This window comes from Felis catus, chromosome A2, assembly GCF_018350175.1.
Source record: "Felis catus isolate Fca126 chromosome A2, F.catus_Fca126_mat1.0, whole genome shotgun sequence".
Classification (NCBI taxonomy): Eukaryota; Metazoa; Chordata; class Mammalia; order Carnivora; family Felidae; genus Felis; species Felis catus.
In genome coordinates, this window is record NC_058369.1 from 91,377,855 (window position 1) to 91,435,620 (window position 57,766).

The window sequence follows — 57,766 nt, forward strand, 5'->3', positions numbered from 1 at the left end:
AACGAACTTTATGTATGTGAAGCACTTTGTGTATTGCTAAAAATGTGAACACTCAAGAATTCAAAGTAGATCATGGTGATAATAGCAGTTAAGTGTAGTGGGGGGTGGGGGGGGGGAGACAGAATGGAGAAATTCTCTTTCACTCAAGATTTGCTCTGGCCTTTGTTGTAGTTGGTCTTATCCACACCACTGTTGCAGGGAATTCTGTTTGGAAGACTGATGTGATACCAAAGCCAACTCAAAATACTAGGACATATCCTTTTCTCAGCTATTTCAGACTTTTGGAATAAATCTTGAACTCAATATATCTTTAATTCAATAAATCTTTAACTCATACCACTATGAGAGTGGTTTAAGTATAACTTTGGGAGTCACAGAGGATCTAGGCTTGAACTGTGATCCATCACTTACTAGTGATGTTAGTGATGTGGCCTTGGGCACATATTTGGTATGCCTATTTTATATTAACTTCCTCTTGCTCCTGTAATGAATTACAATATATTTAGTGGCTTAAAACAACATAGGTTTACCATCTAAACTCAGAAAAAGGGGCTAAAACTGAGGGGTCAGTGGAACTGTATTCCTTCTGGAAGCGCTAAGAGCTATTTTGTTTCTTTACCTTTTACCAGCTTCTAGAATCATCTGCATTCATTGGCCTGTGGCTCCCTTCCATCTTCAAACCCAGGCAGGAATCACAGGATTCCAACATCTGACATCCATCTTTACATCTCCCTCTCTGACTCTGCCCCCCCTACTTCCCTCTTTTTAAGAACATCTGTGTACATTAGACACATCTGAGTAACCCTGGAAGTGCTCCCTATCTCTGGGTCTTTAACTTAGTTACTTCCGCAAAATCCCTTTTGTCATCTGGCGTAACATATTCACACCCCAAATACACACCAACATTGGGCAATATTATTGCTTTAAAAATATTAGTTAATTGTGTAGGTCTGAATAAAATCTTACCTTTTTAAACTGTCCAAAACTGGAATACCTTGAATGCTCAGAGGAATTTAGTGAACTTATCCAACCAAGACAAGGTTTTCAAAATGAACTCCTGGCTAAAAATTTTCTGATGAGGTTGTTGTGAAACAATATGGACAGTCTGTCTTTAAAAATACTGCACTCCAGCAGTCTGAAGTATCCCTCTCCCAAAACATAGATAGATCAGAACGGCCATTTAAAGCGGCAGCTGAAGTTTAGAAGCCTCATGCTGATTTGGATGGTGAGCATTCCTGTGTGAGCTTGCTCCTGTCCTACCTCTTCTCTTGACACCCCTCCTCTGCTTCTTGGACCTCAGCCACATGGATCTTATTTGGGATCCCTCAAAGTCTTCGCACATGATTGCCTTCTACATAGAGGACTCTTTCAACCATCTTCACCTGGTAAGAGCCTAGTTACCAAGGCACCCCCAGGAACATATTCATCCTTCAGGTCTCAGCTTCATGTTATCTGTCCACGAGGTCTTCTTTTACCAAGTATATAAATTAGATATTTTATTTCACTTACTATCTTAATAAAAGTTTTAAATGCGTATTTGATATTTACTTGTGTATTTCCTTTGTTTGTTGGCTGTCTCCCCATCTAAACTGTAAACTCCATGGGCTAGAGGACATGTCAGTCTTAGGCTCCACCTTATTTCCTGCACTTACTACTGTGACTGACAATAACATGGTGGAATAGATGGATGGATGAACCAAGGAGAAAAAATAAATGTGCCAAATTATTAGGGTAACAGCAGGACGCAAACTTTCACTTGTTTACAGGTTTGTGGACATTTATCTAGGATTGCGAACATTTCTAATAGTTGAGTATCATGTCCAAAGCCCAGGTTTCATTTACGACAAACCTAATCCCACCCATTGATCTTATGTTTCCTGAAAACACTTCTGCTCCAGTAGAAAAAGTCTCTCTCTACCTCCAGCAATTCTGGTGTTCCCAAACTTCTTGCAGTCCGCCTCTTCCTTCTTGCATTCCACCTCTCTGCCATCTGGATCCAAGACCATGCATGATGGTGACCCAGAGAGGCAGCGGTCGAGGCTGAATGGGGCAGAGCAATTGTCCTGGCTGGAGTTGGCCTCAGTCTATTCTGGGGGGCTCTGGAACATGAGCTGCCCCCAAATTAGCTCCACCTGAGGCAAAGGGGCTGGCTTTTGTACCCCCTGGTCATCGCTCACTAGCAATGCCTGCCCCCGAAGGAGTGGAGCTTCCTGGGCCTTGTGGCTCCCCTGCATAGGGGCAGCGGTGAGCTGAGCAGTGGCAGCCGTAGGCTATTGTTGTAGCTGTCTCAAATGCCCATCTTCAGTGCTTATCACTACTGAGCCAATTACTGCATAAAGGCTGCTTGTAGCATAAATATTGACCTATTACCTCTCAGCGTTGGGCACTGTGTAATTTGAGTGGTATGAAAATAGAGCTACTTTCAAGCTCAGCTTTGTCATGTGTGACCTGGATGCAAATTACATCATTAGGTGTCAATAAGAAAGTGAGGAGATTGGGGGCTGGGGGTAGGGAATGAGGCTCGGATAAAAATTAAAAAATAAATACGGTGATGAAATGTACTTCATATTAACCTATTGTATTTTCATAAAAGTATTACCTCAAATGCTAATGAATACATAAATATTTAATAAACTTTAAAGCAGTTTTTAAAAATGAGGATGCTGTAAGAGATAAGTAACAAGGTCTTTTCTATTCTTGACATCTTATGATTCCAGAATAGCTTCTTGAAGTACTCATTAGCTCCTATTTTCTCTTCAGATAAATACTATTGCCATATTTGCTCATGGGATTCCCCTCTACTCTCACAATATGAAACATCCTTATGTACCACCAAGGCTACTTTAATTTTTATTTATGTATGTTTTTTAAGTAGGCTTTACATCCAGTGCTGAGCCCAGTGCAGGGCTTGAACTCACGACCTTAAGCTCAAGATCTGAGCAGGGACACCTGGGTGGCTCAGTCGGTTAAGCGTCTGGCTTTGGCTCAGGTGGTGACCTCACGGTGCTTGAGTTCGAGTCCCGTGTGGGGCTCTGGGCTGACAGTTCGGAGCCTGGAACCTGCTTTGGATTCCATGTCTCCCTCTCTCTCTGCCCCTTTCCTGCTCATGCTCTGTCTCTCTCTGTCTCAAAAATAAATAAACATTAAAAAACATTAAAAAAAAAAAAAGATCAAGAGTCAGCTGCCTAACCAACAGAGACACCCAGGTCCTCCCACCAAGACTACTTTAAACATCCCTTCTCCAAAACCACACCAGCCTGAGCCTGGCACCACTATTTTTGGCCTCATGACTTCTACATGTGACTCCGACAGTCTTGCTCATGACTTCGTGTGAGCACTTTGAACTTCCTTTATTTAGTTCTTTCCAGTTCCCAGTCAGACTGTTATTAGTTCACACTTCTGTGCCCATGCTTCCCTCTGTCCAATTCTTCCCCTTCCTTGGCTGCAAGCCTCCTTCTCCCTTTCTCTACTTGACAGCCTTCTGCTCAGATTCCTAAGTTCCAGACATGGCACTGGGTATTCTCTATCATTTTAATTTTTGCTATTCTTACTTAGGATTCTTAATGTGGGACGTGTAGACACCTAGGTCCTGAGATTCTCACTTGCTATGCACTCCGCATACTTGGAGGGTAGGGAATGACTGTCTCCTTAGAGACGCAGATTCTGGGGTCCCACTGCTCCCTCCAATTCAATTAAAGCCTGGGGCAACCTTTGGGAATCTGCATTTGATACAAGCATTTCAGGTGTTCTGATGAAAATTGTAGCCCATGCTTTGATCAAGGCTGAAAGGATATGTATGAGTAAGCTCCAGGGCATCTGTGAACCTTCAGAAATTTTTTATACTTTGTTTCTATATGTGTATTTGTATTTCTCTGAGGGGAGATTTTCATAAATTTATGGATTTGACTTGTTGATTTGTTGATATTGAATAGAATGTTAGGTAAGGAGCAGTGCTCAGTCAATACTTGCTTGTAGGGGTGCCTGGGTGGCTCAGTTGGTTAAACGTCTGACTTCGGTTCAGGGCATGATCTCACAGTTTGAGAGTTCGAGCGAAGGGGTCTGTGCTAACAACTCAGAGCCTGGAGCCTGCTTCTAAGTCTCTGTCTCCTCTCTCTCTGCCCCTCCCCTGTTTGTGCTCTGCCTCTCTCTTTCTCTCAAAAATAAATAAATTAAAAATAAACACTTGCTTGTATAGCCTTTTATCTCTGTAGCTAATCACATATGAATGTGTATGAAACACACGAAAAAGGAAGTGAATCTTATGCACACCAAAGCAGAGTCCAGGATATTTGGAATGCTAACAAGAGAACTACAATAGTGGGCGGCCGGTGCTGACAAGTGTATCAAATTGCTTAGTCACGTTAACTATTCAGATTAAGCAGCTTTAGTGATGGAGGGATTCAGGGTGCAATTGCAGCTGAGAAGGGTTCACAATGATTACACAAAAGGTGGGCAGTGGAAAGGATTTGTGAGGAAACAGGTAGGCAGTCAGCCTGGGTTGCTGGTAAGAAGGTGAAGGAACAAGAACGGGAAGGAAGGTTTCCCACAGCAGTTTGCGTGTTACAAAAGGGTGGATGGCAGCTGCAAGAGATGATGAAACCCATTTTGTGTTCTAAGGACTCCTACAAGTTTCGTGTGGTTGATTGTAAATCCTGCTCACGCCAGGATGACTCCAGTTTCTCTTGGGGCTTCTGCCCAGCTGGAGACATGGGCATCATGGGCCCTGCTTTGGGACACCTGGTAAAGCTTACTGGGAGTTTCTCAGAACTATAAAGTAGGAGCATGGAGCTTGGAGAGTATCATTTTATTTCCCAGAAAATGCCAAAGTCTGTCTACGTGGGGTTTGCGTGATGAATCCTTGTGCAATTGAGAACACATGTCTGGCAGGTGCAGAAGTAGGTTTCTAGACCTTCTTGGCCTCTTTGCATCCAGCATACTTTGTTTTTGGCTGCTTCCCCAAATGACCACCTTTTTACTGCCTCCCCATTAAAAATAAGAACATTATGTCTTCCATATGTTCATTTTACACACTGGGATGAAAGTCAAGATCTATCCTATAGATTAGAGATATTTATATTTATTTCATTACTTCTTAGTGACAGGTAGTGACATAGTAAGCAGGCCATGTCTGAGGACCCAAAGGGGGTCTTATAGGACTGGAGGGTCCTTGGCTTTGTACAGGATAGAAATCAAATATGAGCCGGGAAGAAGTGAGAGCAGTTTAATGAATAACCTAAGTGATAGCATAGAATAGATAGAATACCCCAGATGGAGTGTCTGGGGGGCTCAGAAAAGAAGTGAGTTTCTCCACTGCTTGGGATTAGGGTTTTATGTTGGAAAGGGGTCCAGGGCATGGGTTCCTTCAGGAATCCAGGGTAGGGTCCAATCAAAGGTGAGTGTCAGGTGAACAATAGGTGTTATCCCACAAATCACCGAAGGAAGGGGCTATTGGCACCAGTGTCTGCTGAGGTTTGTTCTTAAGATGCTATCAGGTATATGGGGGCCTAGGACGAAACTCAGAGAATGATTAACTTTCTTGTTTCCCCCTTGGAATGCAAACATAATAGCTTCTTTGGTTTACTCAGATAAAAGATGAAATACAAAACATGAGCAAATGGGCCTAGCAGACAAACAGCACAGATTGACCTTTTCTAAAATGGATCCCCTTTGGGGTACCTGGGTGGCTCAGTCGGTTGATCCTCAGACTTTGGCTCAGGTCATGATCTTATGGTTCATGAGTTCAAGCCCCACGTCAGGCTCTGTGCTGATGGCTCAGAGCCCGGAGCCTGCTTCAGATTCCATGTCTCCCTCTCTCTCTGCCCCTCCCCGGCTTATACTCTGTCTCTCTCTCTCAAAAATAAATAAACATTAAAAAAAAAATAAAAAATAAATCGGATTCCCTTCAGTTTCCCCATCATATTAGAGTTACAAGTCTTAGCAGTAAGCTAGTTGTACTTACTGGACTCATCTCTAAGGGCTTTTTCTATTTGTAGCATAGTGAGAAAGACCTATGCAGGACTAAAAATGAAAGATCTTTTATGGCAACTTAAAAAACTTATTATCACCACTTATAGTACTTACAAGTTTTTCTGCAGCAAAATATTTTGATTCACAATCAGTTCTTAATCTTGGTAAAACTTACTGTTATCAATGTACTTCATGTGCCTGAAACATCTTCCTCACTAGCCAGTATCTTCCATATCACTCTAAGAAATGCAAACCAGTTAGAATTTAACTTGAACAGAACATAATCTGGAGTCTGCCATTAAAGTATTTATTATGCATTTTGAAGAAAAATCACTTATATGCTTTTAAGGATTATTAGTACATATGCTTATCAGTATATTTTAAAATCTTTTTAAAAAGGTTTATTTTTTTATTTTTAAAACTTTTTCTTAAGATTTATTTATTTTTGAGAGAGAGTCAGAGCGCAAGCAGGGAAGGAGCAGAGAGAGAGGGAGACACTGAATCCGAAGAAGGCTCCAGGCTCTAAGCTGTCAGCATAGAGCCCGATGTAGGGCTCGAACCCACAAACTGCAAGATCATGACCTGAGCTGAAGTTGGATGCTTAAACGACTGAGCCACCCAGGCACCCCAACATTTATTTATTTTTGAAAAAGAGAGCACATGCGCATGGCACAGACGGAGATAGAGAATCCCAAGCAGGCTCCATGCTGACAGCGCAGGGCACCCATGTGGGGCTCCATGTCAGGAACCATACAATCATGACCTTAGTTGGATGCTTAACTGACTGAGCCACCCAAGTGGCTCCTCAGTATATTTTAAGCTTACATTTTTTCCCTGCACACTCAAGTCTCCATTCCTGTCATTTTCATTCAGTCCATCTTTTTCCACCTTTCAAGAATCCAGGAATCTTTACAGAAATAACTTGTTTCCCCATAAGTCACAAGAGTAGGAGAAAGATAGTGAAGAGACCCTAACTTCTATGCCATCAAAAGGCATTAAATAAGCATAAATTTTTCAAGAGGTGCCAACACTCATCAGGAAGAAGAAAAAAGTACGATGAAGGCTTTTGAGCAGCTTTTTTATTACTTTATTATTCTGTGTAAGAATACTATCTTATAAGCCAATTGTAACATTATCCAGAACACAACATTTACATACTGTGAGAAATATTCTTTATGACACCTTCAGAAACAACTGCTACAAATTTACAACTCCTATTCAAAACCTGTTTGACCTGATATAGTTCAGAATTCAGAACTTTTATTAGAAAGGTGTGTCTGTCATATATTATGCGACACCTTCAGCAACGGCTGGAGCTGCACCATAATCACACACATTAACAGTTCTGTAGGAAATTTAGGAATATTCAAACCAAGTGAATATTCAGTTATACATAGCTTCAGTTCCATTCACTTCAGATTTAACTACCAGGGAGTTAGGAAAGACAGATAAAGGATTGAGACCTGCATTGATATGTTAATTAGAAACCCAGTTCTTTATATTGGATATTTAGTTCAGAGCCAGGGTAAAAGATTGGTCTTTGCTTCCACACAAATGAAACAGTGTATTTAAAATGAAAATTCCAACAGTATATTTTGTTTCAGGAGGTAAATGTAAAATAGACTGGCCTGTTTAACGAAGTTAATCACATTGTGATCTTCTTGAACTCGTCTAGCTCCATTTTGGTTGAAAACTCTATTTTTTGGCGCAATAGTTTAAAAAAACATCAGATCAACCCCAAAGCTTGCAGGGTAAGCATCCCTTGGGGCTTCACCTACCTTGGGCATCATGAAGAATTGTAGACGGGTAGGGAAGCCAGGGATGCTGCAGAGTGCTTGAAGCATTATCTTCGCTGGGCAAACTTCAGTCTCAGTGGGTAGAAAAAGAGATTAAGCAGATATCTGTGTGGTCACTACTCTCTTGCCAAGACACAGGGTGAACAAGATTCCTTTAAAAAGCAATGGTATAAATTATTGCTTGAGGGTTGCAAAAAGAGTCGCACTGGTAAGGGGAAGGAGCGGCTGGCAAGACAGAACTGGGGCTAGAAGAGGCAGGTAAACAGGGCGCCGAGTCTTGCACGAACTGGACCAAGATGAGTCTGAGGCATCAGTTACTACGCCCGTCCCAGGGTTGTGCACCTGCGTAGGCGGAGGGCTGCCTGCCCGGAGTCTCCCGCTGTATCCCTGGCCCGGGCGCTGGGCTCCACCTGCTGAAAGCAGTCAACCGCTGTCCAGCAGGGCTGGGGCCGTTTCTCGGACGTCGGGGAAGCCTCTCCCAGCCCTGCAGCCTGGAACCCAGCCTCCGGCAGAGGACGCCCGAGTGAGATTGGGCTGGGTCCTTTCAGAGCGCAGGCCCGGCTCGTCCCAGGCTTCAAGTACGGGGCGGGACCCTCGCGGCTTTCCATCCAATCTTCGTTCGCCGGTGCCTGCGGGGCGGGACCCTCGCGGCTTTCCGTTTAATTCCTGCTCCTCGGGGGCCGCGGGGGAGCGGGCCAGCGCGGCTGTGGGCCGCGGCCGAGGAGGTGAAGGGCAAGCGGTGAGGACCAGTAGGCCCGATGGGGCAGCGCTCCCTCTCTCCCCCAGGCTGTGGAGATGGTGGGGAAAAGTTAAGTTGCGTAGAACATAGTTCCATAGCGTAGAACGGCGGAAGTGCCCGGACTCGGCGGGAGTGTTGTGTAGTCAGCTCGTCTGCCGCGGTCGTAGACGTATCCCCGAGGTTGGGCCGCCGGGCGGTGCCGTAGCGCTGCTTATTTGGATTTCTCTCACTTGGTGGCCTCTTGAGTGTGCGGAGCAACTTTTGGTGTGGTGGGAGAAGTCTGAGCTCTCCTCGCTCTGCACTTCTGTATCTACAGCCAAGCTTTAAGCTTGTCGCCCTGCGTCTGGGCGGGGGCCCCAGATACCGGGCACCGGGAGCACTTTGTCTCTTGAGTGTGGTTGTCCAAAACTGGGTGAATCCCGTAACAATTGTTCGCCAGCTGTCAAAATGGACTCTTTTGAGTGCGTGCTCTGATTCCCAACAGTTTTAAGTCTTAGGGCTTCATAGTCTGCAGATTTCTTGTCTTCCGTTTCTTAAGCCAGTTTTTGGTAAAAATTTCCATGTCCCCCCACCCCCCACCCCCCGCCCCCGGCGGTTGTCACGCTAGTTTCTTGCTACCCACAGTCACCAGCCTAGTTCAAACCCCTGCGTTCTCAAACAGGATGGTTGCAGCGGCCTCCTGGAAGTCCTAAACAGTTCATCTTGGTGTACCGGTATGTGACAATTTATTTTTTTACTTGCTGTTCCCGATTCTCTTTTCCAATCTGTGTTTACATTTTATTGCCCCAGGAAGCCATCCTGTAATTAAATCCAGTGTCATGATTTTTCTTAATGCGTATGTAGGTTCTTTTAGACTTCATCTTTGTAGTTGAACATTCAAAACAGTCCTTGCTGAAAAAATCTCCTAATTCATATTTTCACTGTGTACGTTTTGGTGAGTTAAGACCATATAGGTATGGGATTGGTAGTCTTGGTATCATTTTTCTAGCGTCCATTAAGTACTAAGGGAGGTAGGTATACAGAGAATAGCTTATCTTTTCTACGTATGTGTATTAAATTCTTATTGCTGCCATAACAATTTATCATAAACTTAGTTAAAAAAACAAAACAAAACAAACCACACAAAATCACAAAGTGGTTATCTCACAGCTTCTGTAGGTCTGAAGTCCAGGTAGTTTTAGCTGGGTACTCTGCTTAGCACCTCACAAAGCTGAAATAAAGGTTTCTGTAGTCCTGGGCTCTGGTCTGGAAGAATCCACCTCTAGGCTAAGTGAAGGTGCAGAGTTCATTTTCTTGCAGGTGTCGTAGGGCCGAGGACCCGATTTCCTTCCTAGGCTCCAGCTGGGGGCTTTGTCAGTTCCGTAAGACCATCTGTATGTTCATTGCCAGACAGCACCTTCAATCCTTTTTATGCTTTTAATCCCCCTGACTCATCTACAGCCAACTGCTGGAGTAAGCTTTCTGCTCTTGAGGGCTCAAATGATTAGACCCACCTGGATAATCTAAGGTCACCTGTGCTGTGTAAGACAACGTGATCACAGTCATGGAAGTGATGATCTCATTGTATTCACAGGTTCTGGAGAGTGTAGGGGTGAAATCATGGGAGCCATTCCTAGAAATTCTGCCTAGCATAACATGGTTGTCTCAACTAGATTGCTTTATTTTTACTTTTTTTATTTGTTTTATTTTTTTAAACACTTTTTTAAATGTTTATTCTTTGAGAGAGAGAGAGAGAGACAGCACATAAGCAGGAGAGGGGCAGAGAGACAAGAGACACAGAATCTGAAGAAGACCCCAGGCTCTGAGCTGTCATCACAGAGCCCGACACGGGGCTCGAACTCACGAACGGGCAGATCATGCCCTGAGCTAAAGTTGGACGCTTAACCGACTGAGCCACTCAGGTGCCCCAGATTGCTTTATTTTTATGATGTGTTTTTTTGTTTTTTATTTTAAGTTTATTTAGAGATTGCGTGCCAGCAAGGGAGGGGAAGAGAGAGAGAAAGAGAGAATATCCTAAGCAGATTTCTTGGTGTCTATGCAGAGCCCAACACGGGGCTTGAACCCACGAATTGTGAGACCATGATCTGAGCCGAAATCAAGAATCGGACTCTTAACCGACTGAGCCACCTAGGCGCCCCTGTGACGTGTTTTTGCAGTCATTTAAAAATCCTAGAGGCACCTGGCTGGCTCTGTAGAGCATCTGACTCTTGATCCTAGAGTTGCAAGTTCAAGCCCCAATTGGGTATGGAGCCTATTTAAGAATGATAATAAAAATAAATAAAACAATCCTAACAACAACTCTTATTGTATGATTATCCTCTCTACAGATAAGGGAATTTGGTTCAAGTCAGTTGCCCAGAGGCTCATGACTAGAAAGTGGTAGAGTTGGCATATGGACCCATCCCTACATTTCCGTTAAGTCTAAAGCTAATGTTGGTGGATGGTCAAAATAAAGTGCAAAGTCATTAGATAGCAAGAAGCTATTAAATGGGAGGTCTTTGTTGTACCTTACTTCTGGATTATATCTTTTTATTAGTGCTGTAGGTTGAACTGTTTTATCCTAACAAAGCTCGATGACATGAATGACAGTGTTTTCCCATACATCTAGAAGGTGGAGGATAGGGGTAATAGGAAGATTCTGACAACCTCAATACATGGTGTCTGTAAGCAGTTGAGGTGTCTGTAAGGTGCTGCTTCCGTTGGTCATACCTGTTAGTGAGGAGAGAAAGCACAGGGAGAACACATGTAGTTAGTCCTTTATAGGGGCATGACCTGGAGGTGACACATTCATTACAAAGTCATACTGAGCTGCAAGGCAGGGTAGGAGATAAAGCTGTGTGGCTTTATACCCAGTTGAAAGTCAGGATTCTGTTAAGAAAAAAAAAAAAAAGGAAACAGTTAATATTGGCTGATAACAGTCTCTGCCACACCCTTGCTTTTGATAATATTTTATTCTTTTTTTTTTTAATTTTTTTTTTCAACGTGTTTTATTTATTTTTGGGACAGAGAGAGACAGAGCATGAACGGGGGAGGGGCAGAGAGAGAGGGAGACACAGAATCGGAAACAGGCTCCAGGCTCTGAGCCATCAGCCCAGAGCCTGATGCGGGGCTCCAACTCACGGACCGCGAGAGAGATCGTGACCTGGCTGAAGTTGGACGCTTAACCGACTGCGCCACCCAGGCGCCCCGATAATGTTTTATTCTTTAACCTATGAGTGGAATATTTTATTTGGTTTGCTATCAGTTTTAATTTAAAAAGATTTGAAAGCACAGATAATTCTTAAGTTTCCTTGATTTCTCAGTTTCTACTAAAGACTTTGAGAAACTTAGTTTTTCTTTTAACATTTGTATACTTCATTCACATTTTGGGTTAGTTTGATTTCTCTGATGAAAATTGTTCAAGATTGCTGGGGATACTTGAAGTCATTCTGGGTAGGCTTCAAACCATCTGCATGCGGTTACAACAGCTTGTCGTATGATTGATGAATTCTGTAATATTCTACAAGTCCACAGCTGGATGAATCTTCTGCTTTTCATACTAGGCTCTTGGGAGTGCTCACCTTCCACCCAGCATAACTTGCTACACATCTGAATTCTCCCTACCCATTTAGAGCTCCTGTGGGTTCTCTTACCCACTCTCTAGTAGCTTTTGTTTAAGGGGAAGATTGGAATCAAACAGATCTTGACCTTACTAGAGTTGGTAAATTGTCTTTTGAGTTTTGGTTTCTTGGTATGTAAAATGTCAGTGAATGCCAAAAGGCAGAGATAATAGGAAGATTAGATAAGGTCTTCTATGATACCGTAGTACTTGGCATATAGTAGGTACCGACTCTGAGCTCCAGCTCTTGGAATCGACATGTTTTTTTGTTTTTGCTTTTTTTGTTTTTTAATTGATTTTCTCACTCTGACAAGTTTATGACTTCTGTAAGGACTAGAACAAAGTTCTGGATATACTGTGGTCTCTAGATAATGATTTATTGCATTGGAACTAGCATATATAAGTATTTATGAGATTGAAATTGTGAGGGCTTTTTTCTTTAGTTTTCCTGTTGTGATTGCATCATGGAAAATCAATTGGCTAAATCAACTGAAGAACGAACATTTCAATACCAGGATTCTCTTCCATCTCTGCCTGTTCCTTCACTTGAAGAATCATTAAAAAAATATCTTGAATCAGGTATGTATGTTTATAATCTTTTCGTATGTATTATATTATTAGTAATGTAGGAAACTATGAAATTAGAAGTTGATGAGGGTGTAATTGTTTTTTCCTTGAGACTCATGGTAATGTATCCTTAAAATGTGCAGAACTTTTTTGTCTTTATTTCTCAAGTTACTTTTTCCATAGTTTGAAAAGCCAGATAGTATTTTTAGGTTTATAATAAAAAGTAGCAGGCCTCTGCCTCATTCTCTATTCCCACCCCCAAATCCCACTCCCTCAGGCAAGCATTTTCAAATATTTTTTCAGTTTTTTGATATTGTTTATCTCCAGATATCTTTTATCTCCAGATTTAAAGTAACATTTTTATACTACTATTTCTTTTTTTTTTTTTTTTTTTTTAGTTTTAGATACTATAAATTTGTTGGTAAAAAGATGTGGATTTAGCTCTTTAACACCTTTTACCTTTCCACTCTTCACGCTCAGCATATATGCAATCCAACATATCCACATTTTCCTTTTCATTCTCTCAATATAGTTGTACAGAATCACCATTTGGGATTAAATGATTAAATTAGTATTCACTTGATTGAACTCCAGGTTTTACCTCATTTAAATCAGTATATACCTGTGTTACTTTACCTGATCATTTAGGGTTTATGATTATGCAGTTAATCACACTGTGCTTTGGTTACCTTTTTGCTGTTTTTTTATTTTATTTTGCCTCATTTTTCATTTGCTTACTTTGTATCCTTAACTAATTCACTCCCAAACACTTTAATACACTGAAAACCCTTATGTACATTATATATAATACATATATGTGTATGTACCTATACATATATTAAACACATAAGCTATTCTCTGAGTTTCATTTCTTGGAGACATCCCTCCTAGGGCCCTCTGCCCTCTTCCTGCAATCAGCATACTTTTCTTAAGTTGGCTGATAGCTGTTCTCTGGGGACTTTCTTTCCCCCATTATCCTAGCAGTTTGCTTCGCCTCTCCCTCCTTTATTGGATTCTCTGGTTCCTGTCTTTCTTTTTCTTCCTCTTTTCACTTATATTTGTGAAGTATATCTTTAGTAGCTATTTGAGAAAAGAATTTCTGGGAAAAAAAGAATGTGAGACCTAAAAATTTATTCTACCCTCATATCTGATTGTTTGGCTGAATATAGAATATTCTGGGTTGGAAATGATTTTTCTTAGGAGTTTTGAAGGTACTGTCTGTTCTCTTGAGAGGTTTAATGCCATTCTGTTTGATCCTTCATATGTGGCTTGTTTTTTACTTTACAGATGTGTTTGGAAACCTTTTTATCCCTACCATTTTGATTGTTTCCATGTCCCTTAGTGTGTAGATTTTTTTTTCTCATTTATTTCTCTGAATACACAGTAGGTTCTTTTAAGTTGAAAAATTCAAGTTACTCAGTTCAAGGAAATTTGAAAAATACTGTTTCTTGAATAGTTTTCTCCTTTGTTTTCCCTCTCTTTCTGGAATTCCTAGTAATTGGATCTGGGGCATTCTGGACTAAGCTTTTAATTAAAAAATGATTTCCCTTATTATTAGTGCCTTTACCTTCCTGGGAAAGGGTCTGTTTATTGTTTGGGACCACCAATCCTATTTTTGCTTATTCTGCCTTTGACTGTCATGTGAAAGGCTTTCCTCAAATATCAGAAAATCTGTAGTCTTCATATTTTAGAGTTAGACCCTAAAAAGCCGATTGAAAGCTCTATAGGTGTGGGTAGGGATTTGGTGACCAGTGGGCCTTCTAGTGACTCTTGTTGCAGAGATCTAGCAGTTCCATTGGGACCATGCCCAGATCTAAGTAATAATTTTTCTTGGACTGATCTGTTTCCCCAAAGAGTCCTCTTTTGTTTGGAAGGCATGAGCCTGATTTCTAGTGTTTTGGGAACTAAGTAGGGGAAGGAGGCTGGAGGGGTCATTGTTCTGGGTGTACCCTTTCATCATAATCTCTTTTTTTCAATATGACTTAGAAGCCATGTATTCTGCTTGTCAATTTTTCCTAAGAATAAACCTCTAGATTTCTGCTGGCGTTGGTAGGAAGTTGCCTGGTTTTCTAGAGTGGAGAAAGATCTGCAGGAGACCTGTTTTCAGCCACTTTTTGCCCCCCCTTTTAAAGTCCATTTGCCTAGAATTCTTGAACCTTTCTGGGATTCTACTGCAGGAATTGACTTGCACCTTGTATCTTCCTCCCTTCCGCTGTCTAGGCTTTAGATAGGCTTTCTCCATTCTAAAAGTCCCCATTTTCTCATGTGTTTTCTAATTTGTAAAATGTTAGCTTAACTGGTCTGCTGTCCTCTCCTTCCATATTCTTGGTCCTTATAGGTTTTTGCCTTTTTAATTACTGTGATTTTACTGAATTCTAGGAGGTTTGGAGATAAATGTATGCATTTGGTTTACTTTCTTGAACTGAAAGCCCTTGATGTTCTTTAAATTTCTTCTTTTCTCTTTTTCCTCAGGTACTTTTATCTGGGAATTCAAGTTTCTTTTGTAAAAATTTTAATGATTATTCACTGTTTTTGATTATACATTTCACTTGGACTGTTTCTAAATACAGCTGTTTAAATTGACTTTAAGATAGTACTTGGAAGAGACAGAATCATAAAAAAGGCAGATATTAATGTCCTTTGATTGATAATTTGCTTTTCTCGGTAGCAGATTTTCAGAACAATTGGTTTTCATTTTCATGGACTAAAATCCTGTATTTTATTTGTTTTTGTTTTGTGTGTGTGTGTACACACAGTTTGGAACAGTTTGGAAGGAAACTGTTTTTGGCTCTGGCTCTGGGCTGGAGGCAGGGTTTACACTTAAATTTACGTACATATTGCACTTATATACATGATGTTCAAGGCTCTGCTTGAACATTAGTGGAAATAAATTTTAATTTCTCTTATTCATGGCTAAACAGGATTAACTTTTCTGTTGGACTAATAGCTAGATGATAGTTCTATCTTTATCTTTTTAATTCTCATCATCCAGAATAATTTTAAAATAATTTTTCAGAAAAAGGTTATCAGAATACCAGTATCCACTGTTTTATTTTTCACCTCGTTTTGCATTGTTGCTTTTCAGCTATTTTTATGTTGTAAACTCTGGCATAATTTATTGGACTGCTGTGATAATTAATGTATTTATAATTGTTTTACATAATTAAGTCTCAAGATTTATGTAATGTGAGTTTATGGTACTTGATGTCTAAGTATTTTAATGCATATTTTATCTTTATAGTAAAGCCATTTGCAAATAAAGAAGAATATAAAAAAACTGAAGAAATTGTCCAAAAATTTCAAGATGGTATTGGAAGAAAATTGCACCAGAAATTACTTGAAAGGGCAAAAGGAAAAAGAAATTGGGTATTTGTGTTATTGTACTTATAATTAGAAAATTGATGATGCTTGAATGAAAAGTAAAAATGTTTTATTTAAATAGCTTTCAATTTAAAATTATTAGTGTAAATATCCTTGCAGTCGTTGTTGTAATCATCCAGAAGAATGAGGGAATTGTTTAACTCTAGGGAGTTTTAAGTGTTGTGTGTGAACTTTTCTTTTACCACATGGAGAACTTGTTAAAATGCAGACTTCCTGGGACCAGTGATTCTGATTCAGTATCTCTGGAATGGGGGCCCAGAAGTCCTTATTTTAACTTTCCATGTGGTCCTGGTGGAGGTGATCTGCATACCCTGCTTTGAGAGAAACATTTTGTTCAGGTAATCCTAGCCTGAAAAAAATAGACATGCCACATGGGTGGCATACAAATACTTAAACATTGCATGGGAGAGAAAGGGCCATTACAAAGTTGGAGTGGAGAATGGTTTTGAGTATTATATGTTGGAATTGGATAGATTGAGGGGGAGATGTTGATACAGTCATTACTGAGGCAGTGCATAATTTTCTTTAAGGAATCTTGGGCTTCTTCAGCTTAACTACTCTACTTCTGTAGTGTGAACCAGAGGTTAGGTTTTCGTAATTAAAAAAAATTGCCAGGGTGCCTGGGTGGTTCAGTCAGTTAAGCTTCTGGCTTTGGCTCAGGTCGTGATCTCGCAATTTGTGGATTTGAGCCCTGTATTGGGCTTTGTGCTGACAGCTGAGAACCTGAAGCCTGCTTCAAATTCTGTGGCTCTCTCTCTTTCTGCCCCTCAATGACTCGTGCTCTCTCTCTCATAAACATTAAAAAAAAATTGCCTTAATCTAGAAATAATGATTGTAACTGTATTTAAGCTTTAGAAATAAAAAGCAAGTTGATCTTTCCATTAGTCATTGATAACTATGAAGGAGTAATAGAATTTTATACTTTGAGATTTCTTTCTTCGCAGTCTTGAGACTTGAGCAATTTTAATTGAATCAGGGTAAGATAAGAAGTCTGTATCCTTTTTGGTTACTTTCTTTTCTGAATGATTATAGTTTATAACATCCATTTCTTTTTCTTTTTTTTTTTTTTAATTTTTTTTTTTCAACGTTTATTTATTTTTGGGACAGAGAGAGACAGAGCATGAACGGGGGAGGGGCAGAGAGAGAGGGAGACACAGAATCGGAAACAGGCTCCAGGCTCTGAGTCATCAGCCCAGAGCCCGACACGGGGCTCGAACTCACGGACCGTGAGATCGTGACCTGGCTGAAGTCGGACGCTTAACCGACTGTGCCACCCAGGCGCCCCTATAACATCCATTTCTTAAAAATAACTCCAGATAATTTGATGAGATCTGCATACGTGCCTGAAATTTAGTTGCATATTATAAAAGAAGGACACAGAAAGCACTGAAAATTCTAAATTAGTTTTATGTGTACTGAAAAGGTTTCATATTTCTGATTTAGCACTGCAGTTTTTGCTTGGAAAAGGAAAATTGCAAATGTCTTACGAGTTGTTATAATTAAGTGAGGATTTGTTAAATATTTATTATACCCAAAGTACTCTGGGAAAACTCACCTAAGGACTTTGGTGTTCTGACTTCAGTATGATCTATCTGAAGGTGCCTTTTCAGTGCTTTCTTGTTGCCTGTTTTTGGTAATGTAATTATAATTAAGATCCTATAGTTCCAGAAGAAAGAAATGATCATAATACCATTTTTCAATATCTGTGATAATTTAAAACAAGAAAGTGTGTCTTTATTTTTTAATTTATCATTTTTTTAAAAAGAGCTTACTGAGGTAAAATTGACTTAAAGTCCATTGTCCGTGTACAGTTTGATGTGGGTAAGTAAATGTGTTTTTAAGTGTTAAAGAGTAAAGAGAAAAGAACAAATACAGCTTTTGTTTTTTTGGTTTTCTTTGGCAGCAGTTATACATTCAAGTATATCCAATTGCATTAGGCTGAAGTTCTTAATTTCTTTTAGCTGGAAGAATGGTGGCTGAATGTTGCCTATCTGGATGCTCGTTTACCGTCACAACTGAATGTCAATTTTGCTGGTCCTGCACCTTATATTGAACACTACTGGCCTCCAAAGGAAGGCACTCAGTTGGAAAGAGGAAGTATAAATCTTTGGCATAACTTGAACTACTGGCAGCTATTAAGAAAGTAAGGACAGTTATGTGAATTTAGTAACAGGTTTACCTACAGTTTTAGGTGGCAAAATGTTGAGAAGCTGTATTTTAGTTATTCAAGGATACTATAGTTGTGACTACTTGTTTTACAAGTGTTATAAAGACTTGTTGACCAAAATACTTTTTTTTGTTTGTTTTAATAGGGAAAAAGTGCCTGTTCATAAAGTTGGAAATAATCCTCTAGATATGGATCAATTCCGAATGGTGTTTTCCACATGCAAGATTCCAGGGATTACTAGAGATTCAATTATGAATTATTTTAGGACTGGTAAGTAGAAAACATGGGTAGTTTTTTGGTTAAGTCATTAGGATTTGGATAGTTGTGCTGTGGTTTCTACTGTGATGCATGGATGACTAATTTGAGGCTTTCTGTGAACCTTTTAGTTGTAAGTAATTTATGGGAATGGATTTTTTTTTTTTAATGCTTATTTATTTTGAGAGAGAGAGGGGCACAGAGGGAGGGGATAGAGAGCATCCCAAGCCGGCTTCTTGCTGCCAGCCCAGAGCTCGACATGGGGTGTGAACTCACCAATTGTGAGATCATGACCTGAGCTGAAATCAAGAGTTGGATGTTAAACCAACTGAGCCACCCAGATGCCCTGGGAATGGATTTTATAAAATGTGTCTTACATTGTTCTATATAAAAGCTGGTGCTTATGTTGCATCATTTGAGTATTTAAATTTTATTTTATTTTATTTTATTTTATTTTATTTTATTTTATTTTATTTTATTTTATTTTATTTTATTTATTTATTTATTTTTCAACGTTTATTTATTTTTGGGACAGAGAGAGACAGAGCATGAACAGGGGAGGGGCAGAGAGAGAGGGAGACACAGAATCGGAAACAGGCTCCAGGCTCTGAGCCATCAGCCCAGAGCCTGACGCGGGGCTCGAACTCACAGACCGCAAGATCGCAAGATCGTGACCTGGCTGAAGTCGGACGCTTAACCGACTGTGCCACCCAGGCGCCCCGAGTATTTAAATTTTAAAGAACATTATCAATTAGAATATTAGGAAATCTGGAGCATATGATTTGGATCTTTCTGTCTCTACCCTCTTACTTGAATTTTCTTTTTGAGTGTTTGCTTATATATGGTTATTATGCCCCATTTCTCTGTGAGTATGCCCTTCCTTCCACTCCCAGCCTTTTGAGGTGAGAGCCTTGTGTCAGTCTTCTTGAAGGCATATGAGTTGAGATTGACTCACCAAAGTTTTTGTTTTTACTGTCTGCTTAATGGTAAATTCTGCTTGGTGTGCTAGCATATCTCAAAATGGAAAATTCTATTGTAGTAACTGCTTGTTTTTGGTTATTCCAGGATCTTTTTCTTTTTTATAAATTTAATAACATAGTTTATAGTTACTGCAGAATGTAACTATGAAAGGATATTTTTCTTACCTGAAATTTTGTTTAAAAGTAAAATTTCTTTGCCAGTTTTGCTTGTAGTGTGAGGAATATGAGTTTACTTTCATAAACTCCTCTTTGTAAACCTCATTAGATGCTTGAGATATTTAATGTCCTCAGGCCCACACACATTTATCTTGATGTTGCAAGTGAAAAACCTGGTTACTTAGGGCATAAAGTTTAATGCCCAAACATGAATGGAAAAAATGAACGGGAGAAAATGGAATAGCCATAGCAAAGAAAGAAATTTGAGTTCTTAACCGATAACGCATATCAATCAACCTGGTTTTCAAGTTCAAGCTTTACTATTTCATAGGTATGTACTAAGATAGATAAAATAATCCTTTAAGGTACAGCATGTATTGCGAGTTAAAGTGTGGGATTGTGATGCTTCCAGCTTTGGTTTTCTTTTTCTTTTTTTTTTTAATTTTTTTTTTTTTTCAATATTTATTTTTGGGACAGAGAGAGACAGAGCATGAATGGGGGAGGGGCAGAGAGAGAGGGAGACACAGAATCGGAAACAGGCTCCAGGCTCTGAGCCATCAGCCCAGAGCCTGACTCGGGGCTCGAACTCAGGGACCACGAGATCGTGACCTGGCTGAAGCCGGACGCTTAACCGACTGCGCCACCCAGGCGCCCCTGGTTTTCTTTTTCAACATTACTTTGGCTATTTGGGGTCTTTTGTGGTTCCATAGAAATTTTAGGATTATTTTAACTCTGTGAAGAATGCTGGTGCTATTTTGATAAGGATTGCATTGAGTGTGTAGATTGCTTTGGGTAGTTTCCACATTTTAACAATATTCTTCTAATCTATGAGCATGAAATGTTCTTTGATTTCTTAGTGTTGTCTTCAATTTCTTTCATAAGCTTTGAATAGTTTTCAGCATACAGGTCTTTTACCTCTTTGGTTAGGTTTATTCCTAGGCATTTTATGGTGTTTGGGCATGTAAAATGCAGTCATTAATTTAACAATGTGCCTCTTAATACAGTCCTTCAAGCTATCATAAACTATATTCTTATACTTACAGCCATGCGAAGAGGTATAGTTAGTGATAAAGCTGAGGTAATAAGTAAACAAATAACAGAGTTGGTGATAAATTCTGTATAGAGGATTCAAATAATGGGTAAGTAGGTGGCTGTTTAGGTAGTCAGGGAAAGCATCTCTGAGGATATGAATAAAATGTTCCAGCAGTTTTTTGTCTTTTTATTTTTGATTGGTTCATATTGTTTTTGTGTTGAGGGAAGAAATCCCCTGGGCATGAATAAATTTGGCATGTTTGAAGGAGAATATGGATGGAGCACACGAGGCCACGGGGAGGTGGCCGACTGGAGTGGTGACTAGAGGCTGGATCACATGGTAATTTGGAAGCCAACTCGTGGATTTGGATTTTATTTAAAATGTGAATAAGATAGTATTAGTGAGTTTTGAGGAGGAAAGTGATGTGATCAGGTTTATGTTTTGAAAAGATGATTGTACCTGCTGTTTGAATATTAAGATTTTTAGGAAACAGACAGTGGTAGAAGCAGGGAGATCAGTTAGAAAATAGTCTTAGTAGTTCTAGTGAGCTACAATAATGACTTGTACTAGTGTAATAATATGGAACTGCTAAAAAGTTCTTAGATTCTGGATATATTTTGGTTTTGGGTTTAGCAGAATTATTCATAGGTTGGTTATGAGATGTAAGAAAAAAAAGGGGAATCAGATGACTTCAAGGTATTTGGCTTAAGAAATGGGGTAGATAGGTGTGTTGGTTGATGAGGTGGGAAAAATTGGGACGAAATATTCAGGGAGGAAATTAAGAGGTCCCTTAGGCTCTGTTGAGTTTAAGATGCCTTTTAGACATCTCAAGTGGAAATGCAAGTAGATAGTTGGATGCAAAGTTTGGACTGGGGGAGCAGTTTCAGTGCTGCACCAAGAGATTTAGGAATCACCATTCGCAGGCACAGAAAACATTTTAAAGCCCTAATAGTAGCTTTTGTAACACATATAGAGGAAGATTATCAAGTGAACAAATAATGATGCTTAGCACAATTAAATATGGTATTTGGTGGTCTGAAGAGTCGAACACAGCAAAAGAGACTAAAGTGGGAAGGAAGCAAGGACAGTGGTCTCCCGGAAGCCAAGAGGAGGAAGTGTTGTACTGAATGCTCCAAAGGTCAACTGAGATAAAATTTAAAAGTAACCAAATTATTTGTCAACATGACATGGACCGGCTGCCCTCGACAAGAGCAGTCTTAGTGGAAGTTGGGGAAGGGAGCTTAACTGGAGAAGATGAAAGGAAGCCGAGTAAGTAGTGACAACATTTGGAAATAATCCTTACGGAAGAAGTTTTGATGTACAGTGGGAGATACTTTATTTTTTTAAATGGGTACTGTTATATAACAAAGAGAAATAAAAGGCATCCAAATTGGCAAGGAAGAAGTCAAACTTCCGCTATTTGCAGATGACATGGTACTGTATGTAGAAAACTCACCAGATGCCACCAAAAAATTGTTAGAACTAATACATGAATTCAGCACAATCATAGGATATAAAATCAACATGCAGAAATCTGTTGCATTCCTATACACCAGTAACAAAGTAGCAGAAAAAGAAATCAAGGAATTGATCCCATTTGCAATTACATCAAAAAACAATAAGATACCTAGGAATAAACCTAACTAAAGAAGTACTCTGAAAACTATTGAACACTTGGGAAAGAAATTGAAGAGCACACCAAGAAATGGAAAAGCATTCCATGGTCATTGAAGAACAAAACATTGTTAAAATGTCTATACTACCCAAAGCGATCTATACATTGAACGCAATCCCAATCAAAATACCACTAGCATTTTTTGCAGAGCTAGAACAATCAATCCTAAAATGTGTACGGAACCACAAAAGACCCCGAATTGTCCAAGCAATCCTAAAAAAGACTGGAGGCATCATAATTCTGATTTCAAGCTATATTACAAAGCTGTAGTCATCAAGACACTATTGTTACTGGCACAAAAAGAGACACAAAGATCAATGGAACAGAATAGAAAACCCAGAAATGGACCCACAACTACATGGTCAACTCCTCTTCAACAAAGCAAGGAAAGAATATCCAATGGAAAAAAGTCCCTTCAACAAATGGTGTTGGGAAAACTGGACAGTGACATGTGGAAGAATGAAGCTTAGACCACTTTCTTACATCATACACAAAAGTAAATTCCAAAAGGATGAAAGACCTAAATATGAGACATGAAACCATCAAAATCCTAGAGGAGATCACAGGTAGCAACCTCTTTGACCTTGGCAACAGCAACTTCTTACTAGACACGTTGCTGGAGGCAAGAGGAAAAAAAGCAAATGTGAACTGTTATCATCAAGATGAAAAGCTTCTGTACAGTGAAGGAAGCAATCAAAACTAAAAGGTAACTTATGGAATAGGAGAAGATATTTGCAAATGACGTATCAGATAAAGTCTATAAAGAACTTGCCAAACTCAACACCCAAAAAACAATTCACTGAAGAAATGGGCAGAAGACATGAATAGACACTTTTCCAAAGAAGACATCCAAATGGCTAACAGACACATAAAAAGATACTCAACATCACTCATCAGGGAACTACACATCAAAACCACAATGAGATAACCACCTCATACCTGTCAGAATGGCTAAAATTAACAACACAAGAAACAACAGGCATTGACAAGGATGCAGAGAAAGGGGAAACCTCTTGAACTGTGAGTGGGAATATAAACTGGTGCAGCCGCTCTGGAGAACAGTATGTAGGTTCCTCAAAAAACTAATAATAGAACTACCCTATAATCTAGCAATTGGACTATTAGGTATTTACCCAAAGGATACAAAAGTGCAGATTCAGAAGGGTCCACAGACCCCAGTGTTTATAGCAGCATTATCCACAATAGTCAAACTATGTGTGTATGCATATATATGTGTATATGCATATACACATATGTATACACACACCCACACAACGGAATATTAGCCATCAAAAAGAATGAAATCTTGCCATTTGAAATGACATGGATGAAACTAGAATGTATTAGGCTAAGCAAAATAACTCAATTAGAGAAACCATATGATTTCGCTCTTATGTGGAATTTAAGAAACCAAACATCAACATATGAGAAGAGGGGGTTGGAAAGAGGGAGAGAGGAAAACACCACAGGAGACTCTTAATGATAGAGGAACAAACTGAGGCTGATGGAGGGAGGTGGGTGGGAGATGGGCTTAGATTGGTGATGGGTATTAAGGAGGGTATTAATGAGGACTGGGAGTTGTATGTGAGCGATGAATCACTGAATTCTGCTGAAACCAATACTGCACTAGATGTTGGCTAGCTAAAATTTAAATAAAAATGAGTGCTATTACATCATGAGATTGACATAGGAGAGAAAGAACAATAATCTTACAGGGGTAAGAATAAACAGCCAGAGTCTTTGAAAAGATAAGAGCTGAGAGGGTCAAAAAAGTAGAAATGGTGGAGGAGTTGGTCTTTGACAAGAGCAATGATGAGAGGGAATGCAGAAAGTGTGCATCTAAATGCAGACATAATTGACCAATTTTGTTGTGGGAAGATGAGGAGGTCCTATGAATTCCTTGTGTTTTCGTTGGTGAAATGAGAACTGAGGTCATCACCTGGGGTAGAAGATTTGAGGAGAAAGGAGATGGTGTGAAATACTAGTCATTTTTGGAAAGTGGGAGAAGCACATTTGCTATGGAAATGTAAGGTAGCTGATCAGTGTTGAGTGCCCATTTGAAATGGTGTTTACGAATTTAAAATTAGATGATATATTCTTTTCTTTTTTTTCTGCAACAATCAAGCAGGTGCAGAAAGAGAAAGTGGAAGATTTAAGTGTTTTGGAAGAGAGAAATTAAAATGGGTCATGGAATCCATCTTGGAGACAGAGAAAATTGAAGAAATGATGTATGTGGAGGCAGCCTGTAAGCTGCTGTGGCTCAAAGGATGGTTTCAATAAGGAGGCAATAGTTAGAACTATTTTTATTTTTACTTCCTCCTTGAGAGACCATTAACACTAATTCCGTCATGCTTTTTACCTCATTTTGCCTAAAGGTTCAGACTTCTCAGATCATAGCCTGTCCTCTGGATTTGTGGATTTGTGCATAGCCTAATTTGATCTACGTTCCTTACTACTGTGACCCACTCTCCTTTCCTTTTCCAGACTCTTCTGTACTTCCTGAAGCACACAGTCAGCAAAATCCTTTATATCTTCAGCCTTTTCTCTGAAAGTTCCTGTTTACTTTGAAGGGTTCTGTTACTGAACCTGGTTATTCTTTGAGCTTACTGCATTCCCTATAACCATCTCAAGTGGGTATATTTTCTCTCATACTTTGGTACTAGAAGAAAGGTAGGAGATGTTGTATGCTCTTTATCTCCTGTTATCTTTCCACTTTCCCTTCTTCCTTACAGTTTGAGCTCTGAAAAAAAGGAAAGCTATCAGGTGAGATCCCCAGAGCTTGTCATGATTGCCGTGACTTTGTTTTTGACCATTCCCCTTTGTTCATTGATTGGTATAGCACCAGGCTCCCTGCATTTCTTTCCATTACTACCTCAGTCACATCCTTGATGACTTGAACTTCCAATTGTTGATAATCCGTGACTTCTGCTTTCCTTCACTTTGTTCCTCTAGTAATCTGCACCTCCATTCCTTCTCAAGGAGCCACACACTCCTGTGGTCATGCCCTAGACCTTGTTATCAAAAACCCCATCTCCAATTTCGATGCTGCATGGTAATTATAAGCATCTCACTCTGATCTCCACCTTGTCTTCACAACTCCCTTCCTTTGGGAGTCTACCTTAGCTGTTTCTTTGATCACATTGTGACTTAAATGCAGTTATTCTACAGTTCTTCACAGTTCCATTCCTGCTACCTCCACTGTAATCACTCCTTTGCATACACATTCAAATCTTTGCCCACCCCCCCTTCCCCACTCCACCCACCCCTCATCACTGTTTAATTATAATCTCTGTTACCTCTACATATTACCATAGCAATTTCCTTGGCTTGAGAAAACCTCACTTAATTTTCTCAGTTAAACCTCAAATGGACCCACAGCATACCTTGCCATATATATATATTTTTTAATGTTTGTTTATTTTTGAGAGAGAGAGAGAAACAAAGCATGATGGGGAAGGGGCAGAGAGAGAGGGAGACACAGAATTAGAAGCAGGCTCCAGGCTGTCAGCACAGAGCCCGATGCGGGGCTCGAACCCACAAACTGTGAGATCATGACTTGAACCAAAGTCAGATGCTTAACCAACTGAGCCACCCAGGTGCCCCGATCTTGCCATATATTTTTGTCAGGTTATTCTCTCTCTTCCAGAAAGACTTTCTCATGCTTTTCTTTATTCTCAGCCAATAAACTCTTATTCTCAATAAATGTAAAGCAGTCTTTCCATCACAAAATTTACCAACCTATCTGTTAGGCAGAATAATGCTCCTCAGCCCCCCAGAGATGTTTGCTTCCTAATCCTTGGAGCCTGTCAGATGTTTTAGGTTACATAGTAAAGGGGAATTTAGGTCACAAATGAAGTTAAGTTTGTTAATCAGTTGACTAGACATGGGAAGATTATTCTGGAATATTCATGTGGACACAAAATAATCACAAGAATTCTTAGAAGTAAAGAAAGAGGCAGAAGAGAACCCAATTGATGGCAGGATGAGAAAGTCATGATCCTCCTTTGATGGTTGTGAAAATGGAGGAGAGTCCTAAGGGCAAGAGTGTGGGCAGTCTCTAGAAGCTGGAAAAGCAAAGGAAACTGATTCTCCCCTAGAGCCTCCAGAAGGAACACAGACGTGCTGACCTTCATCTTAGACTAGTAAGACAAGTTTGAAACTTCTGTTTCCCATACCTGTAAGATAATCCATTTGTGTTGTTAGTGGTAATTTGTTACAGCAGTCATAGAAAACCTACTCGTTCAAATACTTGTCCATCCTCCAACCCCCTCACAATACATTATTGTACGTTCTGCCTTCCCTTGTTTAAATGGATGAACTGCTTTGTCTCATAAAGACAACCTTCTGTATGGTACACTGGGCCCCACCTCTTGTGTAATCAAGGACCTTGCTGCTGACTTATCTTCTCTTTGCCGCGTTGTCAGTTTTCCCTCTTTACTGGATTGTTCTAATCTGTAGTATCGCTCATCTGGAAAGAAAAAAAATTGACCTCTTGTCTGCTTCAAGTGTCACACCTCATTCAAAGCCACCATCACCTTTCACATAGATCCTTGTCACCTAGATCACTTTAGTTATCTCTCAACTGATCTTGCTGTATGTTCTCTTCATTGTTATGATCTCCTCTTCATAGAGTAGCCTGAGTGACCTTTTTCAAGTACTAATGAGGTCACATTATTGCTGTCTTACTTAAAACCCTCCATAGGCTTCCTTTTCATAATATTTAAAATTGGAAGTGCTTTCTGAGGCCAATGTAACCTGGCCCTGATCCTGGCTACCATTCTACCCTTTTCTCTCTCTGCTGCAGCTATACTGACTTTTTTTTTTTTTTTTTTTTAAAGCAAACTATCTCGGGGCACCTGGGTGCATCAGTCGGTTAAGCGTCCGACTTCAGCTCAGGTCACGATCTCACGGTCCATGAGTTCGAGCCCTGCGTCGGGCTCTGGGCTGATGGCTCAGAGCCTGGAGCCTGCTTGCGATTCTGTGTCTCCTTCTCTCTCTGCCCCTCCCCCATTCATGCTCTGTCTCTCTCTGTCTCAAAAATAAATAAAAACGTTAAAAAAATTTTTTTTTTTTAAAAAATAAAGCAAACTATCTCATTTTGTCCTAATGCCTTTGCACTTGCTGTTTCCTCTGCTTAAGATTCTCTTCTTGCAGATATTTCCATGCTCACTCCTAAGTTTGTTTAGGTCTCTGCTAAAATATCCCCACTTAGGCCCATCTTGAAGTAGTACCCTCCTGTCCTGTCACCCTCCCGACATTTGTTGATGAATTTGCCATCAGGCTTATTTTCTTTTTTCTTTTCCAGTCCTAAATTTTGAATAGGGGGTGGTCAGTAAATGGCAACAATAAAATGTAATAGTATTAAATGTAAAAAGATGAGGAGGTTTTTGAAGGAGAAGAGAGAAGAAATGTATTGGAAGTAGCCATGAAAGACAATGAAAATACATACTTTACCTCCTAGAACTGGAAGAAATAGGATATAAGAGAAAAAAACAGTGCTATGAGGAGATGATCTTTCCTCATAGTTGATGGGTTTCATGAGATAATGTGTGTAAAGCATTTACCACAGTTAATTGTACATATCAATCAGTACATTTCCTTCCATTGGCAGTATATGTATTTTCTGTCTTTTTTCTTAGAGGAAAGGAACAGTGACCATATAGGAAGACCTTTGTCAAAGGCAATGGTAATAGAAAAGTGAGGCTAAATCAGAATATTCTGAGATTTAAAGCAAACATACAGTTCTTGGAGAGTTAAAGTGTGCCCAAAGAATCATAGAATCAATTATCAGTGGTTTGCCAGGTGTGATTAGAGCCTTAAGTAAAACTAGATTTGGCAAAAAGCATTCTCCTTGCCACTCAAACAGTGCCCTTTTTCAACTGAAAACTATTTTATTTAGAAATCATAGCTAGATATTACTGCAATTAAATTATCTGATAAGCAGTCAACATTGAAATAAATTCTAGGAGAAACTAATTCTCATAGCTCTTCTACAGGATTTCTTGCTGCCCTTTTCCCTTTGTCATTTCTATCCATGAATAAATTAGAAAGCCCTGCAGGAGTTTGGGATTATATAAGTCTCAAGGTGTACAAATATTTGAAACTCCATGGGTTTTTGGCTGTTTCACATGGACAGATTTCAAGAGTGTATATTTATATCATAATTGAAAGTCCATCACCTTATTGTTCATATATTTTTGATGAATATATGAATATATTATCAAGTATTGGAGCAAGGATTATTTTCTTCTTTTGGATGTAAATAAGCAGTTTTACTCTTGTTTAACTTTGGGAGATTGAGTTTGGATTTCCTGTTTCTTTTTCCAGAGAGCGAAGGGCGTTCCCCAACTCACATTACGGTGCTTTGTCGAGGCCGAGTCTTTGTCTTTGATGTAATGCATGAAGGATGTTTGATGACCCCACCAGAGATTCACAGGTTTTTAAACTACTTTCTTGAGTCTTGAGGTGTTAAGTTTTTGCTTGAGTTAAAAAAATAAATTTTGTTGACAATTGCCTTTGTATAAAGGGACAGTAAGCTAAAAAGAAATAATTCTGTATATGCTGATTTTTGCAAATTTATTATTTTTAGCTTTCATTTTTAACTTTACTAGATGTATATGAATCTATTCTACTTGGAGAAAAAGAAAACATTCAGAATATTATCAATTCCATTTCTTGCCCCAGAATTTATCACCATTAACTAGTTTGGTGTGTTCTGTCCTTCTGTATCCGTTCTAGTGAATTTATATGCACATAAAGACTTATAAAAAAGAATGTAGTTTATATCTAGTATGTATTTAAATGCATATAAATAGTATGTACCCGTAGTATGTACGTATAGTATTTTGTGTGTTTATATTTTCAAAGTATAGTATGGAAAATTTCAAAATTTTGAGGGAACTGTATAATGAAGCTCTTCCATGTTCTCATACCCCAGCTTCAACAGTTATCATCTCCTAGCTTCAATAATTATGAATTCATAGCCTTGTATCAACTCGCCTTTTCTCCTCCCCTCAGTCTCCTATGGATTATTATAAAGAAAATCTCAAGACATAATGTTTCCACTAAAATATTTTAGTATGTACCTTTAAAAGATAAGGACTCTTAAAATCATACACATGCAGTACCATTATCACACCTAATGACTTGCTTCTTTTAGAAAATGAAGAATTCTTTAATATCATTAATATACAATCATTTGTTCAAATCTTCCTAGATTGTCTTATAAATGTTGAGTTGTATGTATCTATATATATCTTTAAAATTTTTTTATTAAGTATTACAAACATGTACAAAAGTGCACACAGAAATATACAGCTACATACTCATGTAACCACCACCGGGTCAAGATAATAGAATATTTCCAGTATTTTAGAAATTTCCTTCATACCACTTGTCAGTTACCGTGCTTTCTCTTCTTTTCAAGGGTAATTATTTAGGCTTACGGTTTTTACTAGAACAAAAAATGATGCTGTGAGAATCCTTGTACGTTTTCTTTCTGATTACACTTAGGAAAGGACTTGTTGAGTCATAGGGTATGTGAACATTGAAATTCAGTACATAATGCGGTTTTCGAAAATAGTTATACTAATTAGCACTTTCATACATATATGACTATGTGGGAGGAGTTCTTTATACTTTTTGGATGTGAGCCTTTTGTTGTGTTTATGTGTTGAAATCCACAGAATAGAAGATGTTTATACCCTATTAAAGTATCTTTTTTTTTTTTTTTTGAATTTTTTTTCAACGTTTATTTATTTTTGGGATAGAGAGAGACAGAGCATGAACGGGGGAGGGGCAGAGAGAGAGGGAGACACAGAATCGGAAACAGGCTCCAGGCTCTGAGCCATCAGCCCAGAGCCCGACGCGGGGCTCGAACTCACGGACCGCGAGATCGTGACCTGGCTGAAGTCGGACGCTCAACTGACTGCGCCACCCAGGCGCCCCTAGTTTTTCTATTAGGGAAGTTGGCACACAGTGTTAGATAAGTTAAATTTTTAATTTTTTTTTAAATGTTTTTATTTATTTTTGAGACAGAGCATGAGCAGGGGAGGGGCAGAGAGAGGGGGAGACACAGAATGTGAAGCGGGCTCCAGGTATCTCAGCTGTGCTGACAGCTCAGAGCCAGATGTGGGGCTCGAACTCAGAGTGAGATCATGACCTGAGCTGAAGTCGGACGCTCAACCGACTGAGCCACCCAGGCGCCCCTAGATCAGTTTTAAGTGCGTAACATAGCGATTCAACTTTTTCCTGTGTTATATTATACTTACCAGAAGTGTAACTACCAATCGTCACCATACAACACTATTAGAATATCATTGGAGATAAAATTAGTAAGAGTTGGTGATTGGGCTTAGAAAGAAAAGAAGGTATTAAATAGGACTGAAATTTTTAAACATAGTTGAGTAGGCAAGTACTATTATAACAGAAGGAGGCAGCAGAGGAGGAGGAACCATTTCATTTTTTTTCTTGTTTTTAATAACTACTTTATTGAAATATAATTCACACACCATACCTTTCACCCATTTAAAGTGTGCAATTCTTGGGGTGCCTGGGTGGCTTACTTGGTTGAGTGTCCGACTCTTGATCTCAGCTCAGGTCGTAATCTCAGGGTCATGGGTTCAGGCCCCACATTGGGCTCTGTGTTGGGTGTGAAGCTACTTAAAAAAATAAAGGGTGAAATTTGGCATGTTTTAGAATATTCACAGAATTGTGCAATCATCTCTACAATCAATTTTAGAACATTTTGTTACCTCCAAAAGTAACCCTGGACCCATAAGCAGTAAAGCCCTATTGCTCCCCAGCTTTCACCCCATCCATTAGTAGACACTACCCATATCTCCCAAACACTCTAATCCCATTAGCCTGGCATAACCACCAATGGACTTTTTGTGTCTATATATTTGCTTATTCTGGACATTTCATACAAATGGAATCTTAAAATATATGGTCTTTTGTGACTGGCTTCTTTTACTTAGCATGATGTTTTCAAGGCTCATCTGTGTTGTAGCATGCTTTATTACTTTATTCTTTTTAATGGCTGAATATTCCATTCTGTGGATATGCCACATTTTATGTAAATATTCATCACTTAATGGACATTATGAATAATACTGTCCTGAACATCAGACTTTTGTGTGAATATGTATTTTCGTTTCTTTTGGGTACATAAATAGGAGGGAATTGCTAGGCCGTAGCTCTGTTTAACTAGTAGAGGGAATGCCAAACTGTTTTCTAAAATGACTGCACCATTTTACATTCACTTCAGCAGTAAATGAGGGTTCTAATTTCTTAGCATCCTCACCTCACCAACACTAGTTATTATCTGTCTTTTTGGTTATAGCCATCCTATAACCTTGGCTATAACCAAAAAGGTGTGACGTAGGATCTCATTGTGGTTTAGTTTTGCTTTTTTATAATGACAGGGATCTTGAGCATTTTTTTAAAATGACTAAGAACTTTTTTTTTAAGTTTTTATTTTAATTCCAGTTTAGTTAACATACCTAACTGTGTTAGTTTCAGGTATACAGTATAGTGATTCAACAATTCCATACATCAGCCAGTGTTCATCATAACAAGTGCATTCCTTAATCCTCATCATCTATTTAACCCAATCCTCTCCCCACCTCCCCTCTGGTAATCATCAGTTTGTTTATAGTGAGGAGTCAGTTTCTTGGTTTGTCTCTCCCTTTTTTTTTCCCTTTTGCTCATTTGTTGCGTTCTTAAATTCTACATATGAGTGAAACCATATAGTATTTGTCTTTCGCTCGCTTATTTCACTTAGGTCCATACATGTCATTGCAAATAGCAAGATTTCATTCTTTTGTATGGATGAATAGTTTTCAGTTGTATATATATATATACCACATCTTTATCCATTCATCAATCAGTGAACACTTGGGCTGTTTCCATGTCTTGGCTATTGTAAGTAATGCTGCTATAAACATAGGGGTGTATGTACCCCTTTGAATTAATGTTTTTGTCTTCTTTGGGTAAGTACTCAGTAGTGTGATTGCTAGATTCTAGGTAGTTTTATTTTTAACTTTTTTAGGAACCTCCATACTATTTTCCACAGTGGCTGCACCAGTTTTCATTCCCACCAGTGGTGCAGTAGTGTTCTTTTTCTTCTGTACTGTTGAGCATCTTTTCATGTGCTTATTGACCATTTGTATATCTTCCTTGGAGAAAAGTCTATTAAAATCCTTTTCTGATTTTTAATTGGATTGTCTTGTGATTATTGAGTTATAAAACTTCTTTGTATATTCTAAGTATGTCTCTTACCAGATACATAATTTGCAAAATTTCTCTCCCTTTCTGGAGTTCTCTTCTCATTTTCTTCTTGACTTCCTCTGAAGCACAAATTCTTAGGTGGCACAAATGTTTTAATTTTTACAGAGTCCACTTTTCTACTTCTTTGGTTGCTTGCGCTTTTGGTGTTGTATCTGAGAAATCGTTGCCTAATCCAAAGTCATAAATATTTAGGGGCACCTGGCAGGCTCAGTTGGTAGAGCATCTCACTTTTGAGCCTAGCATCATGAGTTGAAGCTCCACATTGGGCATGGAGCCTCCTTAAAAAACAAAAACAAAGTCACAAAGATGTATACCTATGTTTTCTTCTAAGATAAGCTTTTTTTCTTTTAATTTGGAAAGGGGACAGGGAGATGATTTTTAAATCTAGTTTGGAATGCTGACTGAAACTGAAGTAGAGATATCAGCAAGCATTAGGAAATTTGGTACCAGAAATTTTAAGAGAAAGTGGGGGTGAAGTTAGAGATTTGGTTGCCTCTTACACAAAGGTAATAGACAGTTAAAGCTCTTAAACAAATTGATGAAATTACCAAAGGAGAAACTTGTAGAAGACGTCAGGAGAGGTCAGTGACAGATTTGGGGGAACATTTGGCGGTGAAAAGAGAACAGATGATCAGTGAAATAGACTGAGCAGACAGCGAGGTAAGGAGACTGCTGTGGAACAGTGCTACAAAAGCTAAGATAGAAGATAATTTTAAGATTTACTCCTGGGTGTTAAATACTCTGTGATCAGGAAAACAGGACTGAGATAAACCTACTACATTTGTTTTATGGGATACTGTTGGTGACTTTCAGAAATGCAGTTTCACGATAATCATTGGAGGACAAAAACGGATTATAGTAAATGAAAGTGGAAAGTAATGAAGGCAGAAACCAGATTGTGAGAAAATCTCAAGTATAGAATATTTTGAAAGGTGTAGGAGTCTAAAATGTAAATACTGGTAATACAATAAATTTTGTGCTTTTAAATATCAAACAATGCATGTGTAGCTAAAAAACAGATGCATAGATGGCCAAATTAAAGGAAAAGGGGTTATCCTAGTTACCAAATCTGTAGCATTTAAAAAATTTTGAACAGACTTTTAAAAACTTTATTGAGGTGTGATTGACATATGAAAAGTTGTACATGTTTGTGTACATCCTGATGAGTTTGGAAATAAGTACACACCCATGAAACCATCACCACAATCTAACATAAACCTATCCATTACCTCCAAAAGTTGCCTGCCTCCTTTATTTAATAATTTTTTTGTGATAACACTTAACATAAAACCTATCCTCTTAATTTTTTAAAGCATACAATACAGTATTGTTAATTACAAGCCCTGTGCTCTACAGTAGATCTCTAGGATATTCATCTTGTAAAGCTGGAACTTTGTGTCCTTTGACTAATTACCTGCCCCCCCACCCCCTTCCTCCTTACCCATGTCCAGGAAACCACCATGCCACTCTATTTTAGCTTGCTCCTGTAAGTGATATTATGTAGTATTTGTCCTGTGTCTGACTTACTTCACTTAGTGTATTGTACTCCAGGCTTATCCATGTTGTTGCCAATGGCAGGATTTCCTTTCCTTCTTTTTTAAGGGTGAATGATACTCCATTGTACATATATGTTACATTTTGTTTATCCATTCATCTGTCAGTGGATACTTAAGTGTCTTACACCTCTTGGCTGTTGTGAATAATGCTGCAGTGAACATGGGAGTGCAGATGTCTCTTAAGGTCCTGACTTCAATTCCTTTTGGATATACACTCAGAACTGGGATTGCTGGGTCATAAAGTAGTTTTGCTTTTAATTTCTCAAGGAAACTCCTTACTATTTTTCCATAGTGGCTGCAGCAATTGACATTCCTACCAACAGTCCACATGAGTTCTTTTCTCCACATCCTCACCAACACTTATTTCTTACTTTCTCATAACCATCCAGATAGCTGTGAAGTGATGTATCATTGTGGTTTTGATTAATATTTCCCTGATGGGTAGTCATGTTGAGTACCTTGTCGTGCACTTGCTGGCCATTTGTATGTCTTTGAAGAAAAGTCTGTTTAGTTCCTTAACCCATTTTTAAATTAGGGTTATTTGGTTTTTTGGTATTGAGTTGTAGGGATTCCTTATATATTTTGAATATTAACCTCTTGTCAGATACATGGCTTACAAATACTTTATCATATTCTGTAGGTTGCCTTTTAATTTTGATGTTAACTGTGCAGAAGCTTTTAGTTGGATGTAATTTTTTGCTTTTGTTGCCTATGCTAAACCTCTGGATTTTGGATTGATGAAAGTCTATTTCTTTATTGAAGAACCCTGTTATTTGCCTGTCAAATGTTTAAAGATACAGGAAACTCATCAGTTTGGGAGTATAGAGTACTTTGGAGTGAAAATTTTTCTTTAATAGAGTCTTTAAAATGATTGTAAGGAAAACTCAAAGAAGGCTTGGCCCAGAATGAGAAGAGAACCACACTGGGCACCCAGGCCTGGAGGATGAAGGAACAGGGGCCATCCAAGTTAAACTCTGTGTGTACCTTCTTTACAGGGTGAAGCTTCTACTTACATTAAAGTTCTCTGGACACTTTTCCCTTCTCTTCTGATTTGGTACAGGCCCCCTGCAGGCAACGACTATTATCCCTTTGCCTCCCAGTGAAGCTGGAAAGGACTGGAACTTTGAACTCCTACAGTTCTAGGTTCAAATCTCCTCTTAGACACTTACCTGTTAAGTGACCTTGGCAAAATTTTTTAACCTTTCTGGATCCCCATTTTTCCATGACAAAGAGGATAATACCCCATAGGTAACTTATGTTAACCAGAGGCCTATAGGCCAAATCTGTGTATTGCCTGGCTCTGTAAAGTTTTTGCAAACTTGATTATTTCTAACATGTTTAAATGAGTAGGCTTCACATACAAAAAAAGTAAAAAAATAAAAAATAAAATAAAATGATTGTTAGTAACATGTGAAAACATTTAAAATTGACAACGTATTCTATTTTTGAGGTTACACACAAATATTAATTGGTTATAGAGTAATTCTTCTGTTAAATATATATGCACATAGTTTTTAGTTAGGTAAGATGTACATAATATTTGTGATACCATTTACAGAATATTTTTCAAGTTCTCTATTGTAAGGGGTATTTACTTAGACCCCAGAAGTACATGCACATTTTGAAAGTATAAATAATACCAGCCAAACAGCAAATTTAATTACTTAAGTTATTAAATATACTTTTGTGTTAATAGGCCACACACTCACTTTAAAAACAAAAAAAAAAAAAAGGAGATAAGGTGTGGGAAATTGCTGTTGAGATCATAATCCCTTTCTTTGGATAATACATCAAAACATTTAAGTACTGATAAACAATATGACCTATTAAAGGCTAAAAGTAGCTAGTGATCCTGCTTGTGCTTTTTTTTTACATATTCTTTCTTTAATCTTCCCTAAGGCAATTGACATACATTCACAAGAAGTGCCATAGTGAACCCGATGGACCTGGGATACCAGCATTAACCAGTGAGGAGCGAACCCGATGGGCTAAGGTTATAATTTATAGTTGTGTGTGTGTGTGTTTTTTTTTAACTGAGGTATAATTGACATAACATTATATTAGTTTCAGATGTACAGCATAATTAGATATTTGTATATACTGTAAAATGATCACAATAAATCTCACATAATTAAATTTTTTTTCTTGTGATGAGGACTTTTAACATGTATTCCCTTAGCAGTTTCGAAATATGTAATAGGGCATTATTAACTGCACAAGTATCTCCCACTTTTTGAAAGTTTTGGTTATGTCACTACACTCTCACAAAGTACCTACATTAGTACTGGGTTTTGTTCATTGAAAGAAACCCAAGGAGGATTTTTGCTTTCATGAAAAAAGGCAAAAAGCAAAAATAGTGTCAGCAAGTGTGTGTCACAGCACGTTCCTTGAGCAGCAAGAGTGGCACACGAAGCTCATTCCGCTGGAGCTGCCTTCAGAATCTCACCATCAAGCTCTGGGCATCTGTGTCTGGGAGCACCTGTGCTTTATCTGACTTTGTGCATCCCTTCACAAGATGTGTCCTGTGTTATCAGTAAAGCAAAAGCGAGGTTATTTTTGGAGAACGTTCAAACCTGTTTCCATATAAATTAATGGTAATTGCCTCTTTGCTCTATACCATTGTGGCTCATGAAAGATTTCATAGGAATTGTCTACTTTCAGGTAGAGGTTTATGCTTTTCTTAATAAACCTTTTCCCTAACAGACTATTTTTAGATTTTCTGGATATATTTAGTTTGTAACATTTAATCATTATTTCTTTGTCTCTTAGGCACGAGAATATTTGATTAGTCTTGATCCGGAGAACTTGACTAGGTTAGAAAAAATTCAAAGCAGTTTACTGGTGTATTCCCTAGAGGATAGCAGTCCACATGTAACGCCAGAAGATTATTCTCAGGTACTTGACTATCTGTTCTGTTACTTCTTCTCACAGATTATTCTGGAAGGTTCTTGTGTATATTAAAGATGAAAAGATTTTTTGTTACATGCAGTTTCTTAAAATTTTTACTTAGCTGTCATATATACATTTACCAGATTGAAGCTTAAACATAAATAATCCTTTGTAAATTCTTGCCTCATTGTTGAGGTAATTTAGATATATCTTGTACATTATTTAAAGAAGTATGGCTATTGTTTGGATGAACAGAAAATTTGCATGGGACTCTGGGCTAAGTGAGCTTATCATGCCAAAGGTGACATGAGAACCTTCGGTAACCCACAGCAGTGTGCCTTGACATCTTAGTTGGTGAGGTCTGTTCTAGGAGTTATATCACTCTTGTAAGTAATTTATCATTTGATTTTTATTGACACACTGACTTTTAGTGAGTCACGAGTACAGAGTAAATGTGGCCTTACTTTGTTTCCTTCCCTGCCCCCCCAGGGTAATGTTATCATTTCCTGGGAAACAATAAAAGGTAGTATTCATACCTGTAGAAGTCTCTTAGGCTTTTGAAAACACTTAAATTATTTCATAATGGATTCATCACGATTAAATAGTAGAAAAAATAAAGGATTGAAAAATTTTGTTAAGTAAAAATAACTTTAGCTGGACTTTTTTAGTAGGAAAGTCTGCAAGCTTTTTTTAAAAAATTTTTTTAATGTTTATTAATTTTTGAGAGACACCGCAGACCATGAGCGGGGGAGGGCAGAGAGAGAGGGAGACAGAGAATCTGAAACAGGCTCCAGGCTCTGAGCCCGGCCAGGGGCTGAACTCAGCACAGAGCCTGATGTGGGGCTCAAACTCATGAACTGTGAGACCATGACGCAAGAAAAAATTGTATGCTTACCTGACTGAGCCACCCAGGTGCCTGGGAGAGTCACCAAACTTCTTGAGGAAGAATATATTTTAATGTAGTGTTTGAACTTTTACTGCAGTCTAGTTAGACATGCATTTAGGTTGTAGCCCACTACACGCGTATACACACATAATCGAAGTTTCACAAAATAGTAATTACTTTTACTATTTGTGATAGACTCTGATACTTATTTTTATTTTGTACTTTTTTTGTAATGAATGTTTACTCTGATGTGCTAAATTGTTCTCATGGCTCACTAATGGGCCAAAACCTGTTTAAGAAACAGGCTTAGTAGGGTATGAATTCTTGAAATATTCTTCTTGTAACTAGACTCTAATGACTAAACTTATCACAGCTTCTTAGACTATTCAAGTTGCAAAAGCTTTGTCTTTTCCCTTCGAAGTTCTCTAAACACCCATGAGTATTTTATCAGCTTTCTGTTTACTGGTGGGATTTCTTGAGATTTTGAGAAATACCTAGAGACAGGGCTGGAATTAGTATGATATCTTGAGTATAATTATTATCATTTTATTAAATTTGGTTTACCTGAAGAGGAAAAGTGGGTTTTGTGTGTGTTTGTGTGTATATACACGTTTAAGGTATAACTACTTATATACCTTTTAATATTAAAATTATTTTAATTTTGAAACATTGAATTTGTTTTAGGTAACTGCAATGATTCTTGCAGGAGATCCAACATTGCGCTGGGGAGACAAATCTTATAACTTGATTTCCTTTTCCAATGGAGTATTTGGCTGTAATTGTGATGTAAGTAAACTACTAAAGTTACTTTTCCTTTCAATTGTTGAGGTTAATTTAGTGGCAATAAACTATAGTAGTTAGGCTGTGCTGTGGTCAAATAAACACTTGTGTAGTTCTGTAACATTATACTAAAAGGCTTAGTTATGAATTCCAGTGAAGACAGAGTATAGGACAAGTTATTTTTATTCGTAGTAAGGCTGACGGTTTGACGTGTATCTGCAAAGTGGAATTTGCGTGTATTTTATGTAGTTAAGGATTTTAAAGAGTTTTGAAGGTCTTGAAGTCCACTGTTACCTGTTGGTTGAGAGTTACAACCTATTTTAAAAGATACAGCATTGGGGTCCTTTGTATAGTAGCTAACTACTTCCTAGTGTCTTCCTCTCTCTTTCTCTTGACTTGTCTGCTGCAGTTGATTACCTTCTTCATACGTATTCTGACATTGCCTCCATCTCTTAACAGTCTTGTCCTGTGTACTGATTCTGACCTTAGTATTAGTCTCACTGTTTCCTCTTATGTGTGTTCTCTCCCCTGGTTTAATAGTTTCATTGACCATTTGTATGTGAGTAGCTTAAAGTTATTCGGTTTTTTTTTTCAAGTTTTTATTTAAATTCCAGTTAACATACAGTGTACTATTAGTTTCAGGTGTACAATGTGGTGATCGAGTACTTACATACAGTACCCAGAGCTCTTTGCAAGTGCCCTCCTTCATCCCCATCACCTATTTCACCCTTACCCCCACCCACCTCCCCTCTGGTAACCAGCAGATTGTTTGCCATAGTTAAGAGTCTCTTTCTTGGTTTGCTTCTCTTCTTTTTTCCCTATGATCATTTTTGTTTGTTTGTTTCTTAAATTCCACATATGAGTAAAATCATATGGTATTTGTCTTTTCTGTGACTGACTTGTTTGGCTTAGCATAATACTCTCTAACTCCATCCATGTTGTTGCAAATGGCAAGATTTCATTCTTTTTTATGGCAAAATAGTAATATTCTATTGAGTATGTATACCACAACTTCTTTATCCATTCATCTCTCAATGGAGCAGTTATTCTTTTCTAGTTTTTACCTATTCTTATTTTGAGAATTTTGTTTCATTGTATATTGTTCAAACTGGTTGTTATATTGTTACATAAGGGCAAATTATTCTCATCATCACTTTCAACCCTCAAATCCCTCCAAAAAACTCCTTGCACTACTTTGACTTTTACTAATAGCACTAAAACTCTTGATACTTGCTCAAATTCAGGATGAAAATAACTTTAATGATGTTTTTTTATCTCTAAATGAAGAATATTGGTCTCAAAATAAACACACATCTCAGCACAAATGAGATGTTTTCTTGTAGTAAGTGTATGGACATGTTTTATGTGTATTTATTAATACCCACTTATTTTAAAATTCCATGTAGGTTTCCCTTGTAACCTGAGATGATTACAGAAAAAAACAATTTAACCTATGTAAAATATCATTAATAGAGTGTATACAGTTGACCTTTGAACAACATGGGTTTCAACTGTGTGGGTGTAAATACATGGATTTTTAAAAGTATATATTTTTTTTATTTTTTGTTTTAAGTATATATTTTATATTGTGATTGAAAAATAAGTTAGAAGTTGCCAAATGACTAAAAGTGAAGGAAAGGTAGAGAAGAGATGCTGGGAAGGCTGGAACAGCAGGGCTCCTACGTGCTCCTGGCAGTCCTCACCTCACTACCTGTGCAAAGTTTGGTTCACTGAGGTCTTTTTTTTTTTTTATTAAATTTTTTTTTTCAACGTTTATTTATTTTTGGGACAGAGAGAGACAGAGCATGAACGGGGGAGGGGCAGAGAGAGAGGGAGACACAGAATCGGAAACAGGCTCCAGGCTCTGAGCCATCAGCCCAGAGCCCGACGCAGGGCTCGAACTCACGGACCGCGAGATCGTGACCTGGCTGAAGTCGGACGCTTAACCGACTGCGCCACCCAGGCGCCCCGGTTCACTGAGGTCTTGAACTGAAAGGAGCAGAGGAACTGGAGGCCAGTCATTGTCCACAGTTGGCTAGGAACCACAGAATGATAATCTGCACTCCTTCCAACCCTTTCTCCGTGCCACGGGTCCAGGAGAATATCTGGGGCAGGATAGCACCAGGCAGGAACCTGGGTTGCAGAGCTCAGGGCAGGAAGGAATGCTGTCTGAGGTGCTGAAAATTCTCTGAAGTAGAAAACTAATACTGCTGGGAGCCGCTTGCCAGCACTTGCCACAAGCAGAAGCTGAGTTAGAACCATGCAGAGGGGTCAGGGGAGCAAGCAACCTAGCGAGAAGGGTAATGGTGCTCTCTCTTCGCCATTTCTCTGCCTTCCCCTAGAATCTTCTTGGAAGGAGGTTTCCTGCATTCCTGGGTAGCTTTGCTAATTTGGGTGGGAATGAGGAGATGTGTAGTGCCTTGTTCTACTAATGTACTATACAGTTAGTGTATTTTCTCTTGCTTAGGATTTTCTCAACGTTTTCTTTTCTCTTAGCTTTATTGTAAGAATGTAGATATAATACTTATAACACAGAACATGTTAATTGACTGTTGATGTTATTGGCAAGACTTCGGGTCAATAGTAATTAAGTTCTGGGTAGTGAAAAATTATATATGGATTTTTGATTGCATGAGAGGTCGGTGTTGTTCATCTGTATACTCTAAAAGTTGGTCTATTCTATATCCAAAGTCATGTCGCTGCTGTATTCCATTGGTACTTGAATATGTACTTTTGTGATTATAGCAGTTAATTCCATTTCCCTTTTGGGGTTTAAAATCCTGGGGTCAACTATTTTGTCTTCTCTATATAGGCTTTGTTTTAGGGCTTTGTGAAGGGCACATAAGAAGCATATAATAAAGTTATTAAATAATAACAACAGTTACTGATGATTGCTGTGGTCCAGGTTCTGTAGTAAGTACTTTATAAGCATTATTAAAATCATTTTTCTCACTAAGCCTGTGATTATTATCCCCACTAACAGATGAGGCAGATTCCTTAAAAAATTAAGTAACCTTTCAACACTTGAACAACTAGGAAATGGTAGAGTTTGGACTCCGAATCAAAGCCCTCATTCCTAAACAATATGTTACACATATTGTCTCCACATAAATAAAAAGAAAAGGAAGTTAAAACTGTATTAACAGATAAAACGTCACGAAAGCATTTAAAGTTTTCATAGTTCCTAACTTTTAAAAAAATAGATGATAAGCTTTCTACCATGAGATGGATAGGGTAGAATTATAAGTCAAAGAGACTTTTATCCTCCAGTCTTGCTTTTTCTTACTGGCTCTAGTAAAAGAGTTATAAATTAATAGCATTTTCTCAAATGAAACATTATGTGATACCAATAAAAAATTCTTTGTAAAGTTGCAAGGTGCAGTTAGAAAATGTACTTGTCACTGATCTGTGTGTCTTATGGGTGCTGTTGCTGACAGGTGGGGTGAGTTGTTCATCTTGTTCTGAACTCTCTCAGGAGCCTTTCCTCATGTTGTGGCTGCTCTCTAGTTGGTAACAGTATTCATCTGTACTTCTAGGCTCCACTGGGCTGTTCGAGAGGGCAGTGGATCTCTGTAATGTTAGGGTGATATTTACGATACCTAACTCCCTCTGAAACTGGGTCCAAGTGTGCTCAGTTCCTATCTTAAGCCTCCCATCTTTCTCTCCAAGGCTGGTAGTGCCACATACAGTTCATGGATGGTAACTGTTTAAAGTGAAGCAGTAACATGGAGAAAAAATAAAACTATTTGATGCAATTGTCAAAGGACATGGGAAAAAGAAGGCATAAAGTTTGTCCTCCACAGTAAATGATGGAAAAATTCACTAGCTGCAATTCCTTTCTCTTAATATAGTTGTCTAACCCATAATACCCCTGTAACTCAGCCCATCTTTCCAGAATTCCTTAAAGGTTGAGAATTATTTCTGCCACATCTGAACAGTTTTGTAGACATAAACACAAAATTGTTATGCTTTTTGATACTCAACCTAGTGGTCTATGTCTTCACCTAAAAAGTTTGCATCCATGTTCAGTTTGCCTTCAGAAAGTCTGCCAGCCTTATTTGTGTTTTGCACAGTGCTCTTAAAATTCCAGAACATCTTAGCACTGCACACATACACCTGCTTTCACTTCCAGTATAAATATCATTACCTAAGGATCTCCAATTAGGTGCTTCCAGCTTTAAGTATTTGTTCTTTCGCAGCAGATAAAATACAGCAGTCATTTATTATGCCATATATTCTTATTAGGTGAAGCATTTGAATTTTGCAGTTTATTCTGTATTAAGAATGAAGGGCAGGGAAATTGAAAACAAAATATTGGGTCAAATTTTAAGTTGACATAAAGTATTCAGTATCTTGTATATTTTCATTTTAGCATGCTCCTTTTGATGCGATGGTTCTAGTAAACGTCAACCATTATGTTGATGAGAAAATTGTAGAGAATGAAGGAAGATGGAAGGTATGTCAGAAAAAATACTTCATCCTTTTTTTTCCTGGTAGTTTTTTGATTGAGCATTTTTAAGTCTTCCCTATTTTCAGGGTTCAGAAAAAGTACGGGATATATCACTTCCAGAGGAGCTCGTTTTCACTGTGGATGATAAAATCCTAAACAACATTAAACAGGCTGAAGCCCAATATCTCAAGCAGGTAGATTTTTTTAACTTTTTTTCTTAGAAACTGATGCTTTGTCTTTTAACTACCGTATATAAAAATTTGGCTACCATCCAAGCATGACAACATAAAACATTTTAAATTACAGCTTTGATACCTTTATTATGTAATATCTAATGATTGATGCAAATGATGATTTGGTTATCTTTGGGGTATTCTTCTTAGGTGATTTTTCATTTTTCCCATTTAATTTTTTTTGTTAGGCATCTGATCTGCAGATTGTGGTGTATGCCTTTACATCTTTTGGCAAAAAACTAACCAAGAAGAAGAGGCTTCACCCTGATATATTTATTCAGCTTGCACTTCAGCTGGCCTATTATAGACTTCATGGACGGTGAGGACCATTCATTTTCCATTTTCAGATCTTGAAGTCCAAGGGTATATCTTTACCATAGCTATTCCATCCTAACTCCTCCCCATTGTTTTTCCTGACTTTTCTCCCAAGTAGCACCTTGTCCTAATTGGGACTTAACATCATTAGTATATTAGAGTTTTGATCTGTGACACTTTCATAGTCTTGTTTTTCATAACCTTAATACTTCTGAAGTGTCTGCTTTGTTCTACGAGGGGTTTTAGGTTCTTTGGAATTCAAATCACTTGGTTTTCTTGTAGCCTCAGTTTCCTGATGTGTTCATGATTTTATAGATTATCGAGTCTTTACTAATTTTTAGGATTGGAGAAATGGTATGTTGAGACTTTCTTAAATCTTAAGCAGAAGTAGAAGCTCCTTGATCTTGCTTTTTAAAAATCCAGTCTGAGGGACACCTGGGTGGCTCAGTTGGTTAAGCGCCTGACTCTTGGTTTTGGCTCGGGTCATGATCTCACAGTTAGCTCAAGTCCTGCATCGGGCCTTGCACTGACAGTGTGGAGCCTGCTTGGGATTCTCTTTCTCCCTCTCTGTTTCTCTGCCCCTTCCCCACTCCTGTTCTCTTTCTCTTTCAAAATAAATAAATAAAACTTAAAAAAAATCCAGGGGCATGTGGGCGGCTCAGTCAGCTGAGTGTAAAAAAAAAAAAAAAAAAAAAATCCAGGGGCACCTGGGTGGCTCAGTTGGCTGACTGTCCGGCTCTTGGTTTCGGCTCAGGTCATGATCTCTTGGTTCTTGAATTTGAGCCCCGCATCGGGCTCTGTGCTGACAGCTCAGAGCCTGGAGCCTGCTGTGGTTTCTGTGTCCCCCTCTTTGTCTGCCTCTTCCCCACTCACGTGCGTGCTCGTGCTCTGTTTCTCTCAAAAATAAATAAGCATTAAAATTAAAAAACTAATCAGGGAATATGTGTCCTTTTTTTTTTTTCTTTCTCTTTTTTCTTTTGAGAGAGAGAGAGAGAGAGCATGCTGCCTGTAAGCATGGGAAAGGGCAGAGGGAGGGAGGGAGGGAGGGAGAGAGAGAGAGAGAGAGAGAGAGAGAGAGAGAATGAGAGAGAGAATCTTAAGGAGACTCCACACCCAGGGACGCCTGGGTGGCTCAGTCAGTTGAGCTTCTGACTTCGGCTCAGGTCATGATCTCGCAGTTCGCGAGTTCGAGCCCCGCATCGGGCTCTGTGCTGACAGCTCGGTGCCTGGAGCCTGCTTCGGATTCTGTGTCTCCCTCTGCTCCTCCCCTGCTCATGCTTGCTCACTCTTGCTTGCTCTTTCTCAGAAATAAAGAAACTTTAAAAAAAAAAAATTAAAAGAAAAAACAGGAGACTCCACGCCCAGCACAGAGCCTAATGTTGGGCTTGATCTCACGAGTATGAGATCGTGACCTGAGCCAAAATCAAGAGTGGGACATTCAACCAACTGAGCCACCCAGGCGCCCTGAGAATATGTGTCTTTAAATAGGATATGTAGGTCATTTATATTTAATATAATTATCAGTAATGATAGGTTTAAGTCTACCATATTGCTGTTTCTTTTCTTTTTATCATATCTGATTTTCTTTTTCATCTTCTTTTGAATTTTTTTTTAATGTTTATTTTATTTTTGAGAGAGAGACAGAATGCGAGTGAGTTAGGGGCAGAGAGAGAGGGAGACACGGAATCCAAAGCAGGCTCCAGGCTCCAAGCTGTCAGCACAGAGCCCGACGCGGGGCTTGATCTCACGAGCTGTGAGATCATGACCTTAGCCAAAGTCAGAAGCTCAACTGAGCCACCCAGGTGCCCCTCATCTTCTTTTGAATTCATTTTTTTTCACTTGTTCCCTTTTATTTCCATTGTCAGATATACTGTTTTGTTTTGCTTTTCATAGTTGAACTGGGGTTTATAAAGCACATCTTTAACTTACCAGAGTCTACCTTTAAATAACATTTTCCGTTTGAAGTATAATGTAAGAACTTTAAAACAGAATGTTTCTATTTTGATTCTCCCATCTTTAGTGCTGTTGTTGTCATAACATTATATTTCTACATATGTTACAAGCCTTACAATACACTGTTAGTATTTGCCTTAAGCATTTGAATATCTTTTTTTTAATGTGGTAAAATATATAAAATAGAACTTGCCATTGTAGCCACTTTTAAGTGTATGATATAGCAGCATTAATTACATTCATAATGTTATACAACCGTCACAACTGTCTATAGCAAATTTTTTTCATCACCCCAAACAGAAACTCTGTACCCTTTGAAAAATAATTTCTCATTCCTACTGTTTCCTCAGCCCCTGGTAATCTAATCTACTTTCAGTCTCTATAAACTTGCCTATTTTTATAGATATTTTATGTAAGTGGAATTTGTCTTTTTGTGTCTGATTTATTTAACTTAGGATAATGTTTCCAAGATTCATCCATGTTGTAGAATCAGAACTTTATTCTTTTTTTATGGCTAAATAATATTCCATTATGTGAGTATACCACATTTTGTTTATCCATTCATCTCTTGGTTGACACTTGGGTTGTTTCTATGTTTTAGATCTTGTGAATAATACTGTTGTAAACATTCACGTACAAGTATCTGTTTGAGTCCCTGTTTTAGTTTCCTTTTGAGTCTGTACCTAGGAGTGGAATTGCTGGGTTGTGTGATAATTCTCTTTTACTTTTTGAGCACCTGCCAAACTATTTTCTACCATGGTTATACCATTTTACATTCCCACCAGCAATATGTAAGGGTTCCAGTTGCTCCACATCCTTGCCAACACTTAATTTTTCATTTAAAAAATTATTTCTATTATTTGTGAAGTAGTATCTCATGGTGGTTTTTATTTGCATCTCCCTATTGACTAATGAGGTTGTGTAGCTTTTCATATGTTAATTATCCATTTGTATATCTTCTTTGGCAAACTGTCCATAAAAGTCCTTTGTGTATTTGGTAATTGGGTTGCCATTTTGTTGTTGAATTGTAAGAGTTCTTTATGTATTCTGGATATGAAATCCTTATCAGATATGTGATGTGCAGATATTTCCTCCCATTCTGTGGGTTTTCTTTTCACTCTCTTGATAGTACCCTTTGATGCACAAGTTTTTAATTTTGAAGTCCAGTTTATCTGTTTTTTTTTTTTTTTATTTGTTGCCTGTGCTTTTGTTGACATATTCAAGAAATAGTTGCCAAAACCAATGTCATGAAGTTTTCCCCTTACATATTCTTCTAGGAGTTTTGTGTGGTAAGGGTCCAATGTCATTCTTTTTCAAGTGGATACTCAGTTTTCCCAGCATTATTTGTTGAAGAGACTGTTCATTGAATGGTTTTGATGTTGTCGTTTAAAATCAATTGATTATAGATGTAAGGGTTTAATTCTGGGGTTTCAATTCTATCCCATTGGTCTGTATGTCTCTTTTTATATCAATACCATACTATTTTGATTATGGTAGCTTTGTAGTAAGTTTTGAAATCCAAAAGCGTGAGTCCTTCACCTTTGTTCTTTGCAAGATTGTTATGGCAGTTCTTGGCTCTTTGTGAAATACCATATTAATTTTAGGATTAGTTTTTCCATTTTTGCAGAAATGTTGGGAGTTTTGAATCTGTGGACTGCTATGGGTAGTATTGTCACCTTAATGATAATAAGTCTTAGTCCATGAACACAGGATCCCTTTCCATTTATTTATGTTTTTAAAAATTTCTTCAAGCAATGTTCTGTAGTTTCTAGTGTATACTGTTTTTGCCTCTTTGGTTAAGTTTGATCTTGAGTATTTTATTCTTTTAGACACTGTTGTAAATGCAGTTGTTTTCTTAATTTTCTTCAGATTGTGCATTGATAGCGTATGGAAATGAAGCTGATTTTTGTGTGTTAGTTTTGTATCTTTAAACTTTGCCAGGGGCCCCTGGGTGGCTCACTAGTTAAGCGTCTGACTTTGGCTCAGGTCATGATCTCACGGTTCATGCGTTTGAGCCCTGTGTCGGGCTTTGTGCTGACAGCTCGGAGCCTGGAGCCTGCTTGGGATTCTGTGTCTCCCTCTCTCTCTGCTCCTTCTCCGTTCACACATGCGCGTGCGTGCTCTCTCTCAAATATGAATAAACATAAAAAAATAAATAAACTTTGCCAAATTTGTTTATTTCCTCTAACAATTTTTTGTGGACTCTTTGGGGTTTTCTAAATATGAGATCATGTTGTCTGTAAATAGAGATAGTTTTGCTTTTTTCTTTCCAATTTGGGTGCCTTTTATTTCTTTTCTCCTGGCTAGAACACCCAGTACTATGCTGAATCATTCTTGTCATATTGCTCCTTTCAGATGGAAAGGTTTCAGTCTTTCACTTTTGAGTATGTTAGCTGTGAGTTTTTCATAAATGCCCTTGATCATGTTGAGCAAGTTTCTTTCTATGCCTAGTATACTGAGCGTTTTTACTGGAGAGTGTTGGATTTTGTCAGATAATTTTCTGTCTCAATTACTCTAGGACTTATCCTTCATTCTATTAATAAGGTGTATTACATTGATTGATTTTCATTTGTTGAACCACCCTTACATTCCTAGGATATATTGCATTTGGGCATGGTGAATTGTCCTTTTTAATATGCTGCTGAATTTGGTTGGCTAATTTGAGGATTTTTGCATCTATATTCGTAAAGGGATAATGGTCTATAGTATTTTCTTGTAGTGTTATTTTTTTTTAAGTTTTTATTTAAATTTCAGTTAGTTAACACAGTGTAGTATTAGTTCCTGGTGTACAATTTAGTGATTCAAAGCTTCTATACAATACCCAATGCTTATCACAACATGTGTACTCCTTAGTCTCCAACCCCTCACCCACCTCCCCTCTGGTAACCATCAGTTCTCTGTAGTTAGGAGTCTGTCTTGGTTTGCCTCTCTTTTTTCCCCCCTTTTCTTGTCTGTTTTGTTTCTTACATTCTAACTTCATCCATGTCGTTGCAAATGGCAAGATTTCATTATTTTTGATGGCCAAGTAACATTCCATTGTATATGTATACCATATCTTCTTTATCCATTCATCTGTTGATGGACATTTGGGCTCTTTCCATAATTTGGCTTTTGTAGATAATGCCGCTATACACGTTGGAGTGCATGTATCCCTTTGAGTTAGAATTTTTGTAGTCTGTGGGTAAATAGAATTGTAGTAGTCTGCTGAGGTTGTAGTTAGAGTGTCATTCAGCTCTTTTCTCATCTGAAGGTACTCAGAAGGGATCTGCTCCCAGGCTCACTCATGTGATTATTAACAGGGATCACTTCCTCCGAGGCTGTTTTCCAGAGGCCTCCCTCAGTTTCTTGCTACCTGGGTCTCACTGTAGGGCACCTTCCAGCATGGCAGTTTGTGTTCCTCATATTGAGGAAGTGAGAGCAGTGAGATCTCTTTGTAACCTTATTTCAGAAATGACATCACCTTTGTCCTGTTCTTTTCAGTAGAAGCAAATCACGAGGTCCCTCTCACACTCCATCTGAGGAGTTACACCACAGCATAAATAATGGGAGGCAGGGATCACTGCGGGTGCATCTTACAGGCCATCTACCACACACACTCCAGTGTACATAACCTCAGAGCAGCCAAGCCTTGGAAACAGCCTGTATTAATACCAGGCCTTGTTGATCAGAATACCTTTTTGCTCTTTGATACCGAAAATAGTCTCTTTGTTATTGAAAGTCTCGACTGTGGTCTGTATTACAGAACTTAGTCTCTGACCAAAGCCAGCTTTATTACGTAAGCTTTCTTTGGATGATGTTTGAGCATTTTCTTTCTTGTGACACATCCTTGTATTTTCATTTTTTCTTGTAGCCCTGGCAGCTGCTATGAAACTGCCATGACCAGATACTTTTATCATGGTCGCACAGAGACTGTGAGGTCATGTACAGTAGAAGCAGTCAGGTGGTGCCAGTCCATGCAGGATCCCTCTACTAGTGTGAGTATTTGAAAAACAAAAAATTCATAGTATTTGTTTACTTGTTTAAAGGATCCTTAGACCTTGAATAACGAACCCCTTGGCTTCAGTTCTCCTGGATCAGTAAAATACTTTCAGATATTTTTTTCTGAAAGTTTTTGAAGCATTCATTCATTTGCTAATGAAGTATATACTTGGAAAAATATGAAACAGGAAGGATCTGAGAAGTAGTCCATTTGTGTCTGTTTCTAGGCAAAGTTGGTTCCCTCCCTCCCTCCCTCCCTCCCTCCCTCCCTCCCTCTTCTAAGATTTTATTTAAATTCAAGTTAGTTAACATATAATGTAGTATTGGTTTCAGGAGTAGAATTTAGTGATTCATCACTTACATAGAACACCCACTGCTCATCACAGAAAGTGCCCTTCTTACTGCACATCACCCATTTCCCCCATTTCCCACCCCCCCATCTCCTCTCCTGCAACCCTCAGTTTAGTTAAGAGTCTGTTACAGTTTGCCTCCATTTCTGATTTTATCTTATTTTTCCTTCCTTTCTCCTTTGTTGATCTGTTTTGTTTCTTGAATTACATATATGAGTGAAATCATATGGTATGTGTCTTTCTCTGACTTACTTTGTTTAGCACAATACACTCTAGTTCCATCCATGTTTTTCAAATGGAAAGAGTTTGTTCTTTCTGAAGGCTGAATAATATTCTCTATATATATAGAGAGAGAGGCACACATGCGCGCGCGCGCGCACACACACACACACACACACACACACACACACACACACACACACACACCTTTATCCATTCATCAGTCAGTGGACATTTGGCTCTTTCCATAATTTGACTATTGTTGGGAGTGCTTCTGTAAACTTTGGGGTGCATGTGCCCCTTTGAATCAGTAGTTTTGTATCCTTTGGATAAATGTCTTGTAGTGCAGTTTCTGGGTTGTTAGAGTAGTTCTATTTTTAACTTTCTGAGGAACCACCACACTGTTTTCCATAGTGGCTGCACAAGTTTGCATTCCCACCAAAAGTGTAAGAGGGTTCCCCTTTCTCTGCATCATTGCCAGTATGTTTCCTGAGTTGTTGATTTTAGCCATTCTGACAAGTGTGACGTGGTATCTCACTGTGCTTGTGATTGGTATTTCAGCAAAGCGTCTTCAATACCATGAGTATTTTACTATTATCGATCTACCTTTGAGATAACACCAATAAAGTGAAGACTTTCCCAAAGTGCCTTAAAAGGAAGCTTTTCTTAATGTGGTTGAACGTTTTTGAAATCACAGATTCTTGTTTTAATGTGTTGGAACCAGAACAGTTTTGTTTTATATTTTTGTTTTGTTTTAAAAGTAATCTTTGTACCCAATCTGGGGCTTGAACTCACAACCGCGAGATCGAGAGTCACATCTCCTACCAACCAAGTCAGGCAGGCACCCCTATACTTTATTTATTTATTTATTTTTGAAGCATTTAGACGATAGGGTAGTTCCTTCCCCCTGGTATTTTGGTATTGTATTTTTTTCTTTAGGTTTGATAGACATAGTTATGTGTTAATTTATTTTAGTGTCCTAGAACTGCTTCCTTATCATTTTGAACAACCGTGTGTTAGTATTGAAATCCAACTTGTTTCTGTCTTGACAGTTGTTAGTATCACTTCAGTGCTGCCCACAAGTTCCTATTGTTTTTCCTGTTCTGGGAAAGAAATAATCAAGATGCAGGACCTATAGGAAAGAAAAGGCAGTAGAAGTGAGGAAAATAAATAGAAGCATGTGTCTAAAGGTCTTTTTAGAAATCTTTTCTCTCTCAGATGACCCGCATCCTAACTACATTGAGCTCAGGTTTTTTTGTTGTTGTTGTTGCTGTACAGTTTATTGAAATATGTCTTGATTTTTAACACAGCCTCTTGAGCGACAGCGAAAGATGTTACAAGCTTTTGCAAAACATGATAAAATGATGAAATATTGTTTGGCTGGAAAAGGTACTTATATTGGAGTTATTCTGACTTAAAAAAATTCTCTCACGTTGAAAAATGTTTTCTAGCTTAATACTTGGGGTTTCATTGCAGGATTTGACCGTCATCTTTTAGGTCTTTTACTCATAGCAAAAGAGGAAGATCTTCCAGTTCCAGAACTCTTTACAGACCCACTTTTCTCCAAAAGGTAATATAATGTAATGTAGTGTTTAATAACTTAATCAGTTCCTTCTTTCTGAAGGTTACAAGCTTTTTTTAAAATTTACATTTATTCATTTTTGAGAGAGGGAGACCGAGTGCCAGCAGGGGAGGGGCAGAGAGCGAGGGAGACACAGAATCTAAAGCAGCTTCCAGGCTCTGAGCTGTCAGCACAGAGCCCAAAGCGGGGCTCAAACTCCGCAATCGAGAGGTCATGACCTGACCTGAACTAGGAGGCCTAACCAACTGAGCCACCTCTGGGCCCCTAAAAACTTTTCTGAAGTAATGTAAGTTTCTGTAAGCCTAGTAAAATATCCTCTCTTTATGGCATGCAGTGGAGGAGGTGGAAACTTTGTTCTCTCAACAAGTCTGATTGGGTATTCAAGAGTCCTGGGAGTGGTGGTTCCCATGGTACACAATGGCTATGGATTTTTCTACCACATCAGAGATGACAGGTGAGACTGCTCTTCTCATTCTTACTGTGCTATAGAGTAAGAGAGCTTTTATTCTGTCTTTTGAATGTCTTTCTTGCACTGTAATTCTGACTGTGTTGTCATCTGCCACTCGCTACATAGGTAATTATTTTTACCACGTGGGCATTTAATGTGTGTTTGTTTCTCTATCCTGCTTTTGGGACACTGGTCAAATCAGTCCCTTAGGCATTTTGTGCAGAACACCAATTTAGGTTGACTCAGTGATATACTGCCATCATCCTTAAATCTCAGTACACATATTAACATATTCTGGGCAAGGTGTTTTATGGTAATAAAACACATAAAATGTAATTGCCTATAAATATGTGGTGGTTCATGTAGTCCTAACAGTACTAATGTGACCAAGATAAGAGACTAGGTAAATTAATTTATATTCCAAAAAAGAATGTTTTACCTGCTCAGATGAAATTTCAGATGAGGTTTGATTTATGTTTGTGGAAAGAAAGAGAAAGAAAATACTAAAACCTGTTAGATGGAGAGTAAGGTGATATGAAATTGGGAGAATGGCTTGCAAGGTCTTCATCCATATAGTCTGGCCATCTCAGAGATCTTTGAGAGCTTGGGGGGCTTTGTAAAAAATCATGTGGCCACATTTAGCACTGTGTGAATAAGATGGTAGGATTGGGGGCTTCGGATGGAATGTGAACAATTGGACTGATGATATGTATGACATATTTCAGTTTGTAATTTTTTTTTTCATTAACTTTTTAAAAAGGGTTTACAGTCAGGGTTGTTCTGCAAAATGTTCTCTTCTGCCTCCGTGTCAAGTGTGACCTGTGCATATATAGTCTCTTATACCAGTGGTACTTATATTTGTTAGCCTCTAAGTCCTTAGATATTTATTCCCATAGTATTTAGTTTATGTCCATGAATGTACAAATTAAAGGTTAAATTACAAAGGTTCAACATAGATCTTACTATGTTTTCATATAAAGGGTCTATGGTCTAAAATCATGATCAGACACAGAGCATAAGCATTCTAACGTATTTCCTGACAAGTATGGATCTTTTTTTAATTTTTTTTTTTTTAACGTTTATTTATTTTTGAGACAGAAAGAGACAGAGCATGAACGGGGGAGGGTCAGAGAGAGGGAGACACAGAATCTGAAACAGGCTCCAGGCTCTGAGCTGTCAGCACAGAGCCCGACGCGGGGCTCGAACTCACGGACGGCGAGATCATGACCTGAGCCGAAGTCGGCTGCTTAACCGACTGAGCCACCCAGGCGCCCCGCTGACAAGTATGGATCTTGTATTGCATGCAGTGACAAGGGTTCAGTCCAGACACACCAGGTCTCTGACTTTGGAAGTCCCGATCCTGGGGCAGAACATCCATTCACTCATTCAGGAAGTATGTAGTGGAAACTTGTAGCGTTTTAGGTGCTCAGGATGCAAGACAGACCAGATTTTCGCTTTTAGAGATTTAATTTTCTCCTGGGGAAAGAGAGACAGAAGCAAATAAGCAAGGTAAGTAGTGATGAGTGCTGGGAGCCAGAAGGCAAGCTGATGTGGTAATACAGACACACTGGTGGGGAGGGCGAGATCGAGCACCACTTTAGTGTGGTCAGAGAGCAACAGGGCAGTTGAGATGTTAGGGATGAGAAGGAATTAATACTATGCCAAGAAAGCAGCTCTCCAGACTCCGATCACCGCCTCCTACCTCCAGTGCCACCATCCGGGCTGAGCCACCATCTTCTCCCACTGAGGTTGTTGCAACAGGTTCTCACGTGGTCTTCTGGGTACACCCTTTCATTCTTACAGACCACTGTCTACACAACAGCCCTGATGCCCTTTTAAAAATGTGACTCAAGTCCTATCATTCTTCTCAAAATTCTCCAAGAGCTCATCTCACTCACAGTAAAATTCAGAGTCCTCCTGTGAGATCCTGTCTGATCAAGTTCTCAGTCACAGATCTGACCTTTCCTCTCTAGCTCTCCTCCTCTTTCACTCTACTGCAGCCACCCTTGCCTTCTTGTACCTGTAGTACAGCAAGCAAGCTCCCTCCTCCTGGCATTTGTGGTTGTGATTTCCTCTGCCTCCTACTCGTCCTTGAAATAACATGCAGGGATCACTCCGTTAGTCCGTACAGGTATTTGCTTAAAATTTGCTCTGGTCGGGAAGGCCTTCTCTGATGGTCTAAAATAGCCCTTGTGCCTCCTTCACACACACCTGCTGCATTTTTTTTTTTTTTTTTTTTTAGAACACTCATAACCATCCAGTGGGTATCCATGTTTATTTGTATGTTCTCTTTTTTCCCTTCCTAGGATATAAGCCCAGAAGAACAGGGGTTTTGATTTGTCTGTTGTTGTATCCCCAGCCCTGTAACAATGCCTTCTAAATAAGTAGAATACACTTAACGTTTTCACAGTGACTTTGCTGGTCAACAAAATTATATGGTCGTGGGGTAGGAAAGAGCCTGATATTTATAAGGAACAGAAAGAAACAGCATGACTATTAGCAATGAAGTTGCTTTGGGTGGGGGTAGAAGTTGAAGAGGTCCTCCATTTGGAGGATAGTGTTCTCAAGTCTGGGTACACATGAGGATCACCTAGAGAGCTTTAAAAACATTGCTTCTGGAGACAGAGTCTTGGTTTGGGTGGTCAGTTGATACAGGGCCTTGTAATACAAGAAGTCAGAATTTTCTCCTAAGTATAATAGTAGGCATTTTACCAGATGGTGTAAAGGTAATGGCTGTGTTCATCATCACCATTTGGAGCCTCTTTGTGTTGTGATTTTTGTATAGTACTTAATCATTTTTTATTTGTGCTTCACAGGTTTAATGTGGCCAGTACAGCCTGGAAATCCTGCCCAGAAACTGATGCAGAAAAGCTGGTTCAGCTGGTTTTTCGTTCTTTCCAAGATATGATGCAGCTGATGAACACTGCTCATCTTTAGAGACTAGTCATTTATTAAGCATTTACAAAAATATTAAACTGGGTGTGGAGAGTGGGTTGTTGATGTGAGATAGAAAGGAATATTGATTTAAGGAAACTTGTTAAATGTAGAAATAGGTAGAATCACGTTTTTTAAATCTATTCTCACCTAGAAGATAAAAATAGGATTTTTAAGCTTCCTCTGATGCAGTAGCAATGCAAATTGATACAATGAAATATAGCATCATGCGAAAGTTGAAGATGAGCCTCAACAATGCAGGTCTACAATTTTTAATAATGCAAGTCTTACTTTTAACTTACAAATATTTTTGTTGGTACCTGTATAGGTTATAAATCCTCTGACCATCATTGTAGAGTCTGTCTTCCAAGCACTTTAATGTTTTCTAGTTGCCAAAGGATATAAAGTACATGATTAAATGCTAACTCCCCATGAAATCATTGCCTTCCACATTCAGCACAGGGATACAAGCCTGCTTTGTTTGATGGGAAAGGCCACTACAATTTACTGGTCATTTAAAAGTAGAATTTCTGTTGGATATAAGAATTAGAGGGAGGTTTATACCCTATGATGCATATAGACAAAAAAACCTATCAAAATTCATTATAACTAGTTTGTGAATATAAAATGAAAGCACATAGAGTTGGTGACTTTAAAAAGATTGAATGTTGAATCAGATTTATAGACAAAAAAACCTATCAAAATTCATTATAACTAGTTTGTGAATATAAAATGAAAGCACATAGAGTTGGTGACTTTAAAAAGATTGAATGTTGAATCAGATTCTCAGGATTTTACAGGTTTTTTTCCCCTGCTGTTCAAAATAGAAAATAAAGCTGTCAATCCTATAGCTTCTTGTATGGTGTTTGGATAACTAATCGATTCCTGTTTGACCTTCTACTTTCTGATGTAACTTAGGTGCTGCTGCGTACAACACCACCGAAAACTAACGGTCTTAAATCAATTGATTATTTCACACGATGGTGTCAGTTGACTGTGCCCAGTTGGGTAGTTCTTCTGATCTTGCTGTAGCTTAATGTGGCTGCATTCACTAGGGTGCTGGCCTGAGGCTGTAAAGCCCCCACTCCCTGGGGACTTGGTACCTGGGACACTCTCCACATGGTCTCTGATCATTCAGTATTCTAGCCTTGACTTCTGTACTTGGCATTGGGAGTGTTCCCAGAGAGAGAGGTAGAATTTGCAAGACCTCTTGAGGCCTAGGCTCTGAAGTCACATGATGTCACTTGTTTTAACCAATAAAATGCCAAATAAGTTGCAATAGCAGTGTAGATTCAAGGCGGGGGGCGGGGGGAGTGTCATTTCTTGATAGAAGAAACAGCATTTTTTTTTTAGTTTTTTAAATGTTTTTATTTTTGAAGGAGAGAGAGCATGAGTGGGGGAGGAACAAAGAGGGAGACACAGAATCCAAAGCAGGCTCCAGGTTCTGAGCTGTCAACACAGAGCCCGATGCGGGGCTTGAACCCACAGACCGTGAGATCGTGACCTGCCCTGAAGTCAGAAGCTCATCCGAGCCACCCAGGTGGCCCCTGTTTCTTTGTGAAAAGTTGAGTGGGCTTCTTTAGCAATGGATACATCCTTAACAGTTCATATTTCCTCCTATTCTGTACTTTGGCCCTTTTTCCTCATTAGTACAATTTTATAGACTACATTGCCATGGGATTTAGAATCATTTGGTTCGCTGTTGTTAAATAATGTCTAAAGACTTGGGTATTTTAGAAACTATTCACCTCCTGCAGAGAAACCTCTTCTGTCCTACTTTAACACGTTTCCCTAACCTGCCTGATGTAAAAATCATCTGTAATGCTTTTTACAAAGAGCTTTCTGGGTCTCAACCGGACTGGTAGTAGTAAAATTTTCAGAGGCTTTTGAGTCACCACTTGGGTAATGAACCCCTTGCCCTATTCTTCTCTTGGTTAATCTGAAATTTAGTCCACTACCCACATGGTTCCATGTGACAAAAATCTTTGGTAAGATGTGGTTTGTTACAGATAGAGGAACGGAGCTGGGGCAGTTTATTTACCTAAGAGCCTGTGACAGAGGTGAGAATGGATAGTGCCTCAGTAAATTATAAACAAATGGGAAGTTAAGGAAAAACCTTTTAGTATGGTTACAAAGGTTGCCTAGATTTCTTTTCCCTTTCTCAACATATTCTGGGCAAATTAGGATTAGTGATAAAAAGTAATAGAGAACCTAGCATTTTATTGTTGTTTCCAATGTTTCAAATTACCCTTGAGATAACTGCAATTTTTATGGAGTTAAAATTTTAATTAATGTTCAATTTTTTATTTTATAGGAACAGATGTGTGCCTGTGAAGTTAGCTTGTGTAAGAATCTCATTTTCTCTTGGACTTTGATGATAAAGTTGGGAATCCATTCTTTTGGAAAAAACAAACCTCAGGTCCCCAAAAGGATAGTTTAGTAACTCACCAAGGTAGACAGTAGGCAGTGGAACAATGAATGTCTTTTTCCTTTTTCTTTGGAAAATTTTCTAATCTATCCTGTCATCCACCCAGCTATTCAGGACAGTAAGAAGTTTCCCTGTGTCTGTGCTGTTAGCTCTATAGCTTT

The 57,766-nt window shown here is 38.6% G+C and overlaps 1 protein-coding gene across 2 annotated transcripts; it reads left to right on the top strand.

The window, feature by feature from the left end:
- Positions 1-8,420: 8,420 nt before the first annotated feature.
- CROT (carnitine O-octanoyltransferase) lies at positions 8,421-56,027 on the top strand. Of its 2 annotated transcripts, none has more exons than XM_011280362.3 (18): positions 8,421-8,502; positions 9,164-9,215; positions 12,544-12,679; positions 15,909-16,033; positions 18,010-18,191; positions 18,361-18,485; positions 28,642-28,750; positions 36,060-36,153; positions 36,930-37,055; positions 38,620-38,721; positions 43,088-43,171; positions 43,252-43,359; positions 43,587-43,717; positions 49,517-49,640; positions 51,524-51,602; positions 51,690-51,783; positions 52,130-52,249; positions 55,060-56,027. In XM_011280362.3, exons 3-18 carry the CDS (start codon positions 12,565-12,567, stop codon positions 55,178-55,180), a joined length of 1,839 nt encoding a protein of 612 aa, XP_011278664.1. In that variant the 5' UTR covers positions 8,421-8,502; positions 9,164-9,215; positions 12,544-12,564; the 3' UTR covers positions 55,181-56,027. The 2 variants fall into 2 exon arrangements, with proteins under 2 accessions (XP_011278664.1, XP_011278665.1); XM_011280363.3 differs by having other exon boundaries at positions 8,438-8,571.
- The last annotated feature ends 1,739 nt before the right edge of the window (positions 56,028-57,766 follow it).

Bases quoted from the DNA above. Each gene is read 5' to 3' on its own strand.
- CROT (XM_011280362.3), top strand. From the start codon at position 12,565: ATGGAAAATCAATTGGCTAAATCAACTGAAGAACGAACATTTCAATAC. The intron at 28,751-36,059 runs GTTTTTAAACTA...ATCTTCCCTAAG, and splicing joins ACCCCACCAGAGATTCACAG to GCAATTGACATACATTCACA. The intron at 49,641-51,523 runs GTGAGTATTTGA...TTTTTAACACAG, and splicing joins TGCAGGATCCCTCTACTAGT to CCTCTTGAGCGACAGCGAAA.